This window comes from Parambassis ranga, chromosome 13, assembly GCF_900634625.1.
Source record: "Parambassis ranga chromosome 13, fParRan2.1, whole genome shotgun sequence".
NCBI lineage: Eukaryota > Metazoa > Chordata > Actinopteri > Ambassidae > Parambassis > Parambassis ranga.
Window position 1 is genome coordinate 24,195,658 of NC_041033.1, and position 67,713 is coordinate 24,263,370.

Genomic DNA, 67,713 nt, shown 5'->3' on the forward strand with positions numbered 1-67,713 from the left:
CTGACCTGTGTGGTTCATCCATGAAGGCTGAGTCACTGACTGACAGCAGTCAGCTGGTTTAAGGAGTTATAGAACATGGTGACATGATGAACGCCCATTTAAAAGAGAGAGGAGACAGAGAGGAAGAGAGGAAGAGAGGTGAGGAAGATGAGAGAAGAGATACTGTAGCTGCATTAGAAATGTGTTGAAGAAAACAGAATATATATCTCAATCACAACTATTAAATAAATAATGGTGTATATGATTTTAATCATTTTTAATTCCCATTGGCAGATAGATAAGTGAGGAGCTACAGCCAGACAAAGCAAACAGGGAACTGAAGAGAACTGTATGAACTAGTACTGAGCACTATCAGTACTTCATCAGTATTTAAAACACTTTTTATTTAACTGTGTTCATTATACAAGGTCCAAATTCATTTTAGGATGATATGTATGTACAAAATGTACTGATCGTACAAAAAGATATGGATTAAGTGTGATGAGGTGCACCTAAGAAAACAAGGCGCACCAGTGCACAAAGTCAGTCTAGAGCCCTGTTAATGTTTCCATTTCCTCCAGATGTGTCCTTTTGTAGCCTGTCAGTGTTGACAGACCCATCACCTATACAACAGCGAGCCACTGGGGGGCGATATTTAGATTGGATGACTTTCATTCACTGGATCGCAGTAAAACACAGCAGATAACAGCAGAGGCTCATGGTCCACAGGCTACACACCAGTGTCCAAGTGTCTCCTGAACACCAGCTGTAAAGGTCAAGGCAACCAAAGGAAACTAACCCACACTCCAACTGCAGCCTGGACAGCACTCTGTCACCTGCAGGTCTACACGAGTGGATGGAACCGGCTGCTGGGCTGAACTCAGAGCAGGTGAACAAGAACACAGCCCGCCATCAGCTCCTTCACTCATTCCTTAACTAAATCTGATAATCATAGTGTTAACAGGTAGCGGGGGGGCGGTCATTAGCAAATCAATACCAAGTGTAGGCATGGGGGCAGAGGGTTCACAGTATAGACATTTAATCCAGATCTGAAATGTAAAATGTTGGCAGCTGCAGGTTTTGATCCGTCACAGTTCTGAATGTATTCGTTCACGCCTCCTACCGCCCTCCTGGCGCAGCGCGTGGTTCTCCAGCGGCCTCCAGGCGAAGCAGCCTCTGTGGTAGCGCCGCAGATCTCGGTGCAGGAGACTCACCCTGAAAGAACACAGCAGTTAGCACAGAGGAGCCGGGTCTTCCTCATCACTCTCTGAGGACTGTTAGCTCCTCATCCTCACTACCAACACATACTCTTCATCTCTCCCTGCTCAACAAGCAGCAATCACAAAGCAAACTCTAAACACTATAAATATATAGATAATGATAACATTTGGATTATTACAGTCCTTCAATCTGTGTGTGAAACTGAACAGAGATCATAATACAACCAGAACCATCAGGTCCAGTCTGTGACCTCAGAATTCACCGGAAACACACGGCAAAGGCCACGGATGTTCTTTCATTAGTTACAGTTTGTGCACCGACCAGCCGGGCTGAGCCTGCTGAGCCGGGCCGGGCTGCTGAAACGGGCCAAGCCCGCTGAGCCGGGCCGGGCCGCTGTATCACATCTGACGATTTCTCTACATAATGGCTGTGTCCCAATTCAGGGTCTGCATCCTTCGGAGTGCGCATTTTAAGGCCGCTTACGTCACAAAGCTGCGCGAAGGCTGTCCCAATTCGCCAAAAGTCGAAGGGTCCTTCAAATGCGTCCTCCAAATGCGTCCTCCTTTTGCCTGAATTTGGAGGACGCATCGCTACCATCCTTCGTGGCCTTAAATATCCCACAATGCTTTGCGGGCCTACTTTTTGTCCAATAGTACAATGACGGACCAAGCGAGCGGCAGCGGCACCGGCAGGAGTGCCGAATTCACATTTAAATGTAAGTAAAGAGCATTAGTTCGAGAGTTTTAAAATGCTAGTAGTGATAGCGGCATTAAAAAAATGAGTTTTATATTTACAAACATGACGTCCTGTTGATACGAGGCGCTGTAAACTAAACGCTTTGATTGAATGTTGTTTCTGGACTGTGTACTGTAGTATAGTATAAAGTATAGTTCACGTGAGGAGCAATATTATCGTTATTATATCAAACGGTCATTCTGCCTGTTGTCATTTTGTTGTAGGAGGAGCAGAGGGAAACAGAAGAAACCTGACAACTGATAACGGAGGAGATGAGACTGGAGAGGGAGGGAGAGAGAGAGAGGGAGGGAGAGAGAGAGAGAGAGGAGAGAGAGAGGGAGAGGGAGGGAGAGAGAGAGAGAGAGAGAGGGAGAGAGAGAGAGAGAGGGGGAGAGAGATAGAGAGAGAGAGGGAGAGGGAGGGAGAGAGAGAGAGAGAGAGAGAGGGGGAGAGCAGAGAAAGAACGGACAGACCTCAGCTCATTGAGAGGATGGTGGACAGCAGTGATTTTATGTTCTGTGTTATTTAAATGTTACTTATTAAATTAAAGGATGATATTAAATCGTTCTTGTCTCTGTGTTCTTAAACTCTTCTAACCTTGTTACATTATGTGTTTCATTACCTATTTATAATTGAAGTAAACTTTTGAACAACTTCTCAGTGACCACAGTAAATCATTTATTGTGTGTGTGTTGTGTTATGTACAATATTTACAAAGGCACAGTTTGAACATTTCTAACTATTTACCAGTGGGCATTATGAAAATGTACAGTTTATTATTTATAAAGATCAGCAGAAAATACTATTCACAAAGAACATATATATAAATGTTTGGCTGAGCAGGAGTCCTTGGTGCTGCTGGACTGGATGATGCCACGGTGAAGACCTTGGAGTCCTCTGGCTGTGAGTGGGACATCATCTGGGGGAGGGGGGTGCCTGTCTCCTCTGTCCACCACATCGTCCATCAGGGTTTGCAGAGGTAACGATCGGCGGCTGCCATGTTACTAAAGATGTTTTAAAAAAGGGCAAAAATAAAAATAATAACTTCAACAGAGCTGCTTCCAAAACAGCTTAAAATATGAAAAGCTATAAAATATGTATCCTCACCCTCCAAAGGTGATGATGGTCAGTACACCTCCTCCAGGACAGACAGCTGGTCCTGCAGGGAGCCCCACTCTCCTCCACCCAGCAGTAATTCTCTGGTGCAGTGACAGACCTGATGCTTAATGACACATTAAAGCAGTGGTTTCAGGGTTATTTGCAGGGTTCTTACACATTTAGCTATTTATTTAAAGTATTAAAATTACAAACAGACCCTGTATCAAGTCTTACAATTGAATCAAATATAAATTACATTTAATCATATTTGTCTATCTACTGGTTATATATCTAGCGTTTGCTCAGTAACTGGTATATTAATTATGATCAATAATATGGTTAAACAGCAGCTTACCGTCACCTCCCCACTGCGCTCTCCCAGCCTGAAGAAAATGAGCCGTCACCGGTTTTGCTGCCGCTGGAGCCGCCTCTCCTCTTCCTCCAACAACAAATAAATATATTAAAATATTCCAAATGTCTAAATCCACACTGTTGTCCCGTTTGTTGTCTAGTCCGTGTTGTGTCGCTGTCGCTGCTTTTGTTTTTCCCGGGGCAAAATTTATGACGTCGCGCCACAATCAGGAAGTGCTTTGAAGGCCAGACCGTCCCATTTACCAACGGTGGAGGATCCTCCGGAGGATCCTCAGGAGGACGCGGCCTCCTGAGACCGCGTAGGCTGCGTCCTCCGAAGGATGCAGACCCTGAATTGGGACACAGCCAATGAGACAGCCATTTTCAAAATGGCGGCCTGCTGTTGCTATTGACCCTACAGTGCGATGGTTTTTAGATACAGTGGTGATTATATGTCTGCTGTCAGACACTCATGTAGCAACTATGATACAAATATGACAAATGGCGATATAGAGTTAAGAAGACAACGCCAACTCACCAGGGTGTCCATGGTAACAACGACTGACTCTCCCCCGCGCAGCTCCTCACAAACATGCAGCTCCGACGTCAGGAAGGCCTCCGACCCACCTGCTCCACCTCTGCTCCACCTCTGACCCTCCACCTGCTCCACCTGCTCCACCTCTGACCCTCCACCTGCTCCACCTGCTCCACCTCTGACCCTCCACCTGCTCCACCTGCTCCACCTCTGACCCACCGGCTCCACCTGCTCCACCTGCCGCCTGTGGCCGCTCCAGGCTGTCCACCCACTGCTGGGCCGCCTGTCGGCTCGCCGCTGTTGCGTTCAGGGGACGCTCGGACGTCTGTCAACTCTTTAAATCACGTTACACCAATAAGCTGGGACACACACACACTGCTCTGAAGGATCTCAAGGAGCAGCTGGAGGGAGAGGGAGACCAGGTGAGGAGTGCAGGTGCTGATGGCTCTTTGCCGGGTCTGTCTGGACCCAGAGAATCAGACTGAGGGTCCTCCTGTAGGTGGACAGGTGAGCGACACAGGACGGAGGACGGTCTGAGGGGTGATGTTATCGACTGACGTGTCATGGCAGCTTGACGATGGAGTCGTTATCACAGTACACTTTGTTAACGCTGCTGTTGTACTGCAGAGGGCAGCAGATGCCGCCTGACCTGCTGACCCTGCTGTGTGTCAGTGCCGAGGTGCTGTAGCACCCCCTGGTGGTGAAGCTGTAAAACGGCATGACAGTAAATATGCATATCTTTGTTGTTTTTGTTCCACAACTTCATTTGTTTGGGCTGTGGGAGGAGGGAGGGATCATTTGAAAGATTAGGATTAAACTGATCAGGAGGGCCGGTGGTGGTGTGGGGTGGAGCTGGACTCCCTGGCAGCAGGGTCAGAAGGATGCTGTCTGAGAACAGCCTCCATCCTCTCCAGCAGGTGCTGCTGAGGAGCAGGAGGACCTGCAGCAGACCGACCCTCCAACATGCAGCACGGATTAGTTTGTTCAGGTTGTGAGTTGAAACAACTGCTTCTTAAAGTTCAACAGGAACTGAGCTGTTTAAAAAGTGCTTGATTTAAACAATGATCTTTAAATGAAAAGAAAACAAAATGTATGTTTTTGGTGCAGGCCAAGCAAAACAAGAAATGAAGTTGTTTTTAAGTGGAAATAGAGAGGGTTTATGAGAACTTAGGAGTTACAGCAGACACACACTTTGTTGGAAACACATATAGAATATATTAAAAGTCATGTAAAGCTATGGGCATAATCTATAGAGTTAAAAGTGAATTAAGCAGGAAACGTCTGGTTATCTTGGACTCACCACTTGTTACCATACAGGTCAGATTGTGCAGACATTTGGGGAAACATTGGTAAAACAATGATTGATCCAACAGTGAAGCTTCACAAAGAGTCATGAACAAAGCCTCATACTGTCAACTTACTCAGGAGCTCTTTGTGGAATCTGATGCTTTAAGATTGATGGACACTGTATATTTAGAAACACTGGAAATACCATTTCATGCCATGAACAAGAATCTTCTGTTTAGCCTACAGAAGTTATTTAAAACCAGAGCTGGACATTATATTTAAGAGGCTTATTTATTTTGACAGACTTACAGTAAGAACTGATGTCAGGACTAAAACTGATCATTTTAAAACAAGCAGTTCTTTGTTGACGTTCAGATATCAGTTAATTGATAACTACATGACATGTAAAGGGAAACCCAAAGGTAAATTATGTATCTCCTGAGGAGACTCAGGTCCTTTAACGTCTGCCAGACCATGCTGCAGATGTTTTACCACTCGGTGGTCTCCAGCCTCATCTTCTACGCTGTAGTGTGCTGGGGCAGCAGGATGAAGACGGCCGACACCAACAGACTCAACAAGCTCATTAGGAAGGCTGGCTCGGTGCTGGGAGTGGAGCTGGAGTCTGTGGTGGAGGTGACGGAGAGGAGGATACTGAGGAAACTCCTCAGTATTCGTAACAACACGTCTCACCCCCTGCAGGACACACTGCTGTCCTACAGGAGCACATTCAGCGGTAGACTGAGACTACGAGGAGCAGCACAGAACGCCACAGGAGGTCCTTCCTGCCAGTGGCCATCAGACTGTATAACTCCTCCCCTTTCTGTAGGAGAGGAGCTGGATGATCATGTCAGGCATCACTGTCATTCCTATATTATGTTTACTTAGCACCTTACATCTCCATATTGTATCCATGTATCATATATTGTGCTCATACTGCGTACTGTACTCTGATTTGGATTATAGTGACACTTATACTCTTATACTCTGTACTTAACTGCATTTAATGTAACTTGATACCTCTGGCACAAGAATTTCCTTCGGGATTAATAAAGTTTTATCTTATCTTATCTTATCTTATCTTATCTTATCTTATCTTATCTTATCTTATCTTATCTTATCTTATCTTATCTTATCTTATGTAAGTGATTCATTTAGTAACATCTGTGTGTGGCTGACTGTTTGGGCTGATGAGGGAAAATAAGCTGGAAGCTTCAGCCTATTCCTTTTTGGTTTTGAGGTGAACTGTGTAATCGTATTTTGTAATTGTACTGTATGAAAAAACCCAAAATAAAATGATTCATTGTTGACTTGACTCTGATTTAACTTGAATGTTTATATTTGATGCTTTTTTACCTTATTTTCTATTTCTAGCCTGTGTCTGAGCATACATGGAGCAAACCTTCATCTGTCCCACAATGGGGAAACAACAGCAAGATCAGGTTCAAGAAAACGAGTCATTGAAATGATCTCACCCTCAGGTGATAAATGTAATAAAAAGAACCTAAACACTGCTGACTCATCAGAACACGAGGATTCTGGATCAGTGCGCAGACACTGTTTTTTAAGATGCACAGGGCTGTTCAGAGGAAAGGATGATCAGAATAATGTCGTCTGTAAGATCTACAAACTCCACAGTGAGGCGCTGCTGTAGGTCCACCTCTGACAGGTGGGGGCAGGAGTCTGCACCCACCTGTCACTCAAAGCAATACGACATAATTCTTCAGTCTTTCAGAGGCATGGATCATGAAACAGTGTGGGGATCAGGCTGCTTTATTTCTGCTGTGACGGTCTGTGAGCACTCACTCGTCTGAGCCGCCTCTCAGTCCAGCAGGCTGCTGGATCTGGTCCTGTCACTGGGTCCGGCCCCCCCACTGCCAGCTGCCGTGGTAACCAGACAACCAGTGAGATGACCTCCACCTGTCAGTGTTACAACATTTAAACAGTGCAGTTTATTTATAGTACTCAGATTACTTCAAGTACTCTTCTCTGTTTATTTCGAGGGTGCTGACATAGTTTCACATTATGAGCCGGTCAGCCTGCAGCTCCGTCATGTTTTCATCGGTCAGACATCATGAAGGATTCACTGAGCTGCAGGCAGGACTGTGTGACCCAGCACCTGTCTGTAAATGTGTCTGATCTTGGACATCTGCAGTCCGTACATGATGGGGTTCAGCAGCGGCTGTATGAGGAGGAAGTACAGGGACAGCAGGATCCTCAGCAGGCTGGGCACGCGGCTCGTATCAAACCTGCTCTGAAGGATCTCAAAGCAGCAGCCGAAGGAGAAGTTGAGCAGGGAGACCAGGTGAGGCGTGCAGGTGCTGACGGCCTTCTGCCGGGTCTGTCTGGACCCAGAGAAACACACGGCGAGGATCTTCATGTAGGACAAGAGGATGGGCAGCAGAGGCACCAGCACGGTCAGCGTCACACCAACCAGCCCGAAGATGTTGTTGACTTCAGAGTCAGAACACGACAACTTAGCCACAAGGTAGTTATGACAGTACAGACTGTTGACGGTGTTCCCACACAGACTCAGACGCAGGTTCAAAGACAGAGTGATTAAAAACTTCAGAAAGGAGTACAACCAGACAGCAGTGATGAAGACAGCAGCATGCTGGCACGTCATACGTCTGTTATACTGCAGGGGGCAGCAGATGGCCAGGTACCTGTCGTAGGACATGACGGCCAGGTTACAGAACTCCACATGTCCGTACGTGTAGAGGCAGTAGATCTGCAGGAAGCATGCGGGAGCAGAGACGGTGTGGATGTCAGAGAGGATCTGCAGCAGCAGGGAGGGAAACAGGCCTGTGCTGCCGTACAGCTCATTGACAAACAGGCTGCACAGGAACATGTACATGGGCTCATGCAAGCTCCTGTTCACACAGATCACCAGGATCAGGGACGAGTTCACAACAACGATCACAGTGTACAGCAGAGCCGTCACAGTGAAGCACAGATACCTCAGGCTGCCTACATTCAGATAGCTGCTGAGAATGAAGTACGACAAGGTGACATTCCCTGTCATCCTGAGGGGACAGAGGACAACAGACAAACAAGACGTTCACAGCTCAGTACTTAACACATCATCTTCATACGTGAAACACAGCGAGAGACAAGCTGCTCACACATCATCCATCAGCAGGTCGAGCAGCAGGCTGAGCACAGGCTGAACACAGGCTGAGAACAGGCTGAGAACAGGCTGAACACAGGCTGAGAACAGGCTGAGAACAGGCTGAGAACAGGCTGAGAACAGGCTGAACACAGGCTGAGAACAGGCTGAGAACAGGCTGAACACAGGCTGAACAACAGGCTGAGAACAGGCTGAGAACAGGCTGAGAACAGGCTGAACAACAGGCTGAGAACAGGCTGAGAACAGGCTGAGAACAGGCTGAGAACAGGCTGAACAACAGGCTGAGAACAGGCTGAACAACAGGCTGAGAACAGGCTGAGAACAGGCTGAGAACACAGGCTGAGAACAGGCTGAACACAGGCTGAACAACAGGCTGAGAACAGGCTGAGAACAGGCTGAACACAGGCTGAGAACATAGGCTGAGAACAGGCTGAACACAGGCTGAACAACAGGCTGAGAACAGGCTGAGAACAGGCTGAACAACAGGCTGAGAACAGGCTGAGAACAGGCTGAGAACACAGGCTGAGAACAGGCTGAACACAGGCTGAACAACAGGCTGAGAACAGGCTGAACACAGGCTGAGAACATAGGCTGAGAACAGGCTGAACACAGGCTGAACAACAGGCTGAGAACAGGCTGAGAACAGGCTGAACAGGCTGAACAACAGGCTGAGAACAGGCTGAACAACAGGCTGAGAACAGGCTGAACACAGGCTGAACAACAGGCTGAACAACAGGCTGAGAACAGGCTGAGAACAGGCTGAGAACAGGCTGAACACAGGCTGAACAACAGGCTGAGAACAGGCTGAGAACAGGCTGAACACAGGCTGAACAACAGGCTGAGAACAGGCTGAGAACAGGCTGAGAACAGGCTGAAAAGGCTGAGAACAGGCTGAGAACAGGCTGAGAACAGGCTGAACACAGGCTGAACAACAGGCTGAGAACAGGCTGAGAACAGGCTGAACACAGGCTGAACAACAGGCTGAGAACAGGCTGAGAACAGGCTGAACAGGCTGAACAACAGGCTGAGAACAGGCTGAGAACACAGGCTGGGAACAGGCTGAACACAGGCTGGGAACAGGCTGAGAACAGGCTGAACACAGGCTGAACAACAGGCTGAGAACAGGCTGAGAACAGGCTGAGCAGCAGTCTGAGCACTGTCTGAGCGATGGCTGCACAATCTGCTGCTTTATACAGACCATCAGAATTCCCTCCAGACCTCCATCATAGTCCATGTCAGTCCCAGTAAACAGGTTGCCTGGTACTGCATCATAGACCACCTGACATCCACCTGTGTGGACCTCTTTGACCCTCAGACCAGGTCTGGTGGTTTGAAGGACTAAGAGAAAGCAGACTGACAGTGCAGAGAAAGTCCTGCTGGGTCACTTCAGCTTCATGACCGATGTCATCAACATCATTATCAATGTTTACATGTTCCACTGTGTGTCTCAACAACCTTGATACACAACAGAACAAACACCAATATGGACCCAGCGGACTGTGTTTCCGCCTGGAAGGCCATTGAGGATCATTGGAGATTACTCCAAGCTGAGGGGGATGCGGTGGACTCCATGGCCCCTCCTCCTCAGGACGATCAGGAGCTGGATTCCCTTCCCTGATCCTGGGCTGGCTGGTGGGCTGATGTCTTCGCCTTCTCTGGCGCCCTCTTTCGATATTGGCTGGGTTCCCTACATGTGTTCCAGCTCCTGAACTAGCTGGTGGTCAGGAGACTGAATTGATGTGGGTTGGTCCGACATCATCAAGCCTGGGGTTTCCTGGAGGCAGCCTTCACGTGACTCCATCTGCTCTAGTGACCTCCAACACAGACTCTGGTTTACAGACTGCTTTTTTTGGAGATTTTGTGTTCTGATCAGTGGGACCTTGACTGTGACTTTGAGAGGCGGTGGGATTCTGTTCCCATGTTTCCCCTGTAGGGTCCAAAACCCTGTCTCTGATGGTCTTCTGCCCGGACCCTGGAGTGTCCACAACCCTGTCTCTGGGCCTTTTGTCTGGACACTTAATGGTCCAAACCCCTGACTGTTTCTGGCTCTGTTGCCCCTGTTGGCCTGGGCCTTCCTGAACACTTGCCTCTTAGACGCCTGGTGATCTTGGCTCCCCCTTTCTTTTGGTTTGTACTTTGTGTTTTGGATTTTGGGGTTTTTGCATTAAATTTCACCATCAGTTCACCTCAGTCCTTCTACGTATCTGCGTTTGGGTCTTAACAACCTTAATACACAGCAACACCAGCAGAATGACTCCCAGCAGTCAGTATCTCCAGCCAAAGTGGGCGTTCCATATGAAGCCTCACTTCGAGGCTTGTACAACAACAAACAAGGCCTCGGTTTGTGCAGATTATGTCATTAGTTTGTTTAATGCCACAAACACGGCTCAAAGCGCCTGCTACAGTGGGAGGGGTGGCGTTTGTAGTGAGCTGTAATGAGTCAGTGAAATAAAAGGAGCAGGAGGATAGTTGGAGAAATGGAGGTGAAGGAAAAGCAGCAGCTAAAACCTCAGTTTTAATACTTCTAGGGTTTGGTCTGTTCAGGTCAGGTTCAGGTCAGGTCAGGTGGAGGTTCAGGTCTGGTTCAGGTCAGATCAGGTGGTGGTTAAGGTCAGGTCAGGTTCAGGTCAGGTTGGAGGTCCAGGTCAGGCTGGAGGTCCAGGTCTGGTTCAGGTCAGATCAGGTGGAGGTCCAGAGCAGGTTCAGGTCCAGGTCACACATGTCACTGCAGATGGAAGACATTTAACCCCAGTGAACCCGGGGGCACCGGGTCTTCAGTCTCCACTGTCTTTAGGGTCATTCAGTGTGGACAGCTAAGAGTTCCATGGTGCAGAAACCTGTTTCCTTACTGTGAACATGACAATAACCTGAACCGGTCTTCATGAAGGGCTTTGAGAAACTGTTTAGGGGTCCCAGCCTGCAGCTGATCCAGAAGCAGCAGCTAGAGTTCTGACAGGAAGCAGGGCTCATATCCCTGCTGTTCTCGCTTCTCTTCACTGGCTCCAGTAGAATTCAGAACACCCTTCAAAATGCTCCTCACATACAGAGCCGGGCTGTGTGCTGCTGTGTGTGTGTGCTGCTGTGTGTGCTGTGTGTGTGCTGGTGTGTGTGCTGGTGTGTGTGCTGTGTGTGTTGGTGTGTGTGTTCTGTGTGTGTGTGCTGGTGTGTGTTCTGTGTGTGTGTGTGCTGGTGTGTGTGTGCTGGTGTGTGTTCTGTGTGTGTGTGCTGGTGTGTGTGTGCTGGTGTGTGTTCTGTGTGTGCTGGTGTGTGTGCTGGTGTGTGTTCTGTGTGTGTGTGCTGGTGTGTGTTCTGTGTGTGTGCTGGTGTGTGTGCTGGTGTGTGTTCTGTGTGTGCTGGTGTGTGTTCTGTGTGTGTTCTGTGTGTGTGTTGGTGTGTGTTCTGTGTGTGCTGCTGTGTGTGTTCTGTGTGTGCTGCTGTGTGTGTTCTGTGTGTGCTGTGTGTGCTGTGTGTGCTGCTGTGTGTGTTCTGTGTGTGCTGTGTGTGTGCTGTGTGTGTTGGTGTGTGTTCTGTGTGTGTGTGTTGGTGTGTGTTCTGTGTGTGCTGTGTGTGCTGTGTGTGCTGCTGTGTGTGTTCTGTGTGTGCTGTGTGTGTGCTGTGTGTGTTGGTGTGTGTTCTGTGTGTGTGCTGGTGTGTGTGCTGGTGTGTGTTCTGTGTGTGCTGGTGTGTGTGTTGGTGTGTGTTCTGTGTGTGTGCTGGTGTGTGTGCTGGTGTGTGTTCTGTGTGTGCTGGTGTGTGTGCTGGTGTGTGTTCTGTGTGTGCTGGTGTGTGTGCTGGTGTGTGTTCTGTGTGTGTGCTGGTGTGTGTGCTGGTGTGTGTGTTGGTGTGTGTGCTGTAAAGAGTTGATCATGTGACTCTCCAGGTTTGCAGACATGTGACACACAGCATGAACAGGTTCAGCGTGCTGAGCTCTGCTGCCTCTGCTGACGTCAGACAGAATGAAACCTGTGACACTGTGAAGACTTTAACGTGACGCTTCCCTCTGTGGGGCTGATAAAGGATTGTTTTACCTTACGATGGAATACAGACACAGTGATATTTACAGCATCAGCATCCATGTTCTGTTTATTCATATTTCATCATGGAGGACATGTTTACATGAGTTTGTCAGGTGTTGAATGTTCTGCTGACATTAGAACACATGCGGCTCTACATGTCACACGCTTCATTTGGACATTGTGCTTTGTGAGTGACATGAACACGTCCTCACCATCGCACAGCAAAGCACAGGGGACAGCAGCCCAGAGGCCGAGAGCATCCTAACCTGCCACACAAACGTTAACGACCTCCTCCCAGTTCTAATGTTACATTTGACCAAAAACAAGATGTTTACATAAGTCCCGTATTTTGGTAATCTTCAGTCCGTACACTACGGGGTTAAAGAGTGGCGGGCAGGTCAGGAAGTAGAGTGACAGGATGACTCGCAGCAGGCTGGGCACTCTGCTCATGTCAAACCTGCTCTGAACCACTTCAAACAAGCAGCCGAAGGAGAAGTTGAGCAGGGAGGCCAGGTGAGGCGTGCAGGTGCTGACGGCCTTCTGCCGGGTCTGTCTGGACCCAGAGAAGCAGACCTGCAGGATCCTCACGTAGGTGAACAGGATCATAACAATCAGACCGATCACGAAAACACAGGAGACAACAAGTCCATAGAGGTTGTTGATGGTGGTGTCGGAGCAGGCCAGCTTCACGATGGAGTAGTTATCACAGTAGACTTTGTGGATGATGGTCCCACAGAGCTGCAGGGAGGCGCCCAGGCAGATCAGAAACACAATAGACAGGAAGGAATACACCCACGTCAAAGCAACGAGCAGCGCCGCTCTGCTAGTGCTCATACGCCTGTTATACTGCAGGGGGCAGCAGATGGCCAGGTACCGGTCGTACGACATGACGCCCAGGTTAATGAGCTGAACGCTCACATACGTGTGAACACAGAAGACCTGCAGGAAGCATGCAGGAGCAGAGACGGTGTGGATGTCAGAGAGGATCTGCAGCAGCAGGGAGGGAAACAGGCCTGTGCTGCCGTACAGCTCATTGACAAACAGGCTGCACAGGAACATGTACATGGGCTCATGCAAGCTCCTGTTCACACAGATCACCAGGATCAGCAGCAGGTTGGCAGCCAGGATCACAGCGTACAGCAGAGCCGTCACAGTGAAGCACAGATACCTCAGGCTGCCGACGTGTAGATAAGCCCCAAGAATGAAGTGAGACAGCGTGGAATTCAGCATCATCGTCTGAGGTGACAGAACACAATGCAAACACACACACAGTCTGTCTGACACACAACACAGAGTTTCATGAAGTCATCCTGAGGACAATCTGCACCTACAGAGGACGGCTCAGGGTCTGAGAGCAGCACTGATGCTGCTTCATCCTGTTCAACCAGAGACCAGAGGAGGGACTTACCCCGGCCCTCCAGGAGGCACGGACAGAGCTGCTGCAGCCAGCTGCTGCTCATACAGAGAGGGAGGGCGGCGCCTTCATCGTCACCGTCATCAGCCCCTCACAGACAGCCAATCAGATTCCTCCATTGTCTTGGATTACAGCAGAAAATAAATCAAGTTATTGATCCTCACAGGTGTAGTTCAGCAGGATCCTCGCACTAATGGTTTAAAGCCTCAATATGACCTCCAGAAGCTAAAAGCTAATGCTAAGCTATCAATAAAGAACAAACATGCAGCAAACATTAAACTGCAGAGAACAAACAGGACAGGTTGTTGATGTTGAATTAAGATTAAGATTAAGAAAACCTTTCTTAGTCCCACGATGGGGACATTGCAGATACAGAAAGCAAAAGATAAGAGAAGCAATAGACATGATAAGATAAACTACCGATAAAAATATTCATACATACAATATATATATAAACAGTTCACATATGAACAGTTCACAGCTGAGTGGTGGTAGAAGTGCTTTATAAACTGTACACTGTGGTGTGAGTACTGCTCCTATCAGAAGTGTTTATTATACAGTCTGACAGCAGCAGGAAGGAAAGACCTTCTGTACCTCTCCTCCACACACCGAGGGTGGAGCAGTCTGAAGCTGCTCTGCAGGGCTGACAGGGGGTCCTGCAGGGGGTGGGACTCATTGCACTGAGTCCAGAGAGCAGCCCAGGACAGAGCTGGACCTCCTGATGACTCTGTCCAGCTTCTTCCTGTCCCTCTCAGTGATGCTGCTGTTCCAGCAGACTACACCGTACATGATGACTGATGCCACCACAGAGTCATAGAAGGTCTTCAGGAGTGCCCCTTTCACTCCAACAGACCGCAGTCTCCTCAGCAGGTAGAGCCTGCTCTGGCCCTTCCTGTACAGTGAGTCCAGTCCAGTTTGTTGTTGAGGTGAACACCCAGGTATTTGAGAGTCCACCTGCTCAATGTCCATTCCCTGGATGTTCACCGGTGAGGGGGGGGCTGAGTGTCGTCTGCGAAAGTCCACCACCATCTCCTTGGTTTTCCCTGCATTGATCAGGAGGTGGTTTCGCTGACACCAGTCACAAAGTTCTGCGTCAGTCCTCTGTACTCCGCGTCGTCATCATCACTGATGAGACCAACAATCGCAGTGTCGTCAGAGAACTTCTGCAGCACACAGCCGTCAGTGTTGTGTCTGAAGTCCGACGTGTAGAGGGTGAAGAGAAAGGGGGCCAGGACAGTCCCCTGAGGGGCACCCGTGCTACAGGTGAGCAGGTCAGACACACAGTTCTGGGCTCTCACAAACTGTGGTCGGTTTGTGAGGTAGTCCCTGATCCACTCTGACAGCAGGTGGTCCACCCCTGTCTGCTCCAGTTTGTCCTTCAGGATCGCCGGCTGGATGGTGTTGAAAGCACTGGAACAATCAAAGAAGGTGATTCTCACAGTGCTGCCGGGCTTCTCCAGGTGAGAAAGAGCTCGGTGTAGCAGGAAGGTGACAGCACCTCAGGTCCAACATTAGGCCTGTAGGCGAACTGCAGTGGATCCATGGAGGGGCCCACTGTGGAGCGGAAGTGTCTCAGGACCAGTCTCTCCAGTGTCTTCATGAGGTGGGATGTCAGAGCCACTGGTCTGTAGCTGCTGAGGTCTTTGGGGTGCTGTGTTTTAGGCACTGGTACCACACAGGAGGTCTTCCAGAGCTGTGGTACCACCCCCAGCTTGAGGCTCAGATTGAAGACATGCTCCATAACTCCACACAGCTGGTCTGCGCAGGACTTAAGGAGCCTGGAGCTAATGGCATCAGGTCCAGCTGCCTTCCTTGTCTTTGTCTTCCTGAGTTCTGTTCTCACCTGGGCTGCTGTGAAGGACAGGGGTGGGGGTGGGGGTGAGTGTCTCTGTATGGCTGTGGGAGAGGAACAAAGGCCGGGAGTCAGAGAGTGGAGGTGCGACTGCAAGGGGGGAGGAGTGGGTGCTACATCAAACCTATTGAAGTGCAGGTTTAGGTCGTTGACCCACTTCTGATCCCCCTCAGCCTGTGAGTGGGGTGTGTTGTAGCCAGAGATGGTTTTCAGGCTTCTCCAACCCCCGCTGACGTTCTGCTGCTGCAGCTGCTCCTCCATCTTCTTCCTGTAGCTGGCCTTTCCCTCTCTGATCTTCCTCCTCAGCTCCCTCTGTGCAGCCCTCAGCTCATCCATGCTCCCTGACCTGAAAGCTCTCTTCTTCTCCTTCAGGAGAGCTTTGATTTCAGGGTTAATCCACGGCTTGTTGTTGGAGAAACACCATACCTTCTTGGAAGGAACAGTGCTCTCAACGCAGACGTCTATATAGTCTGTTATTGTGTTGATGTCCTCCCCATGTGGGCCCTAAGGCTCGGTCCACACAGTGGAGTTGAAGCAGTCCCTGAGAGCAGCCTCACTCTCCTCGGTCCATCTCGTCACTCTGCAGGAGACCGCCGGTTGCCTGTGCACAGCAGGAGTGGACATTGTGGAAGATTACAAGTACCTGGGAGTGGTTTTGGACAATGAACTTGACTGGACTAAGAACACTGAAGCCCTCTACAAGAAGAAGCCGCCTCTATGTTCTGAGGAGGCTCCGGTCCTTTAACATCGGACCATGCTGAGGATGTTCTATCAGTCTGCGGCTGCCATTTTGCTTGCTGTTGTGTGCTGGGGTGGTGTTGTGGGGTGGAGCTGGACTCCCTGGCAGCAGGGTCAGACAGAAGGATGCTGTCTGAGCTGCAGGGATCCTGGAGAACAGCCTCCATCCTCTCCACCAGGTGCTGCTGAGGAGCAGGAGGACCTTCAGCAGACCGACCCTCCAACATGCAGCTCTGAGCCACAGGAGGTCCTTCCTCCCTGTGACCATCACACTGAACTCCTCCTCCCTCTGAGATCAGAACACACTGTAATTATTTCCATATTGGATTTATTGTAGACAAGATTTCACTGCACACAGTGTTAGTATCAGTCTTCACCTGGATTTAACTTGAATGTTTATTAATGTTTTATATTTCCAACCTGTTTTTGTAAATATACATGGAGCAGCTGGGATGAAAGCACTTTCCTCCTGGGATCAATAAAGTGATTCTGGTTCTGATTCTGATTCTGATGTTGCTGCGGCCTAAACTCCAGTCACGGTCACGTGAGCTCCACAAAGGTTCCTACAAAATGTTTAGACAGAGATTCAGATCTGTTTACTGCCCAGAAGACAAATGTCCCGTGTGTCCTCTGTCCACCCTGAGGTGCGTCTGATGGGAGGTCGTCGCTGTGCTGCTGATTGGTCTCTCTGGTTAGAGGCTCCGGCTGTGATCTGCTGCAGAGGGAATTAGATGAAACTGTGGCCAAAGTGAAGACACCTCGGGGACAGACATGTTTACGTGACCTTTGACCTGAGGGACTTCATTAATGCTGATCTAACCTCCTGAGCAGGATTACATCAGCCACAGGACGTGTCTGATAAACATCATGATTGTCCCTACAGGGGTTTAGAAAGTTATTCTTAATCTTAATGATTATGAAGAAGATACCGAACAGCTCTTTACAGACGTCCAGCACACTGCCCCCTGCTGGCAGACTGTAAAACACACCACATGAAGAGGCCACAGCTCAGCCAGAGTGTGTTTGGACCACAAGACGGGGACAAGAAGCCTGTTAGGAGGGTGGAGGGCTGGGTGGAGTCTGTCTTTCAGGTTTAGGTGGTTGCCATGCAGAACTTTCGTACCTACAGCCGCCATGTTAGAGGCAGGACAGACGTCAGCGCTGCCGGCAGTGAGGAGCCAGGCGAGCCCGGCCTGACATAGGTCTCAGTGGAGTGTCTCAGTGTCCTGATGGAGACGTCCTGATGGAGACGTCCTGATGGAGACGTCCTGATGGAGACGTCCTGATGGTGACCTCCCTCATCTGTCCTCTGTGGACACCTCCTGTGTGGACACCTCCCTCATCTGTCCTGTGTGGACACCTCCCTCATCTGTCCTGTGTGGACACCTCCCTCATCTGTCTTGTGTGGACACCTCCTGTGTGGACACCTCCCTCATCTGTCCTGTGTGGACACCTCCCTCATCTGTCCTGTGTGGACACCGCCCTCATCTGTCTTGTGTGGACACCTCCTGTGTGGACACCGCCCTCATCTGTCTTGTGTGGACACCGCCCTCATCTGTCTTGTGTGGACACCGCCCTCATCTGTCTTGTGTGGACACCTCCTGTGTGGACACCGCCCTCATCTGTCTTGTGTGGACACCGCCCTCATCTGTCCTCTGTGGACACCTTCTGTGGGGACACCTCCCTCATCTGTCTTGTGTGGACACCGCCCTCATCTGTCTTGTGTGGACACCTCCTGTGTGGACACCGCCCTCATCTGTCTTGTGTGGACACCGTCCTCATCTGTCCTCTGTGGACACCTCCTGTGTGGACACCTCCCTCATCTGTCTTGTGTGGACACCGCCCTCATCTGTCTTGTGTGGACACCTCCTGTGTGGACACCGCCCTCATCTGTCTTGTGTGGACACCGCCCTCATCTGTCTTGTGTGGACACCGCCCTCATCTGTCCTCTGTGGACACCTCCTGTGTGGACACCGCCCTCATCTGTCCTGTGTGGACACCTCCTGTGTGGACACCGCCCTCATCTGTCTTGTGTGGACACCGCCCTCATCTGTCCTCTGTGGACACCTCCTGTGTGGACACCGCCCTCATCTGTCCTGTGTGGACACCTCCTGTGTGGACACCGCCCTCATCTGTCTTGTGTGGACACCTACCTTCTCGGCCTTATGGAGCAGCTGTTGGCGGCCGCCGTCGTCTTCCTGTCAGTCTAATCCTGTCTGCAGCAAAGCATCATGGGAGTCCTCTGACTCCTCCTGCATCATTCAGCTTGTCAACATGTAAAAACTGTAAACACACAAAAACAAAACAAGTGACATATTTCATGTCTGAACAGAAACAGGAAGAAACACACACGCCACATCTGTGCTAAGGACCAACACAGCTGGAGTGTGTGATTTCTGTGTGTGTTCAGCAGGAAGTGGACGGTGTGTCTGGTCACAGCTGCCTCCTCCGTCAGTCATCACAGTGACCTTTGACCTGCATGAAACTCTGAGGAGGAGGCTGCAGGCAGAAACCTGCTGTCTTCAAAGCCAGCGGCTCCACCTGCTGGTCACAGAGTGGTACTGCATGGTTCCTTCGCTGTGGGACTCCTCAGCTTCACTTTCTGGCTCACCTGAAAACCTGAATCCAGATTCATGATGACAGCTGACGACCAGACATTCAGAGTGACACCATCATGCTGCTGCCGTGTGGCTGTATTAAATCAGAAGCGTGGTGCTGTTCTAACAGGACCAATGTTCAGGGTTCAGGGTTATTATTAAGTTGTATATTTTTGTATTGAATGGTTTGTGGTGACGGGTGGTGCAGTGCAGTGGAGTTTGCACGTTCTCCCTGTGCCTGCATGGGTTCTCTCTGGGTACTCTGGCTTCCTCCCACAATCTAAAGACGTGCTAGGTTAATTGGTGACTCTAAATTACCCAAAGCTAGCTGCTCCCCATGCCCCTGCACTGCGGGACACAGAGGGTTCATGGAGGAGGGATGTTTGTGACGACTTGTTTTTAAATGTACCTTTATGAACTGACTCCATTTTACTTTTGTAAAATCATAAAATCAAACCAGAAGAAGACTTTATGTGAACAGGGCCCTGCAGAGCGAGACACTGCTAATCAACACCCAGCTGATCGCCGATCACCCAGACACCATCACGTATATATTGTTTATTCAGGAAATGATACATGCTTATTGATCAGCAGTCTCTGTGTGTCCTGGTTTCACATCTTGTCCATCTTCAGAGGCTTTTCTGATCCAGCTGTCAGTTTTCAGGAGACCAGCTCCCCACCTGAGCCTGTCCACGTCTACAGGACGTCCCCCCACGGCAGCCAAAGTCCTTTCAGTGTTCACATGTAGACAAACTACACGGCTACACGCTAACTTTGGCCTACAGTGTTTAGGCCTACATGCCCTCCGACTCGTCCTCATTGACCCGGTCCCAGTCCTGGTCCCCATCCTGGACCCAGTTCTGGTCCCGGTCCCAGTCTACCTCTCAGAGCGGATCTTGTACCGGAGGACAAAATAAGCAATAAGCCTCAGAGAGAAGAAGAAGATGGCGAGGATGATGAAGTCCAGGTAGAGTTTGGCATCCAGCATGTCCAGCTCCTTCAAGATGGCCTCAGACTTCTGGAAGTGACACATCTTGTCTTCATCACAGTGAAGGTCCTCCCGATCCAGACCGTAGATGGACAGGATGACACCCTCAAAACCGTACCTGCAACACAGCAGCAGGATGTAAGCGCACATCTGTGTCAGCTCAGCAACGCCTGAAAACAGCGCCCCCACCTGACGTAGGATATGTAGGACATCCACTGCAGGTACCAGGGGATGGTGTCAAAACTGACGAAGAACCCAGAGAACAGCAGCACCGGGATCGCCGTTACCGGACCCACAAACGTGGCCACCTATAGAAAAACAGACACTTCTGAGTGACATCAGCAGGTAAACACACCTGAGAGACGCAGGCGAGGACACGGAGAACCCACCTGCAGCGAGGTGGAGGCAGCTCCAATCAGCAGACCCAGACTCTGAGCCACCAGAGACGTCAGGACGCCCAGAGACAGGAACAGGAAGAACCGCCCGGCATCTGGAGGCTGAGCCGTCATCCAGTACACGATGCTGCAGTATACCACCGGGAACACTACCTGTCCAACCAGGGGACACGGGACAGGGGATAAGAGGACAGCTTAGAGGACCGAGGACAGCTCTGAGGACAGAGGACAGGGATAAGAGGACAGCTCTGAGGACAGTTGATAAGAGGACAGCTCTGAGGACAGGTGATAAGAGGACAGCTCAGAGGACAGAGGACAGGTGATAAGAGGACAGCTCAGAGGACAGAGGACAGGGATAAGAGGACAGCTCTGAGGACAGTTGATAAGAGGACAGCTCTGAGGACAGGTGATAAGAGGACAGCTCAGAGGACAGAGGACAGGTGATAAGAGGACAGCTCAGAGGACAGAGGACAGGTGATAAGAGGACAGCTCCAAGGACAGAGGACAGGTGATAAGAGGACGGCTCAGAGGACAGCTCAGAGGACAGAAGACAGGTGATAAGAGGACAGCTCAGAAGACAGAGGACAGGTGATAAGAGGACGGCTCAGAGGACAGCTCCGAGGACAGAGGACAGGTGATAAGAGGAGAGCTCAGAGGTCAGAGGACAGGTGATAAGAGGACACCTCAGAGGTCAGAGGACAGGTGATAAGAGGACAGCTCAGAGGACAGAGGACAGGTGATAAGAGGACGGCTCAGAGGACAGCTCCGAGGACAGAGGACAGGTGATAAGAGGAGAGCTCAGAGGTCAGAGGACAGGTGATAAGAGGACAGCTCAGAGGACAGAGGACAGGCGATAAGAGGACAGCTCTGAGGACAGGTGATAAGAGGACAGCTCTGAGGACAGAGGACAGGTCATAAGAGGAGAGCTCAGAGGACAGAGGACGGGGATAAGAGGACGGCTCAGAGGTCAGAGGACAGGTGATAAGAAGACAGCTCAGAGCACAGGTCAAAGGACAGAGACCAGGACACATGCATGTAGAGGATTGTTGTGTCTTTGTGAGAAACTCAGACAGGAGGTGAAGGTGAAAGAAAGACGAGTCACCTGGAACGGGACGTCAGCCATGGTCTTAGCCAGGTAGTACGCCTTCAGACTGTACCAATAGTTCAGGTGTTCCCGGAGGAAGACTCCCATCTCCAGAGGGACTGAAACACAGACACACACACGGACATACACAGACACACACACGGACATACACAGACACACACACGGACATACACAGACACACACACAGACATACACACACACACACACGGACATACACACACACACGGACACACACACAGACATACACAGACACACACACAGACATACACAGACACACACACAGACATACACACACACACACACGGACATACACAGACACACACACAGACATACACACACACAGACATACATACTGTGACTCACAGTCGGCTGACAGACAACCAGCAGACCTGGACCCTGTCTGGTCTCTGTGTGTCTGTGGACTCACATGTCAGCACCGTGGGCATCAGAGCGGCAAACATGAGGAACAGCATGGAGAAGAAGAGGAAGCCCGAGTTACTCAGAACCTTCTTGGCCTCGTTCCCGATGCCCAGGTACAACAGGCCGATCAGAATGCCGATCCCAATGTGAGACGAGATTCTCAGGTGGGTCAGCACCTGTGCGACCAATAAGATCTTCAGTGAGTTGTGATGTCACTGAATGTGAAGACCTACATGTTGTGGGTTCTTCTGAATGTAAACATGGTTCAAATGTTCACTGAGCGGACGGGTTCTCACCGAGTCTCTGAGGATGCTGAGGAAGGTTCTCCTGAACAGGATGGAGAACTGAGTCATACAGCTGGCCGAGAAACTGTGACACCCTTCAGACGACAAGCTCTCCTGGAAACACAGCAACCAATCAGCTGGATGAGGGGGGGGTGAGGGAGGGATGGGTGGGTGGATGGGTGAGGGATGAATGGAGGGAGGGATGGAGGAAAGGATGGGTGGTGGATAAGGGATAGGTGGAGGGATGGTGTTCTTTTACCTCCTCCGTGCGCTGCCATAGGAATGGGTGGAGGTTTATGTCTCCATTCAGCTCCGTCTGGTAATCCTTCTCCCACTTCCTGTCCTGAACGGCCCTCACCAGTCGGACCATCTGGTCTCCATACTCTCCGGACGCCACCTCCATCACTGCAGGAGGACAGTTAGTCAGACAGACGGAGCAGGCTGTTGTGGGTCTGTTGTGTGTATTGTGAGCAGGCAGCTCCGTCAGACTTACCAAAGTCGGCCGGGTTGTGGTAGGTGGGGCAGTTAAGTCCAAGGTCTCTCAGGTAGGGAACTAGACTAGAAACCTGTCCTCTGTAGATGCACTGACCCTGACTCAGCACATACAGCTGCGACACACACACATACATGGTTGTTGGTTTTTGTGAGTCTGTTATGAGTCTGTTTCGGTGTGTGTTATTTGTCTGTTGTGTGTCTGTTGTGTGTCTGTTGTGTGCGTATTATGTTTCTGTTGTGTGTCTGTTATGAGTGTTATGTGTCTGTTATGAGTGTTCTGTGTCTGTTGTGTGTCTGTTCTGTGTCTGTAATGAGTCTTCTGTCTGTTGTGTGTCTGTTGTGAGTCTGTTGTGAGTCTGTTATGTGTCTGTTGTGTGTCTGTTATGAGTGTTCTGTGTCTGTTGTGTGTCTGTTGTGAGTCTGTGGTGTGTCTGTTGTGAGTCTGTTATGAGTGTTCTGTGTCTGTTGTGAGTCTGTTATGAGTGTTCTGAGTCTGTTGTGTGTCTGTAATGAGTCTTCTGTCTGTTGTGTGTCTCTTATGAGTCTGTTGTGTGTCTCTTCTGTGTCTGTTGTGAGTCTGTTGTGTGTCTGTAGTGTGTCTGTAATGAGTCTTCTGTCTGTTGTGTCTCTTATGAGTCTGTTGTGTGTCTGTTATGAGTGTTCTGTGTCTGTTGTGTGTCTCTTATGAGTCTGTTGTGTGTCTGTTATGAGTGTTCTGTGTCTGTTGTGAGTCTGTTGTGTGTCTGTAATGAGTCTTCTGTCTGTTGTGTGTCTCTTATGAGTCTGTTGTGTGTCTCTTCTGTGTCTGTTGTGAGTCTGTTGTGTGTCTGTAATGAGTCTTCTGTCTGTTGTGAGTCTGTTATGAGTGTTCTGTGTCTGTTGTGTGTCTCTTATGAGTCTGTTGTGTGTCTGTTGTGAGTCTGTTATGAGTGTTCTGTGTCTGTTGTGTGTCTGTAGTGTGTCTGTAATGAGTCTTCTGTCTGTTGTGTGTCTCTCATGAGTCTGTTGTGTGTCTCTCATGAGTCTGTTGTGTGTCTGTTATGAGTGTTCTGTGTCTGTTGTGAGTCTGTTGTGTGTCTCTCATGAGTCTGTTGTGTGTCTGTGGTGGACCACCTTGTCAAAGAGCTCGAACAGTTTGGCACTGGGCTGGTGGATGGTGCAGATGACTGTTCGTCCTCCCTGAGCCAGAGCTTTGAGCAGAGAGACCACCTGGAAGCATGACGAGCTGTCCAGACCACTGAGACACACAACAGACACACACAGACACACTCAGGTGAGAGGGGCTGTCTACGCTTCGACCAAAGGATGGAGCTTCACTGAGGACCTTCTGACCTCGTGGGTTCATCGAAGAACATGACTGGAGGATTATTGACGAGCTCCAGAGCGATGGCCAGTCTCTTCCGTTGCCCCCCCGACAGGTGGGATGTCCTGGTTTTAGCACATTCCAGCAGACCCAGAGCCATCAGGATCTCCCGCACCTGGACACAGCAGAACCAGAGGCGGTGCTCAGACTCTGAACTCTGAGGCGGGAAGCAGGCGAAGCTCCAAACTCACCATCTCTCTGCGCGCCTCCACCTTCTCCTGCAGCTTCAGGTTGGCTGAAACCTGCAGAGACAACCAGGGTCAGGACGTCCACACACCTACACAGTCTAAGCACAGAGTGGGCGGAGCTTCATACCATCATGGCCTCCTGCACGGTGAGGTGAGGCAGCAGCATGTCGTCCTGCATGATGTAACAGGAAACCTTCCTGAAGGAGCGCAGGGCTCTGGGCTGACCGTTGATCAGGATCTCACCCTTCATTCCTGTCTCCCTGTTGACCCACAGACACAGAGACAGAGACACACACAGAGACACACACAGAGACAGAGAGACACACACAGACAGAGACAGAGACACAGACACACAGAGACACAGACAGAGACACAGAGACACACACACACAGACAGACACAGAGACACAGAGACACACACAGACAGAGACAGAGACACAGACACACACAGAGACAGAGACACAGACACACACAGAGACACACACACACACACAGAGACACAGAGACACACACACAGACAGACACAGAGACACACACACACAGACACAGAGACACACACAGACAGAGACACAGACACACACACACAGACACAGAGACACACACAGACAGAGACACAGACACACACACACAGAGACACACAGACACAGAGAGACACACACACACAGAGACACAGAGACACACACACAGACAGACACAGAGACACACACACACAGAGACACAGAGACACACACAGACAGAGACACAGACACACACAGAGACACAGACACACACACACAGAGACACACAGACACAGAGAGACACACACACACAGACACACACACAGACACACACACACACACAGACACACACACAGACACACACACAGACAGACACAGACACACACACACAGACACACACACAGACACACACACAGACACACACACAGACACACACACACACACAGACACACACACAGACAGACACAGACACACACACACAGACACACACACAGACACACACACAGACACACACAGACACACACACACACAGACAGACACACACAGACACACACACAGACACACACACACAGACACACACAGACAGCACTTTATTTAAAAAGTGTTCTGGAACACAGAATCAGGTTTTCAATGATCACATTGATTCACACCGATAACGGACCTGTACCCGGCCAGGATATTCATCAGGGTGGATTTTCCGGCTCCTGAGGGCCCCATGATGGCCACCAGGTCGCCGCTGGTGAATTTCCCAGAGATCCCTTTGAGCAGAGTTTTGTAACCTGAGAACGAACAGAAACAATCAGTGAGCAGGTTCCCAGCCGGGCTCAGAGCGGCTCCTTGTCCTCCGGCCCGCGGCTCCAGTTTCAGGGCAGGTTTTTCTCACACAGCAAAAAAGACTTCAGGCTGATCTCTGCTGCTCCGCCGGCCTCGGAGCTCCATCACTGTGACACTGGATGATGAAACAGCTGTCTGTCTGTGTGTGTGTGTCTGTGTGTGTGTGTGTCTGTCTGTGTGTGTGTGTGTGTCTGTGTGTGTGTGTGTCTGTGTGTGTGTGTGTGTGTGTGTCTCTGTCTGTGTGTGTGTCTGTGTGTGTGTCTCTGTCTGTGTGTGTCTGTGTGTGTGTGTGTCTGTGTGTGTGTCTGTGTGTGTGTGTGTCTGTGTGTCTCTGTGTGTGTGTGTCTGTGTCTCTGTCTGTGTGTGTGTGTGTGTGTCTGTGTGTGTGTCTGTGTGTGTGTGTGTCTGTGTGTGTGTCTGTGTGTGTGTCTGTGTGTGTGTGTGTCTGTGTGTGTGTCTGTGTGTGTCTGTGTGTCTGTGTGTGTCTGTGTCTCTGTCTGTGTGTGTCTGTCTGTGTGTGTGTGTGTGTGTCTGTGTGTGTGTGTCTGTGTGTGTGTCTGTGTGTGTGTGTCTGTGTGTGTGTGTCTGTGTCTGTGTGTCTGTGTGTGTGTGTCTGTGTGTGTGTGTGTCTGTGTGTGTGTCTGTGTGTGTGTGTGTGTCTGTGTGTCTCTGTGTGTGTGTCTGTGTCTCTGTCTGTGTGTGTGTGTGTGTGTGTCTGTCTGTGTGTGTGTCTGTGTGTGTGTCTGTGTGTGTGTGTCTGTGTGTGTGTCTGTGTGTGTCTGTCTGTTGTGTGTGTGTGTGTGTGTGTCTGTGTGTGTCTCTGTCTGTGTGTGTGTCTGTGTGTGTGTGTGTGTGTGTGTCTGTGTGTGTGTCTGTGTCTGTGTGTGTGTGTCTGTGTGTGTGTCTGTGTGTGTGTGTCTGTGTGTGTGTGTGTCTGTCTGTGTGTGTGTGTGTGTCTGTGTGTGTGTCTGTGTGTGTGTGTGTGTGTCTCTGTCTGTGTGTGTGTCTGTGTGTGTGTGTCTGTGTGTGTGTCTGTGTGTGTCTGTGTCTCTGTCTGTGTGTGTGTGTGTCTGTGTGTCTCTGTGTGTGTGTCTGTGTCTCTGTCTGTGTGTGTGTGTCTGTGTGTGTGTCTTTCTGTGTGTGTGTGTCTGTGTGTGTGTGTCTGTGTGTGTGTCTGTGTGTGTGTCTGTCTGTGTGTGTCTTTCTGTGTGTGTCTCTGTGTGTCTCTGTGTGTGTGTCCTCTCGGGTCACACACATCTGTCCCATCAGTGACAGCACTGTGACAGTGTGAACATCGTACACCTGAAGATGACGTGTGTGTGTCTGTGTCTCTGTCTGTGTGTGTGTGTCTGTGTCTCTGTCTGTGTGTGTGTTTCTGTGAAGCTGCTGACTCAAACACACTGTTGTGTCTTCATCTGTCCAGGTCAGATCAGTTAGCAGCTGTCCTTCATCACAATCCCTTCTGTTGTCATAGCAACAAGAATCTAACAAACCTCGTGGTTATGTTAGTTATGGAAATGGGGTTACCATGGGAACCAAAGAGGACGAGGAGGGAGAGCGTGGCCGGCAGTAACCGCTGCAGTGTTTATCTGCTCTTTAATGGGATTATCAGATTTAATCTGACAGAGACGGATTCAGCTCTGGCTGACCGACAGTAACCGTCCTGCTCTCGGCCTCTGGGACTGCCCCCCCAGCAGGTTGACAGCAGGCGTCCCTGCTTCCTGGCTCGTCCACGCTGCTTCCTGTCAACCATGATCACGTGTTTGGCACAATGTAAACAGACTTTATGAGTCTAAAGTTCTGCATCCCCGCAGAACCAAACCTTAAATCAAAGGGGACGGACAGCTGCAGTCTGTCCTCAGGCCACCGTGTCTCCGCTGTCTCCGCCCTCAGTGCTGACTGCCAGGCTCAGCTTGTTTTATAACCACTCAGAATAGAGGCGATGACCTGCAGTGACCTCATTATCACGAAGCACTCGAGGAACACCCGGGCCTCCGAGCTGCCTTCAGGCAGTCCTCACAGGTCCTCAGTGTCCATCTCACAGCTGCTGCGGGTCACATGACGTGAACCTCCTGGACCTCCACACCCAGAGCTGCTCTGCTGGACTGACTGACCCCAGGGCTCCTTTAGGTCCCACCGCTTCCAGTCATGACATGCCGTCCGTCTGGACACTGTGTTAACAACCCAGGCTCGGCTGGTGCTGAGGGCCCAGAATGAAGCACTGATCCAGGCGGGTCTGGTCAGTCTGACCTCTGACCTCCACAGAGAGCTGACGCCTGTGCTGCATGTCTGCAGGTGTTAATGAACAGGTGAACATCATGATGTAACACACACACACACACACCGAGCTGCAGGTGTGAGCTGGTCTCAGTGAAACTCAGCTGTTGTGTTGTGAACAAAGAATCAGAAATCAGATCTGTGACGGCTCTGACAGCCGCTCATTACAGACTCAACACAACAAGAGAGAAATCACAGACACAACAGACACACAACAGACACACACCGGCCTCAGGATGTGTTCACACAGCCGACGCTCATCACAGCAGGGACCAGAAGGGTCAGCTCACAGTGTGTGGGGGTCTGAGGTCTGATGGAGACCTCCACAGGTCTCTGAGCCCCTCATACAGCAGGTCCAGTCCAGCAGCAGGCGGGTCGCAGCCCTTTGTTCCTTTTCTCTCCGTTCCTCTTTGTTTGGTTGTGAAAAGCTGAAACTCGATCAGACGCCTTGAGTTTCAACCTTCTCACAGAGAGCCACCTCACAGCTGCACTCAGGTGTGTTTAATCTGACCTGTGATGTCACACTGACAGACTTCTGTCTCTGGGACGAACTGATGAGGACGACCGGGGCCGAGGTCGCTCAGTCCGTCAGGTCCAGAGGAGCTGAATCTATTTTTTACTGTTGTTGTTGTTTTCTGTGTCAGCTGTGAGTGACGGAGCTTCTTCTAATCTGACCTGCAGCTATTTACAGCAGGAGACCCTGACTGAGATTAACAGATTACACACTGATAATCCAGCATACACACTCGCTCTCTCACACACACTAACCCACATCTAAAATGAGACTCCATGATAAACTGAGACAAAGCTGATGGTGGACAAACTGTGGACATGATCCCAGATCTCACACTGTCCAAGGACAGACCACGGACAGACCACAGAGAGTCCACAGAGAGTCTAGAGAGTCCACAGAGAGTTCATGGACAGACCACAGAGAGTCCACAGAGTCCACAGAGAGTTCACGGACAGTCCACAGACAGTCCACAGAGAGTCCGCTGACAGTCCACGGACATTTCACGGACAGTCTGCTGACAGTCCGCAGACAGTCCACAGACAGGCCACATAGACTCCACAGACAGTCCACAGAGACCCACAAACACCACCCACCTCGTCTCACACATGTCAACCGCAGCAGCGGCGTGTACGTACCTTTCTTCCTCCACCACGGCCCCTCTCTGATGGAGTACGACACGTCTTTGAACTCGATGTTGACCGCTGGTCTCCGTGGTAACGAGGAGAACCTCTGTGCCTCCGTCAGGTTGTTGTCCACCTTCTTCAGGTGTCCCTGCAGCAGCGGCGTCTGCTGGCTGCCCACAGGCCGCCTGTTGACCACCTCATCCATACAAACACACACCGTCCGGGGGTCCAACATCAGGTCCGGGGGCCCGTTAGTGTTCTGAAGGTTAGAGGAGAGACAGACATTTTTCACCATCCTGCAGCCATCATTGCTCCAACCAGAGAAGATGGAGGAGCACATTAGTGTGAATAACACTTCCTGTCACATGTCTACAAACACCAGCCCCACGCACCCACAACCAACCACACCGGGACACGGAACACAGACATGTCACGAACTGCAGTTTATTAATGTCCCCTTGGGATTAATAAAGTATTTGTGATTCAGATTCCTCTAGTGTCCTCTAGAGGCCGACTCCAGCAGTATCTGCAGGTCCCCACGTTGACATGTCCAACTTTAAACGCTTATTTCTGCTGTACAGCTTTTGAATCTGACACAAGCATCATGGCAGATTCACCCATCGTTCAACAGCTGCGTCTCTGCATCCCATAATCCTTCACTGCACACACAGAGAACTACGCATACCACACCCTGACAGTACCAAATGTCAGCTATAACCTGCGACATCCTGGATGTCAGCCACGTTTTGTCCACTGCAGTCATGTGTGCTGCCCGGTCACTGTTGAGGACTAAAACCCTGCAGTACACCTTCATCATGTGGGGTTCACATTATTTCGTCCACCGCCTGCAGGTCAGTCAGCTGAGGAGGAGCAGCGGATGTTCAGATTAGCCGTCAGCTGTTGTGCGTTTAGGACGGCGTGTGAGCGTCCTGCCCATATGGGGCGGTAATCTGCTCCGTGCAGGGACGGCCGCAGGTCACTGTCGGACAGCAGAGAGCTTAGTCACTGGCTGGAAAACAGCCTGAGCCGAACACAGGCTGCTGCTGTGATTCAGCAGAGCCGCCGGCCAATCAGAGCGCTCCAACACTGACGCACGGGGTCATGGAAGTTTGCGTGCTCTAAGCAGAAGGTCACAGGTTCGATTCCTGGACGGACCAGGGGCCCTGTTCCTCTGCTGTCTGTCCCAACTGTCTTCACTGTCCACGTCCAACAATGACTCTGAACAGAACCACATACACACTGAGACATGTCTTCACACGTTTCTGGGACTGTCCATAAACTCTGAAGTCCACAGCTGCCGATTACCTGACAGACCGTCACCAACCACACAACAATGTGGAACTCACTGACAGGTGGACAGACAAAGTCTGGACCATTGACAGTAAAAACTATGGACAGAGCTTCCGTGACGTCACCCGTTTGTTTCTGAAGAGCCGTTCTGAGGCTCGGTGGGAGGCTCCAGGACGTTGATGACCGCCGCCATGTTGGCAGCGTCACGTCCGCCAAAACTCCAAATATGGACAAAAAGGGGGAGCACGAGCGGGGTTTAGGGGGGCGGGCGATCGTGGAAGCAGGAAACTCACGCTGTGATACGTCAACTGTCTGTCACTCAAGCGGCAACGCCCATAATTATGCGTAATTTTAAGTCAGAATACAATTGAAACAAGTGAGATGTAAAAAAATTCACCCTCCCTACAATTGACACTAGAAGAGAACCTATCATCTGAGACCACAGTGGTTTTTTGTACCAGGCTGTAAACATGTTCTTTTCTGCTGTGAAGTCGGCCATTTTAACATGGGAGTCTATGGGAAGTTACTCGCTTTAGGAGCCAACCCCCAGCGGTTGCAGCGTGAAGTTTTGACACTTCTGCATGGGCTTCAAGTCTGAGCCCCGAAGGCTGCCGCTTGCTCTGGACAGACAGTGGCTCAGGGACTCTGTGAAGCCAATCATCATCAGTCAACCCTCTGACAGCAAGGCCAGCAGGGGGCGCTGTGTACTTCAGCAAGCCCTGACATGTCCCCTGATTTTAGACTTACAGGTGTGTGTTAGCATGCTGTGCGGTACATGCTAACACAATGCTAACACCACGCTAACACCATGCTAACACCATGCTGTCACACAGAAATTATTTCATTTTTTATTTTCAAAACAAAAACTGTTTCCTCAACTTTCAAATCCAAACATAAAACATTAAGCGCCGATGTCTCTCTGACTGATGTCTCTGACTCTGATGTCTCTGACTCTGATGTCTCTGACTCTGGTGTCTCTGACTGATGTCTCTGACTCTGGTGTCTCTGACTCTGGTGTCTCTGACTCTGATGTCTCTGACTCTGGTGTCTCTGACTGATGTCTCTGACTCTGATGTCTCTGACTCTGATGTCTCTGACTCTGGTGTCTCTGACTGATGTCTCTGACTCTGATGTCTCTGACTCTGATGTCTCTGACTCTGGTGTCTCTGACTGATGTCTCTGACTCTGGTGTCTCTGACTGATGTCTCTGACTCTGATGTCTCTGACTGATGTCTCTGACTCTGATGTCTCTGACTGGTGTCTCTGACTCTGGTGTCTCTGACTCTGGTGTCCCTGACTCTGATGTGTCCATGAAGTCTTTTTATTCTGTCTTTCTTATCCAGGTAGGTTTAAAACATTAAATCTGTTCTGCTGGATTCTATAAATGTCCCTGCAGATAATCTTTTGTCCTGATGGATGGACACAGTTTCGGAGTTTGTGTCTCTAATTCGTCTCCACTGTGTGTCTGTTTTGGATACGTCTGTCTCCTCTGTCCACTATGTCCCCACTATCTGCTTACTACACCTCTAATATCTTTCCCCTGTGTTTCCACGTGTCCAGTGTCTCCATTGTGTCTCCACTGTCCACTACATGCATGTATAACAGTACAGTCTGTCCACTTTGTGTCCTGATAGTGGAGTCTAAACTCATCTCCATGACGACGTGTGCTCAGTACTCACCATGATGATGGAGTTGGTGACGGTGGGGTTGTGGACGGACCAGGCTGCCATCAGACAGGCCATGGCCGAGACACAGGACACAGACTCACTCTCAGGCCTCCCTCACACAGGTCTGATCACATCTCACCAACAGCCAGCAGCCTGAGAGGAGGCCCCGCCCCCGCTCACTGACCACGCCTCGTCCTGAGCAGGAGGGGGATAAACACATGTTGAGCTTGGGTCAGCGCGCCTTGTGGAGACAGACCGGTTTAACCCATCGGACAATCCCATGACAGCATGGATCAATATATTGATTAGTGTGTGCTCTGAGTGTGTGATGACAGCAGGTTTGTCCAGTTGCTGTTCAGCCTTCATGGAGAACTGTCCAGTCCTCCCTGACTGCAGGTTGTCTGCTGTCAGTCATCAGCTGTGGTGCTGGCTCCATCTGCTGGCTGAACTGTGGTACTGCTCAGACCCTTTCAGGCCCTTTCTGTCCTGGAGGCTGTGAGGTGGGCCCTCCGTGGATCGGCCCTGAGCTCTGAGGATTCTGGTCCTGGTACATGTGCACTTGTGCCTGATGAACCCACTCACTGACAGGAACCATGAGACCCTGAGGGCGGGGCAGGGCTCCGGTTCCACTCCGCTGTGTCTGTCATCATCACATGTTCCATAAAGACGCCTCTGTAACCTTTGTTTGGTAACATTTTTATTATTTTTCACAAACTTGATGTTACAGAGCACACGGCTCCGAGAAAAATGATAAAAAACAAACATTCAAAATAAAAGTCTGCTCCACATTCAGTCCACTTCCTGTAAGGCATCAACATGTCCGTCTGTGAGGAGAGCGAAGAGGAAATCTGCAGCCCGTTAGCATCGTTAGCATTCCTCACTCACTGGCTGATGCTAACGATGCTAATCAGACTTTCTGTAACAATGCTAACGGGGGATTCTTTTCGAAGGGGCGCTGAAAATGGAAAAGCTGCGTGAGCTCAGGCGATGGCTCCGCCCTGCAGCGTGACAAACCGAGTGCACACGAATCTGAAAAATGCTTCCAGGTGAAGTGACGCAGACGTCACCACGCCACACGTCACATTCTCAGACAGACAGAAACATACGATCAGAGATACCGAGGACAGCGAGACACAAACACAAGAAACACGAGGACGACCCCAGAGAGGGAACACGCCTCAGCTGGAGGACGCTGTGAGGACAAACTGCTGGAAAAACAGGCATCCACCATGTTATCAGCAGCCGAGGAACACTCAGTGTCCACGGGGACAGAGGACGTCTTTACAGAGTCAGCTGCCTGAGGTGAATGAGTTAATGCCGTCACAGGCGCGGCTGCTGAAAAAGGTCTGAGGACACTGGCCAACACCAGCTGAACATTCTCAATCAGACATCAGCTGGTCACTGGTCACAGCTGGCTCGACCAATCAGAAGCTGAGAAACTAAAGCTGCCTTCACACAGCTCGCTCTGCAGACCTCTTTATTCCACTCGTGCTCGCTCAACCTGCCGTGCGCGGAGCGGGCCGTGTGAACGCAGCTTGAGTTTGTGTAAATGCAAATATCCAGCAGGAGGCAGCAGGTTAAATGGAACAAAGACAACAGATAGAAAATCCAGGCCAGTGCCCAGGGTCCTGGACCTTAAAAAAAGAGATGGTGAGGCTGTGCAGAGGAGAATTTAATGACATGAACCAAACTGGGAGCAGTGAACTCTGGGAAACGGAGTCGCAGCGCCGGGCAGACGGACGGCTGAAGGATTATTTGGTCTTCTTGTCTGTGGCCAGCGCGTCGTGCAGTTTAGAAACATACTTCTCAAACTGGTCCATCGCCAGAGTGCCGCTGTCATCGAAGAACGCCGACACGGACTTGGTGAAGTCGGCCTCCCTGAAGCTCCTCGACTTCCCGTCAGTGAAGGAAACTCTGAGCGTGTACTGGTCGTCAAACCTGGAGGACAGGGCGGAGTCAGGGGAGCAGCAGAACATTAGAGAGCCGTCCAACACACACCGACACACACCGACACACACACCGACACACTGACACACACTGACATACACTAACACACACTGAAAGAGCGATGCTTAAATCAGCCCGCGGGGGGCGGAGCGTCGAACACAGCAAGTTCTCATCGGCCTGCAGACTGATCCTGCAGACTGATCCTGCAGACTGATCCTGTTCTGTCAGTGCGTGAAAGACGTGAATGAAACACATCCGACCAGCTGATCTGTTTCCAACATAGATGAACAATGATCCAAACTACTTCTATTTCATCAATAACTCCGTCAGTGACATGAGACCCGTCTGCTCTCAGAGGGGGAGCAGGTGACTTTCCCTGTCTGAAGTTAGCACTGACCGTTTGAGGGAGGAGGACAGGTGCCAGATGTGGTCTGGATCCATCCCGGCTGGGTCCTTCTGCAGGGCCACCAGGAAGATGTTCTTCTCTTTGTAGGACGTGTACAGAGTCAGGATGCCCATCATGATGAAGTACGTGAGGAAGAGCAGTCAAGGAGCAGCAGCATCCACCCTGATCATCACTATTCTCACCCTGATCATCACTATTCTCACACCCTGATCATCAATATTCTCACACCCTGATCATCAATATTCTCGCACTGATCATCAATATTCTCACACCCTGATCATCACTATTCTTACACCCTGATCATCACTATTCTCACACACTGATCATCACTATTCTCACCCTGATCATCACTATTCTTACACCCTGATCATCACTATTCTCACACTGATCATCAATATTCTCACACCCTGATCATCACTATTCTCACACACTGATCATCACTATTCTCACACTGATCATCACTATTCTCACACACTGATCATCACTATTCTCACACTGATCATCAATATTCTCACACCCTGATCATCACTATTCTCACACACTGATCATCACTATTCTCACACTGATCATCACTATTCTCACACTGATCATCACTATTCTCACACACTGATCATCACTATTCTCACACTGATCATCACTATTCTCACACTGATCTCCCCCCACAGACCGCCCGCTGAGCTCTGTGAAGGATATGAGATGACGCAGCAGGCCAGGACCGGTCTGGACTCAGGGAAGGGGTACAGGTAGTCCCAAACCAGGGCCACCATGGCAAAGAGACAGGAAATGGTACAGATCAACAGGCGGCCGTCCACCAGCTGGAAGTTCTCCATGTAACAGTACTTCTCCAGCAGCACCTGAAGGGGGCGGAGGAGCGGCAGAGGAAGAGGGTTAAATGAATGGATCAGCTGAATGAATCATCCTGCTGAATGAATGACAGCAGTGACACCACCTTCTTAGCAGCATCATCCAGAGAGTTCTTCACTGCAGCGCCGTCCCATTTATCAATTTTCACCGGCTTCTCATCAATCCTCCACTGAAACCACACACACACAGACACACACACAGACACACACACAAAGACACACACACACACAGACACACACACAGACACAGAGAGAGAGAGAGGTCTGTTTATATCGTCAACCGGAAGCGTTCGTTAGGACTAAAGCCATGTTGGATTCATGTCCACGTCAACAGTAAAAACTGAGACATGAGGGTGTCTCAGTTTTTACCGGAGAACTGAGACTCGGAGTCTCCTGCAGTCAGACTCCGGGTCTCCTGCAGCCAGACTCCGGGTCTCCTGCAGCCAGACTCCGGGTCTCCGGGTCTCCTGCAGTCAGACTCCGGGTCTCCTGCAGTCAGACTCCGGGTCTCCTGCAGTCAGACTCCGGGTCTCCTGCAGCCAGACTCCGGGTCTCCGGGTCTCCTGCAGCCAGACTCCGGGTCTCCTGCAGTCAGACTCCGGGTCTCCTGCAGCCAGACTCCGGGTCTCCTCCGAACCCTCCGTCCCAGCTCTGGCTGTCTGGGTTGAGTCTGGTGCAGCCAGCTGGAAGCCGGAAACAGACCAACGCGCCGCAGCGTGAGCTCACAGAGCTTCACGGTCAGAGCCAACACGAAGCAGCACAGCTAATCATCCGGGTCCTTTTAATTCAAAATCTATCTCAGTTAGCCTCTTAGCATTAGCTTAGCAGCTAGCCACGCCTCTGGGGCAAAACCGCAGACTCACGGAGTCTGACGGAGCCGCGGAGCTCCGTCAGACTGAAACATGACGCCGAGCTTCATCCTCGGAGAAGCCGCACGGAGACATTGAGCTCGGGGTCTCACTTTGTCCAGCAGTCCGCTCTTCCCGTTCCGCGCAGCAGCAGCAGCCATCGTCTCTTCCGCTACAAATACGGCACCTGTGACCTGGACGCTTCTCATTGGCTCACAGCTCCTGAAGCTATGTCGTCACAACTGCGCCTGCGTGGCACGGAGGAAAACGAAATGAAAACGTCACAATAAAACAGTTTTAATAGTCTATATCTATAGAGTATAGAGTAATAGAGTATTACGCAGATAATGAGAAAGCAGCTCCCACGTGTTTCTGCATGAATCAATAAGTACAATATATATATATATGGATCACAGGAGGAGAGAAGACAGGACACATGAAGGATGTTTCACTCTTTAGTTTCTCTTCCAGCAGCCTCTCATACAAAACTACTGCATTATTAACTGTAACATGGCCGCTCATTTGGCACCCAGCATGAACACCGTCAGCCTGAAGGAGGAGCGCTTCAGCAGAACGTGTGCATCAGTGTCAGACACAGAAAAATAAAAGTCCTTCACGACAGGAAGCCAGCTGCAGAGCTCTGCCTTCAACATGAACATCATCCACATGATGATGACCAAACAGGAAGGACACCGACAGGAATGTAAAGAAAGCCACATCAGAGGGGACGCAGCAGGACTCAGGGTTCAGACCTCTGTGCTCTTATTTTGTAGTATTGGAGCTGACAGGAAACTGGCGCACACTGATGGTGAGTCTGGTTCTTAAAGGTTTGTTTCTGTTTACACTCTGAACCCTGAGCAGGTTCCACTTCTCATGGTGTCACTGCAGCATAAAGTGCTGATCCTACACACACACACACACACACACACACACACACACACACACACACACACACACACACACACACACACACACACACACACACACACACACTCTGAGTGCAGACACACGCACACACTGAGTGCAGACACACACCATCCTGTCTGCAGTCAGTGTGTGTGTCTGCATCAGAGTGTGTGTGTGTGCAGTCAGAGTGTGTGTCTTTAGTCAGTGTGTGTGTCTGCAGTCAGAGTGTGTGTGTCTGCAGTCAGTGTGTGTGTGTGCAGTCAGTGTGTGTGTGTCTGCAGTCAGTGTGTGTGTGTCTGCAGTCAGTGTGTGTCTGCAGTCAGAGTGTGTGTGTCTGCAGTCAGAGTGTGTGTGTCTGCAGTCAGAGTGTGTGTGTGTGCAGTCAGAGTGTGTGTGCAGTCAGTGTGTGTCTGCAGTCAGTGTGTGTGTGTCTGCAGTCAGAGTGTGTGTGTGTGCAGTCAGTGTGTGTGTGTCTGCAGTCAGAGTGTGTGTGTGTGCAGTCAGTGTGTGTGTGTGTGCAGTCAGTGTGTGTGTGTCTGCAGTCAGAGTGTGTGTCTGCAGTCAGAGTGTGTGTGTCTGCAGTCAGTGTGTGTGTCTGCAGTCAGTGTGTGTGTGTCTGCAGTCAGTGTGTGTGTGTCTGCAGTCAGTGTGTGTCTGCAGTCAGTGTGTGTGTGTCTGCAGTCAGTGTGTGTGTGTCTGCAGTCAGAGTGTGTGTCTGCAGTCAGTGTGTGTGTGTCTGCAGTCAGAGTGTGTGTCTGCAGTCAGAGTGTGTGTGTCTGCAGTCAGAGTGTGTGTGCAGTCAGTGTGTGTGTGTCTGCAGTCAGAGTGTGTGTGCAGTCAGTGTGTGTGTGTCTGCAGTCAGAGTGTGTGTCTGCAGTCAGTGTGTGTGTGTCTGCAGTCAGAGTGTGTGTCTGCAGTCAGAGTGTGTGTGTGTGTGCAGTCAGTGTGTGTGTGTCTGCAGTCAGAGTGTGTGTGTGCAGTCAGTGTGTGTGTGTGTGTGCAGTCAGTGTGTGTGTGTCTGCAGTCAGAGTGTGTGTGTGTGCAGTCAGTGTGTGTGTGTGTGTGTGTGCAGTCAGTGTGTGTGTGTGTGTGCAGTCAGTGTGTGTGTGTGTCTGCAGTCAGAGTGTGTGTGCAGTCAGTGTGTGTGTGTCTGCAGTCAGAGTGTGTGTCTGCAGTCAGTGTGTGTGTCTGCAGTCAGAGTGTGTGTGTCTGCAGTCAGTGTGTGTGTGTCTGCAGTCAGTGTGTGTGTGTCTGCAGTCAGAGTGTGTCTGCAGTCAGAGTGTGTCTGCAGTCAGAGTGTGTGTGCAGTCAGTGTGTGTCTGCAGTCAGTGTGTGTGTGTCTGCAGTCAGAGTGTGTGTGTCTGCAGTCAGAGTGTGTGTGTCTGCAGTCAGAGTGTGTGTGCAGTCAGTGTGTGTGTGTGTCTGCAGTCAGAGTGTGTGTGCAGTCAGTGTGTGTGTGTCTGCAGTCAGTGTGTGTGTGTCTGCAGTCAGAGTGTGTGTGCAGTCAGTGTGTGTGTGTCTGCAGTCAGAGTGTGTGTCTGCAGTCAGTGTGTGTGTGTCTGCAGTCAGAGTGTGTGTGTGTGCAGTCAGTGTGTGTGTGTGCAGTCAGTGTGTGTGTGTGTCTGCAGTCAGTGTGTGTGTCTGCAGTCAGTGTGTGTGTGTGTGTCTGCAGTCAGAGTGTGTGTCTGCAGTCAGTGTGTGTGTGTGTGCAGTCAGTGTGTGTGTGTCTGCAGTCAGAGTGTGTGTGTCTGCAGTCAGAGTGTGTGTGTCTGCAGTCAGAGTGTGTGTGTCTGCAGTCAGAGTGTGTGTGCAGTCACTCAGGTGTTCAGACAGAGATCAGCTGCAGGTCAGACTCTGAGTGTTGGTCATGTGACTCCATCATGGCGTCCTGCTGAGGAGGACTGGACTTTGTGTTTCACTGAGTCTGGTTGAAGTGGACTCTTTATGTTTGGAGGGTTTTACATTTAGAACAGGTCAAAGGTCATATCTGGTTGTATGACACATGGCGGCTGCAGAGTCTGGTCCTGTACTGAAAGGGTTCAGAGCTCCAGTTCAGCATTGAAGTGAGGTTGGACAGTGAGACGTGTGCGTCCCCCATGATGTGAAAGCAGCTTTATACACAAAAACACTGACTGTGCTTCTTTTTCTCTTTGGACCTACAGATCCACCAAACGGTCCAATCACAGGACTCCTCCTCCTCTCCAAACACTACAGCACCCATGAGCCTCGGGGCTCAGCACACAGCGGCACATTCAGACTGGAAGACTGTCGCTACAGAGAGAGCGTGTGTCCCATCGTCCAGGGATTCAGACAAAGGCCTTATCAATACTTTGTGATCAGAGCGATCAGAATCAGAGCGGGCCCAGGTCCATGTTAGTCGGCAGCTGCTCGGCTCACATGTTGTCTGAAGGTCAGTCAACCCTCCTGATGGAGCGCCGTGTGATGAAGGCGGGTCCGGCTCGGCCTGCTGCTGGCTTGTCTGGTTTTTGTGTGGCAGAGGAAGACAGATTCAAACCTGGGTCCAGCAGCTGCTTTCTGCTGCCGTCCTTCCTGGACTTGGGCGACCCCCTTGGTCACTTTGTAAACTTGTTGGTTGCCAGCCAAAATGCATCACTTCACACCAGGTGACATCTTTCTGCATGGACCCACACAGGCTGGACGTTGCCATGGTGATGCTTACATGGCTGCATTGAACAGGAAGGACCCTGCAGCCACCGACCCCACAATGCACTGCTCTCAGGTCATGTGAGTGTGCGGCCTCAGCAGAGGGTTCAGATCAGAGCTGCTGTTTGTGGGTCTGTGTGATCATTGTGTTCACAGCAGAACAAAGACTGAACTGAAGAGGCCTGAAGAGGCCTGAGGAGGCCTGAGGAGGCCTGAAGAGGCCTGAGGAGGCCTGAAGAGGCCTGAGGAGGAGGCCTGAGGAGGCCCGAGGAGGCCTGAGGAGGAGGCCTGAGGAGGCCTGAGGAGGCCCGAGGAGGCCTGAGGAGGCCCGAGGAGGCCTGAGGAGGCCCGAGGAGGCCCGAGGAGGCCTGAGGAGGCCCGACACCCAGCATCAGCAGACTGTAAGCGGTTTGTCTGTCAGCAGATGATGAAGATGGTTCAGAGTGGATTCGTTGATCTGTGTCCAGATGTCAGAGCCTGCAGCAGACCAGGTCTGCTCCATCTGATTGGCTGCGGTGCAGAACCTGCAGACGGCCTGTGGGCCGGGCCGCGCCGCCCTCTGTCTGACCGAATAAATAAAGTCCGTGTTTTTGGTGTTCTGCTGGTGTTTGGAAGAAACAGCCTCAGCTGTGTAACAACATTCACACGTGTTCATTCCCACTTTGCATATATGAACTTCCTGTCTCTGTGCAGAGTCAGCAGCTGACCCATCACTAGTGCTTTTTGTTGATCCGCCTGGACCTCCTCAGGCCACACCTCCTGCGGTTCTGAGAGGACATCCAGGACCGCAGGAAGTAGGTGTCGGGGCTCCGCCTGCAGTTGGCGGTCTGGTTCTCCAGGTCAAACTGTCTCTGGAGTTTCAGGGCGAGCGCTCGGTCCTGCCGCTCCTGCTGGATCTGATGGATGTGGCGCTCATCAAAAGACTCATGGCTGACGGGCCGGCTCCTCTTCAGGTCCGAGTCCCGGCCCGAGTCCAGGTGTTTGGTCTTCTGTTTCCTCTTCTTGCCCCTCCTTGAGGTAGACTGGTTTTGGAGGCTGCTGTCGGGTTCCTTCCTGGGACTCTGCGAGTCCTTTGGCACTAATTTACAGGACTGGAAGCCAGAAGTCTTTGTGTATGGGGAGAACGATTGTTTCCGGCTGAACAGCGCCCCCCCGCTGCAGGACTCGGGAGTCCCTGCTGTGGGCTCGAAGTCTGAGCTTCCTCTGAAAGTGGCCTCGCTGCTGTAACGGATTGCGGGGACACGGATCTTTACTGACTGTTTCTGAAAGCTGTCCGTGTCCCCGGGGGGAGCGTCAAACAGCAGCCTCCTCTTGTTGACGGACACTCCTCCGTCTCCTGGTGGGGACGTCTTAGCTCCGACCTCACCGCCGCTGGACTTGTTGTGGAGCTCAGAGACCGGACTCGTCAGCGTGGCCTTGGAGTTAACTTTAAGGCTCTGACGGTCCAACTCGATCTGCCTCCACTTCTGCAGCACTGCCGGGCTGGCCTCGTAGCTGGTGGCCTTCTGCAGGCCGCGCGTCAGATTCCGGGGCGTGGATTTGACGATGGTGGGCTCCAGCAGGCGGCCGTCCGGCAGGCGTTTGGGCGGCGTGCACGGCGAGCAGACAATGGGCTTGAAGTGGTTGAGTTCCTCAGAAATGCTGTCGTTGCTCTCTGGGCTGATGGAGCGCTCACGTCTGGGTGGAGGGAGGCCCAGCGGGGTCAGTGATGACGATGTCAGAGCAGCTCGCCAGGCGAGCCTCCGGTCTGGAGCGGTGACGGGCACCGAGGCAGAACGGCTGTTCTCAGAGGACAGGAGGATTCCTGCTGCGAAGCTGTGACCGATGGCGACCTGACAGACAAAAAACGGGTGTAAAAACAACAAGTCTCCTCAGAAACACACAACCCAACACACAGAACACACGCACCCGGTCCAACATGGCCGCCGGCTGAGTGACAACCTTCAGCTTCCCTCCTCTGTTCTCCACCGGGTCCGTGCAGCTACGACTCCTCTGAGAAGCACTGAGGAAGAAACAGGAGGAGACCAGGGTCACACACACAGACAGACACACACACACACACACACACAGACAGACACAGACACACACAGACACACACACACAGACACAGACACACACAGACACACAGACACACACACAGACACACACAGACACACACAGACACACACACACAGACACACACAGACAGACACACACAGACACACACACACAGACAGACACACACACACACACACAGACACACACACACAGACACACACAGACAGACACACACACACAGACACAGACAGACACACACAGACACACACACAGACACACACAGACACACACACACACACAGACAGACACAGACACACACAGACACACACACACACAGACACACACAGACACAGACACACACAGACACACAGACACACACACAGACACACACAGACACACACAGACAGACACACACAGACACACACACACAGACACACACAGACAGACACACACAGACACACACACACAGACAGACACACACACACACACACAGACACACACAGACAGACACACACACACAGACACAGACAGACACACACAGACACACACAGGACAGACACACACACACAGACACACACACAGACACACACAGACACACACACACAGACACACACAGACAGACACACACACACAGACACACACAGACACACACACACACACACAGACACACACACACACACAGACACACACACACACACAGACAGACACACACAGACACACACAGACACACACAGACAGACACACACACACACAGACACACACACACACACAGACAGACACACACAGACACACACAGACACACACACACAGACACACACACACACACACACACAGACAGACACACACACACAGACAGACACACACACACACAGACACACACAGACACACACACACAGACACATACAGACACACACACACAGACACACACAGACAGACACACACACAGACACACACAGACACACACAGACAGACACACACAGACACACACACACAGACACACACACACAGTGTGAGGAGCTCTCTCTCACCCCGTGAGTGATGAAGAGGTCTTGGTCTTCCTGACGAAGGCGGACATGTGTCTGATCCTCCTGCCGACCGGCTCCTCGTTCTCGGAGTCCGACAGAACTCCCTGGGAACAAACAGACGTGTGTGAAGTTGTGAACGACTGAAGTCGCACACTGGACGAGACGAGGCTGAGACTCACAGGCTCCTCGTCTTTGCAGGGCAGAGCGCTCCTCTTCCTCATGTCCTCTCTGTCCTCACACAGCTGCAGCACAACAGAATCAGCGGTCTCTGGATGATTTGGAGCGACATACTTTACAACATCTCCAGCAGCTCTGAGACCCACCTTGTGTTTCCCGGCCGGTCCTGATGAGACGTCCGCAGACTTGGTGACGATGGCCGGAGAGACGAAGAACTCTGAGGAGACAAGTGCAGCTGGTCAGTGTGCAGACAGAGGAACATCACAGCACACAGAAAGGAACCATGAAGCTCACACCACCTGCAGCGCATCCACCGGCTGAGACATGACCATAATCTGAAACCACTGAGACATGACCATAATCTGAAACCACTGAGACATGACCATAATCTGAAACCACTGAGATTACAGAAGCAGCTTTGCCAGAAACACTTTTTAAAGCCGTGGCTCACTGTCATGGTCGCCGTGGAAGAATTCATCGAGTTACTGTTCAGCTGAGGTGATCAATGAGGAGACACTTGCTACCTGAGACCAGGTCCATGATGTGATCCTCAGGACCCAGACTTAGAAAACACACTGAAAGAAACTTGTTCAGGAGAAGAACCATTCCAATTTGGAGGGACTACATCAGTGGGCGGGTCAGATTCAGGTGGTGCTGGTCCGTCAGCCAGTGGCACGCAGTGATGATGACTCTTTGTTTCTTACAATGACCCAAAGGCTTCAACCCTGCCCTGACCACCAGCTAGACTAGCTGGTGGTCAGCCAGTCAAGCCAGTGACACTGTCAGTCAACAGCCAACACATTTATTATTCAGACCCCCCACTGCCCAGCCTCTAGAACAGACTGAACATCTGGCAGACACCATGGACCTGTCCCCCAGGAGGTCTGAAGGTGCTCTCGTGTTGCTTCATGTGTGTTCAGGCTGATCAATGATTAGGGTTATTATTAGCCGATCATCGATATCAGTGAGGACGGAGCTGTGAACACAGCGGCGCAGGCAGCAGCAGCAGCTCCGCCCACAGCGGCACAAGTCTGGACAGGTCCCCCAGCAGCGGCCCGTAGACCGCACCGCTGTCTGCGGCTGTTCTGATCAATAGAGCTGATCAGCCCCGGGTCCGGCTCCTCCGTAAAGAACCTGCCGGGAACTCCTCCGGCCTCCCGCAGTTCCAACGGAACTTCCATAAAGTTTGAGACCCGCTTCAGATCCGTGTCTTCACGGCGCGGAGCTCCAGCCGCGGACTGTGCGCGGCAGCGCCCCCGGTAAACACACTCACCTCTCCGGCTGTCGCCGTCCCTCCGGCCCGGCCTGCTGCCGCTCCTCTCCGTGTCGCTCCTCCTGCGGAGCCGCTCCTCGCTGCCGGAATGTCTCCGGGCCAGGCAGAGCGGACAGGCCGGGTGTCCGCAGGCCGGGCTGCCGCCGGGCCGGGCTTCCCCGCACGCCGCGCACTTTGCCTCGTCATCACGCGGGCTGGACCCGGACCGGATCCCAGTTCTGCGTCTGGAGCGGGAGGCAGCGGCGGTACTGGCCGGTCTACCACCGCGTTCGGCGGCGGACCCCGCGGTCGCCATCTTGCCTGGTCTCCTCTCTCTCCGGTCCGCTCTCACAACAAACCCCGCCCTGCCGCCGCGGCGCGAGCGCACAGTGGACGCGCGTGCAGCCCGCCAACCACGGGCCGCAGCGGCGCGAGCCTGGTTCAAAATTCAAAAGAAGAAAACGGTTAAAGACGCAGGGACAGGGACAGGGACAGGGACAGGGACAGGGACAGGGACAGGGACAGGGACAGGGACAGATAAACACCGAGGATCTGAACTGAAGACAGGAAGACCCTTAAACAGAATATTAAGAAGAAGAAGAACGTTTACCGGCTGAACACTGCTGGAGGCTTTTATTTTGAAGGATGAGGGCAGCAGGGTGCGCCACAAACCGGAAGTTGACTTCAATTTAACTGTAGAAGAAGAGCCAGATCACAACAATGGCGGCGCCCTGTGAGGAGCAGTTGGAGGATCTCTGACGGCTGCTTGGTGACGTTTAAGGTAAAACCTGAAATCGCAGCGGCGGTGACGTCACTCAGACTGAGAAATGAACTGTAGTTTGTGCTGAACGTGACAGTGACGTCAGAGCGCTGCTGAATGACTGACAGCAGCCTCAGTGAGCCACATGCAGAACAGAACAGAACTGCAGCCTGTGTTATAGCCATGTCTCCTGTGAGTGGCTGCGGGTTGCAGTGCATTGTGGGTATTCTGACAAATGTTACCGATTGCTGTGATGCTGAAGAGAACTTAAAATGAGGAGGGCTGGATCTCTGGGTTCATAGAGGATTAGTTATGAGGTCTAAACTGTTGACTGACACTCTGACAGCCTCCTGTTGGTGGGTCAGGACTTGTCTCTGACAGCCTCCTGTTGGTGGGTCAGGACTTGTCTCTGACAGCCTCCTGTTGGTGGGTCAGGAATTGTCTCTGACAGCCTCCTGTTGGTGGGTCAGGACTTGTCTCTGCCCCCCTGACCTGCTCTCACCTGCTGTGTTTGTGGGTCAGGACTTGTCTCTCACCTGCTGTGTTGCGTCTTCTGGTCTCGTTGCAGTGCTGGATGCAGGGCAGCCGGCCGGTGGTGGAGGTGGTCCGGCTGGGCCTGGTCTCCTATCAGGAGGCTCTGCGACTGCAGCAGTTTTACGTGAACCGGCACCGGTCCGGTCCGGCTCACGTGCTGTTGCTGTGTCAGCACCCACCGGTTTACACCACTGGGATCCGTCATAAGCCCTACCCTGGTCCCTTGTTAGACCAACTCCGCCTGCTGGGGGCTGAAGTCCACCGCACCAACCGAGGAGGCCTCATCACCTTCCACGGGCCGGGACAGCTGGTCTGCTACCCCGTCCTGAATCTGGGCAGCTTCAAGAAGGTCAGGACTCACACGGACCTGAGCTCAGCTGAATGTACCTGGACGTGTTTAACGAGTGTCCTGTTCTCTCAGAGCGTCCGCTGGTACGTCGGCCAGCTGGAGAAGACCATCATTCTGCTGTGCAGCAGGTTCCACCTCCAAGCATCCACGTCTCCCCACACAGGCGTCTGGGTCGGAGACAACAAGATCTGTGCCATCGGTATGACACTGTGCCTAAACAGGGCCCCGAAGACTCCATCAGTAAGAGTCCAAAGCATGTTACAGTGACACCTGGTGGTGATTCAGTGCACTGCTCAGTGTTGCTGAGTGTGTCACAGGTGAGAAACCTGCAAGGTGTTCTAATATTCTCACCAGCATCTGACCAACATCCATCATCCAAGGCCACAGAGCTAACCGCCCAGCAGCTGTGTAGTAACCAGCTGGTTAACCACCCCGCCTCCATCAGTCCGGCCTCTAAACATCGACAGACACATTAGTGTTGTAGCATAATGCTAAAAACACTGTTAGCAAGCCTCATGTTCAGAAGGCTAGCTGCATGAACAGCCCTGTGTGGTGAGCGTCAGTGGTGATGTGGTTGTTGTGTTTCCAGGGATTCACTGCGGCCGCTACGTCACGTCTCATGGTCTGGCTCTGAACTGTAACACTGACCTGTCGTGGTTCAGCCACATCGTGCCGTGCGGCGTCGAAGGTAAGGGTGTGACCTCACTGAGCACGGAGCTGCAGCGAGACGTCGGCGTGGAGGAAGCCATCCCTCACCTGCTGGACGCCTTCAGGGAGCAGTTCGTCTGTCAGCTGACCGACGGGGAGACACCTGGAGGCCAGCGGGGCGGCACAGAGACGCCTGGACAGGACCCATAAACAGGTCTACCTGTGTGTTTATAGGAGACATACCTGCTGACATCTGGAGGACCATGTCACCCTTCAGGATGGGACCGTCAGTGGGACTGAAAACAACTGAGGGGTTAAATCATTTCATCAGCAGACAGGCTGTCACTAAATAAAGTTTTAAACACATTCAACATTAACACGCTCTGACCCCACGTGTAGCCAGTGTGACGTCAGATCAGCTGTTCTAAATGGAAATAAAAGCGTTAAAAACCTGTCGGTGTGTTTTTAGTGTGTGTATTTTTAGTTAGTGTGAGTACTTCCTGCTTTTATTTTGGTAGCTGACCGGAAGTGGCGCTGCTGAGCCGCACTTGTTGTGTATGAACTTTAGTGTCGCGGTGTTTGCAGGAATGTTCTCGGTACGCTGGCGCTAGCTCGCCTCTACCGGCCTCCAGTGGTTGGACCGAGGAAGTGTAGCAACACTTGCACCGAACATCAGAGCCAGCCGGGCCGCAGCTGATCCCCGGGAGCCGCTGACGGCGGCCAGCTAACCGGCTAACTGTTAGCTCCATGCTGCACTGCAGCCGCGGTTAGCCCGTCTGTCCGCATGGAGGGCGACACCGGAGTTAACGGGGACCTGAACGCCAACATGCGGTGCCAGAGCACCGGCGACCCACAGCTGGACAAGGCGGTACACCAGTGGTTATCCTGGGACCGGGTGAGTGTCTGCCGGACCCGGTCCGCTCCTCCACAGGTTGCAGGTAGCTGCGTTCAGGGAGAAAATAACGCGTTGAAGGTGCGGCTGTGTTTGAACAGCAGACACGGGTTGAAGGTGCAGGGTCGTGACAGCCGTGCTGGACGCAGGTTTCTGTTAAACAGTCTGTCAGGGGGTTCATGGCGCTGCTGACGTCACAGCAGCTCTGAGGGGACGTTTCTGGAAGACCAGAATTTACCAGAACACCCCCAAACTCTGCCCCCCCGCTTCTAACATGAGTCAGTGTTCGGTCAGGACCAGGTTTTAACTGGTGGTTCTGAACCAGCACCGGGCGGGCTGCAGCTGGAGCCCGGCGGCTGGTCCCCCTGGTCCCGCTGGGATCAGCTCTGCAGGTGACCAGGTGATTAAACGGCAGCGTGACTCAGAAGAGGCCGAGATGGAAAACCACAACCCAGACCGAGGTGTAGTTCACGGTCCGGCCTGATGGTGGCAGTGGCGCAGAGACCAGCTGCAGCTTCTCCTGTCTGATGGACAGAGAGCATGTTATGGAACTGCTGCTCCTCTGCCTCCATGATGAACCTGTCCTCCTCCATGATGCATTGTGGGATACATCAGGGCCCTGTGTGGGGTCTGTTCGCTGTCACGTGTCAGCTCTGCCTCATGAGGGCCGACCAAAACTGATGACACGTCAGAGCTCTGAGTGTTCCACGGCCAATCGGCTGCAGCTAACCGGCCTTCGGTCCAGGGCTCTGAACCCAGGCTGCTGCTCCTCACTGGCTCACAGGGCTGCAGCACCTGGGGGTCAGCCGCACTGCAGAACAGCATTTAACATGGGGGTTCTGAGGAGGATACCTCACAAACTGTCCAGCTCCACAAGGTGGCGCTGAAGCTGTTAAAGTGAGTCAGTCAGGTCAGAGCACTGCACGAGTGTGTGTTCAGATGACACACACACAGTTGTGTGTTTTTATAGCTCATGGCTGCCTGTGAGTGGTGCTGACCTCCACCTTAAATGTCAGCAGGCTGGATTCACCCTCTTTACTTCTATCTTATCTGCTGAGCATGAAGCAGGTCCATAGAAATCAGACACGGCTTCCAATACTGTGCTGCACACCTGGACCACCTGCAGTCCTTCAGAGATCTGTGCTGCACACCTGGACCACCTGCAGTCCTCCAGAGATCTGTGCTGCACACCTGGACCACCTGCAGTCCTTCAGAGATCTGAGCTGCACACCTGGACCACCTGCAGTCCTCCAGAGATCTGTGCTGCACACCTGGACCACCTGCAGTCCTTCAGAGATCTGTGCTGCACACCTGGACCACCTGCAGTCCTTCAGAGATCTGTGCTGCACACCTGGACCACCTGCAGTCCTCCAGAGATCTGTGCTGCACACCTGGACCACCTGCAGTCCTTCAGAGATCTGAGCTGCACACCTGGACCACCTGCAGTCCTTCAGAGATCTGTGCTGCACACCTGGACCACCTGCAGTCCTTCAGAGATCTGAGCTGCACACCTGGACCACCTGCAGTCCTTCAGAGATCTGTGCTGCACACCTGGACCACCTGCAGTCCTTCAGAGATCTGAGCTGCACACCTGGACCACCTGCAGTCCTTCAGAGATCTGAGCTGCACACCTGGACCACCTGCAGTCCTTCAGAGATCTGTGCTGCACACCTGGACCACCTGCAGTCCTTCAGAGCATACGATGAGAAGAAGCCTGCAAAATAATGGAACATATCAAACATATTGAAACAAATATCACAGAGGGGACGTCATCACTCTCCTCAGTTATTGATCTGTGTGAACAGTGTAGCTCAGGGTCCGGACGTCATGTAATGATGGACGTCATGTAATGATGGATGTCGTGTAATGATGGACGTCATGTAATGATGGACGTCATGTAATGATGTAATGGTGGACGTCGTGTAATGATGGACGTCGTGTAATGATGGACGTCGTGTAATGATGGACGTCATTTAATGATGTAATGGTGGACGTCGTGTAATGATGTAATGATGGACGTCATGTAATGATGGACGTCATTTAATGTTGGACTTCCTGTCTCTGTAGAACCGCTGTACGCGAGCCCAGGTGGAACGCATGGTGGCGGCGGGTCACCTGGACGATCTGAGGTCCAGACTTAGCAACAGGCTGAGCTTTGGCACGGCTGGACTCAGAGCGCCGATGGGAGCCGGATTCAACCGGATCAACGACCTGACCGTCATCCAGTCCACACAGGTGACAGAGCCCGGCCGTCAGAGTCAGAGCCGCCGCCTGTGCAGGCGATTCTAACCCGAGCTGCCTCTGTCTGTCCACAGGGTTTATTCTCCTACCTGGACCGGTTCTGTGCCGACCTCAGCAGCAGGGGGGTCGTCATCGGCTTCGACACCAGAGGACAGGAGGAGAGTGACTGCAGCAGTCAGCGGTAAGTCACACCCAGCACCTCCAATCACAAACACCACAGGACGGGTCCATGAAGACGTTCTGCTGCTGCTCCGACAGCGTCATCAGGTCTGAGATGTCTTCAAGTTCCAGAGTTCCAGAGTTCAACCTTTATGGACCTGTCATCAGGATTATTAAGAACTCTCACACTCATCCACCTGCTCGATCAATCAATAACGGTGATTTCAAATGAAATTGATGAGAGAGTTCACAGGAAGCTGCGGCCAACCAATCAAAGCCCAGCTGTAATAATGAACCTTTACTCGCCATCAGCAGCAGGGCCTGACTGACTGTGACTGTGTGTGTGTCTCAGGCTGGCGAAGCTGGCGGCGGCTGTGATGCTCAGCAGAGACGTTCCTGTCCATCTTTTCTCCACCTTCGTCCCCACGCCGTATGTGGTGAGGGAACGCATCACTTCCTGCTTTACTGTTTCTGTAAACGATGATGTCAGCCGTGTCAGCGGCCGCAGTAAATACGTCCTGTTGTCATGGTAACAGCCTCCCAGGCTGTAGCAGGTGTGTCACATGGACACTGAGCATGCTCTGTTGTTCCCCAGCCTTACGCTGTGAAGAAGCTGGGCGCAGCAGCCGGAGTGATGATCACCGCTTCACACAACCCCAAAGAGGACAACGGCTACAAGGTCAGTCTGCCACCTGGTGGCTGTGATACATGACCCACAGGTCCGACAGGACTGAACCTGAGGGTGGAGGATGGCCCCCCTCTGAAGCACCAGACCGCCTCAGTGAAAGGCACTTTAAAGGGGACAGGCAGACTCACCGTCTGTGTCTCCCTCTGCAGGTGTACTGGTGTAACGGCGCCCAGATCACCTCGCCCCATGATAAGGCTGTTCTGCGTAGCATTGAGGAGCAGCTGGAGCCCTGGAGCGCCTCCTGCTGGGATGAAGAGCTGGTGGATCGCAGCCCGCTCGGGACCGACCCGCTGACTCAAATCAACAGCTGCTACATGGACGAGCTGAGGCAGACCCTCTGCTTCCACAGGTACTCCACCTGCTGCAGGCAGAGGGGACCTGGACCTGGACCAGGTTTTAGGTCCTGACATGTTCTCTTTAGATGGATCAGTGTGGTGGAGGTTTTGATACATGTCCTGATGTGTCTCAGGGGTCTGAACAGCAGCTGTCCACTGAAGTTTGTCCATTCATCCTTTCATGGTGTTGGACATGACTTTGTCCAGGAGGCCTTCCGGATGTTTGGCTTCGCCCCGCCCATCCCTGTCCCAGAGCAGAAAGACCCAGACCCAAACTTCTCCTCTGTCCACTGCCCCAACCCTGAAGAGGGAGAGTCTGTCCTGGTAGGACCGTCCCTGTGGACATTTTAAATGCATAGTTCCCTTTGTCTAATCAGTGGTTTCTGTCCTCTGCTGTCCAGGAGCTCTCTCTTCTGCTGGCAGAGCGGGAAAACGCCCGCATCGTCCTGGCGACGGATCCTGATGCCGACCGACTGGCTGTGGCAGAGAAGTCTGATGGGTATGAGCACCTCAGGTGTCCTTCAGCTGTACACAGGTCACATGTGGAGCTTGCCGGTGACGTGGTCTCCCTGTGTCGCAGGTGTGTCTCGGGGTGGAAGGTGTTCACAGGTAACGAGCTGGCAGCTCTGCTCGGCTGGTGGATGTTCTTCAACTGGAAGGAGAGTCATCCCGATCCCGCAGACACTCAGAGTGTTTACATGTTGGCCACCACCGTGTCCTCCAAGGTCCTGCAGGCCTTTGCCCGCATCGAGGGCTTCCACTTCGAGGTGCCGCTCCACACATACCTCTATCGACACATGCTCCCATCCATCAGTACTCCTTCTCTTTAACAAGACATCCTTCTGTCTCAGGAAACTCTTCCAGGCTTTAAGTGGATCGGGAACAGGATCCACGACCTTTCCAAAACAGGACACAGAGTCATCTTTGCCTTTGAGGAGTCCATCGGTAACGGTCACATTTAAAGGGCCAGTGTGCAGGACTTACTGCCACCTGGTGGCGACAGTGCAGACTTGTTAACCTGCAGAAGCTGCGGTCCTTAGAGATCTGTAGTCATGTGATCCATGGTTCACACACAGGCCCTGCTGTGCTTTCTGTCCTCTCTGTCCATGTCCTCAGGCTTCCTGTGCGGGTCCATGGTCCCAGAGAAGGACGGCGTCAGCTCAGCGGTGGTCGTGGCTGAAATGGCTGCTTACCTTCACACCAAGAACCTGAGTCTGAACCAGCAGCTGCACAACATCTACCAGACGTAAGCAGGACGAGACGAGGACAGCTGCTGTCGGTGCTTTGAAAAGAGGACTGATCATTGATCAACCCAACACTAAGGGAGAAATCATTGAACATAAACAGTCATCCAGCAGAGGGCAGCAAACACTTTGTGTCTGAGCTCAGGGTTCTGCAGACATTCAGATGTGCAGCTTTGCTCTTATTTTGACAGTCTGCTGTGCTTCCTGTCTGCAGGTATGGTTACCACATGTCCAAAACCTCCTACGTCATCTGCAACGACCCCCCCACCATCCAGAAGATCTTCAGACGCATCAGAAACTTTGATGGCGAAGGTTCGTACCCGAAGACGTGCGGCGGCGTCCGGATCGTCCATGTCAGAGACGTTACCACGGGATACGACAGCAGCCAGCCCGACCTCAGATCTGTAAGTGCATGAATGATGTGAAATGCTCAGGCGTGTTCAGGTTCAACGGGTGAAATCTGAACATGTGACTTTTTGGGCGTGCAGGTCCTTCCGGTGTCGAAGAGCAGTCAGATGATCACCTTCACGCTGCAGAACTGCGTCGTGGCCACGCTGAGGACGAGCGGCACCGAACCAAAGATCAAATACTACACTGAGTTCTGTGCTGCGCCGGGGAAAAGGTCAGCTGACGGGCTCTGCAGCGGGCGCCGTGTGACCGTATTCTAAAACGTGGTGTTGTGTGGGCGTGGCTTAATGACATCATCAGTCTGTCTCCCTGCAGTGAGGTGTCCGGACTGGAGGAGGAGCTCAGGAAGATCACAGCCGCTCTGCTGGACGAGTTTCTGGAGCCCGAGAAGAACAACCTGATTCGCCGCTTCACCTAGCCCCGCCCCCCGTAGACTGAGGATAATATATCCACTGCGTGCAGCAGCAGAGCATGATGGGTAAACTGTCCGACCAAAGAGCGACTGGCCTGTTTGTGATTGGTTCATTAACGACTCATCAGCTGCTTCCATCAGTATATTGATCTGGATGATGTTCTTTCTGATGGACTCAGTGTTTTGAAGGTCTGAATATTTAGTGTTATTTTTTGCTGTGATTATTTTCCTCAGACTGATCAGTTTCAGCCGCCGCAGCTATAAATCTGGGTGAAACGTCCCTTTAACCAAACTCACGGCGCTCGGCAGAGTTATTTATTTTTCTATGAGTGAGGGCGGGCCGCCGGTTCGTTTCAGTTTGGTTTTGTGAATTGAAGGCAGAGTGAGAGCTCTCTGTGTTTTTACTGTCGCAGCTTGAGTCGGTTCAAATGAAAAACAATAAAATGAGTCAAACTTTAAACAGTGACGTCATTTGTTCCAGCTTCAGACACAGCTTCACACAAACTGTAATGTGTTTACACTTGTTGACAGACGTAAACAGCTCCTGTACACCTGTGGACACGGTGTACAGGAAGGGCCAGAGTCACTCTACTCTCTGAGGCAGCTGAGGTCCTTCAACATCTGCAGGACCATGCTGAGGACGTCCTCTGAGTCTGTGGAGCCGCCATGTGTGCTGGTGTCTGCTGGGGCAGCAGTCTGAGGGTGAGGGACAGAAACAGACTCAACAGAACCACCAGGAAGGCGGCCATGTTGGGAGGACCTGGACTCTCTGACAGAGGTGTGTCAGAGGAGGACGTGTCCAAAATAAAGACTATACTGGACTGTCCCTCACCCGCTCCACACTGTGCTGACCAGCTACAGGAGCTCGTTCAGCAACAGACTCCGACTCCCACGATGCACCACTGAGAGACACAGGAAGTCATTCCTGCCTGTCAATCAAACTACTGAACTCTGAGCTGTGACAGTCACTCAGACACTGTACGTTCACACTGGGACATTCATGTCCTGAATGTGTTTAAACATTATTATTCTTAGACGGATCCTTCAGGTTCATGCTGTAGCTCTGCAGCACCTCCGTCACACCTCCGTCACACCGCTGCCGCGCCGACAGTAGGTGGCATCAAACACCGGTGAGGTGGTGAAGATTAGCAGGACGAGGTGGGGCAGACATGTCTGCCCTGCGGTCAGAGTGGGAGCGGATGGAGGATCAGGTGCCGTAGGACACCAGGACGAGCACGGCCCGTGACACGTGCAAGAGCGTGAAGGCGTAGGTGTAGATGACGGTGGTGTCGGAGCACGAGAGCTTCACCACCTCCCAGATGGAGCAAAAGAACATGCTAACGTGGCGCCTGCAGCCTGGCCGTGAGGACGGCCCCTACCACCGCCTCCAGCAGCGAGAAGCTCCATGTGAGCAGCTGGCCCGCCGTCCCAGGCGTCATCAGGCCCGGCGCTGCAGCGGACGCGCCGTGATTGTCAACAACACATCCTCAGAAAGAAAAACAACATCAGACCAGGTCCCTCAGGTCAAAGGTCACACCGACACATGAGACAGTTTCTACTCCCTATGAAACAAATTACAGTCAGAGGCCAGCAGAGACCAATCAGAGCCGGCCTCAGAGGGCCGAGGGGGGACAGTGTCCCCTCAGGACGCCTCAGGACAGACACACAGCATCCTGTTTATCAACAGTAAACTCAGAGCAAACATCTCAAACTATTTTTATCAGTCTAAAGCAGGGGTCACTACCTGGCGGACCGCGGTCGGGTCCGGACCCAGAAGCCGTCCCATACAGACCCGAACTTACAGTCCAAACAGCCGGTTATTCTTTAGAACCTGACGGGGCGCTTCTATTTCAGCCGCCGCATTTAGTTATATGTTGTGGAGTATGTCCAGCACATAAACAATAAAACTGACAAATACCGGGATATAGAATGTTGGTCATAGCGCCCTCCCCTATTCAACATGAGCAGCTGTGCTGCAGATTGTTTTGTCATTAAACCTCTTATCATGCCAGTCGACCTTTAACCCTGTGACGTCCAGCCTGAAAGGGCCTCCTGTAAGAGTCTGATGCTGCATCCTGCAGATCAACAAGCTTCCATAAACGGACAGAAAGGCGTCTGCTGACGATTCAGTTCTGTGTCACTGACAGGAAAGGGTTAACCAGGGGCTGATTCTGGAGAAGAACTGATCCACATCACACATCAGTTCAGAGGATCTTTCAGAGTCTTAAAGTCTCTCACTGTCAGCTGTCCCTCCGCCTGTCCTCAGCCTGCATGATGAGGTTAGTCATCACTTATTTAAGCCTTTATTGATCTCATAGGTCTGACTACACACTCAGACTGTTTGATGGGAGTCGGTGGGGGGTCAGTGTCAACATCCAGGTTTAGTGTTGTGATCCTGCACACAGCACGTCTCAGAGTCCACTGTGAACACACACTCACAGAGCTTCATGAAAGAGAGCCACACCGAACACACTCTGTGACACACACGGCTGCTGGTTAGGTCTCTGAGGTCAAAGGTCATCGGCGTCTGTCACACATGTCCCTGAGGTGTCCTCGCTGCAGCCACAGCATCCTCTAACTCCCTCTGAAACAAATTACAGTCAGAGACGTGAACCACGGCGAGCGGCGCTGAGCTCCGGTCCCACCGGGCCACAGACGTCCGAGGACAATAATGACCTCCCCAGACGCTGTGATGAAACCACCTGCAAGTCCTCGGAGACTTCAGGAGTCAGGCCTGACATCGTTGCATCACTCCACAGCTGCAAACCCTCAAACAAGTCGCACAAACTCTGTGTGGCCGAACTTTACTGAACTACAACAAGCAGCTGGACACGGAGGGAGGACAGAGGGCTGTGGAGACAGAACACGGAGCCGAGCGTCCACAGCTGAACACAGAACACAGCAGCAGCCTTTAAAGCATACGTCTTCATACGAACACATGCACGATCATGTCTGCAGGCACATACGCTGTGTGAGGAAGCTGCAGCAGCAAAAGTGTTAATGTGACGCACAACTAGACTCAGCTGTTCACCTCCACCTCAGAGACAGAGGACACTCCTTTGAGGACAACAATGTCCACATTTTAGACAGAGAGGACAGATGGTCTAAAGAGGAGTCAGGAAGCATCTATGTGAAGCTGGAAGAGCCTTCTAACAGAGGTGGAGGCCTCAGACACCATCTTTCTACCACAGACAGCAGCTTCCATCCATCCCAGGAAGCTTCACTCCAAGTCACATGATCACAGCAAGAACAAAGGGCTGTCCACCAGTCCCCCTCCGGCAGTCTCATAGCCGTTAGCCAGTCGTTAGACACACCTGGCCCAGGCAGCCAGATCATCACAGGTAAGTATGGAAACATTTAGTTCTATTGTTTGTAAGTTTGACCCAGACCCACCCACATAGGTCTGTGACCACATATAAACCATGTTTCCCACCAAACAGGTAGAACTGATGAAGCTGCTTGGATGAGCAGCGAAACGTCTTCTAGAAAACTCTACAAGTCCAGACGCCTCGCTTCAACCTTCTCTACGAACTAGAAGAAGACTGCAGCAGTCTGCTTGGAGGGTCACAGTCTAACAAGCACATGAGGGACTGACGTCCACAAACCTGCATCTGAACAAAGCACAGCACCTGGGGGACAGTGTCCTGTGGACAGATGGTGTGGTCTCCATGCTCACAGCATGTCTGCACCTCACACACACTGTCCAGCACGGCGGTGGAGGAGCGATGGCTGCTGCAGGACCTGGACACCCTGCGGTCCCTGGGTGGACTCTGAACTCCTCTGATATTATTCTAGGGACAAATGTGAGGACGTCTGTCTGACACTCACACCAGGACAATGATCCAAAGCAAGTCTGCATCAGGGCCACTGAAGCATCAAGAATCAAGGACTAGTCAGACTCCAGACCTCCACCCAGCTGACCAGCGGTGGAGGACCGTCAGAGCTCTGTGCATAAGAAAACGTCCAAAACCCAGAATGAACCAAAGCAAAGCTGAAGAAGAGCGACCAAACTTCATACAGGAAACCACGACTTCGACTTCTTGCTGCTGAAGGTGGAGCTACGAGCTTCAGGGTCATGGAGACTCAGAAAGGCCACATGTTCATTTAGCTGGTTAAATAATGTCACAGTGAAACGTTGTCGAAGGCCAGAGACGCCGTAAGATCAGATGGTCCATTATTTCTATTGTCATACATAAATATTAGGGACAGTTCAGGAAAAAAATCCAGATTTGGTGATCTGTTCCAGCCCTAATAAATATATATATGCATATACAACATATACCAAGGTGAAGGGCGGGGGCGTGTTTGGCATAACCCGGGTCATTGACCTGGATCATTAACCCTGTGGGACTGATGACAGGTCCAGGACTCAGCGTGGACTCTGGGAGGGTTTAAAGAGCTCCGGCTGCTTCAGTGCAGGTGCAGGTGAGACACTGAGCTCAGACCTCAGCTGCACACATGAGCTGGATGCCGACTCAGACCTGAGGAGCAGCAGGTGGTCCTCAGTCCGAAGCTTCGGTTCTGTTCGTGTGATGCAGATAAACATGTTTAATGTGTCTTCAGCTCCATCTTATTTTGTCCTGGCTGATTATTTGGATGTTGGGGGTTTGAAGTATTTATACTTTCTGATAACTGTGGCTCTGTACGCTGTGATCCTGGCTGCCAACGTGCTGCTGATCCTGGTGATCTGTGTGAACAGGAGCTTGCATGAGCCCATGTACATGTTCCTGTGCAGCCTGTTTGTCAATGAGCTGTACGGCAGCACAGGCCTGTTTCCCTCCCTGCTGCTGCAGATCCTCTCTGACATCCACACCGTCTCTGCTCCCGCATGCTTCCTGCAGATCTACTGCCTCTACACCTACGTTAATGTGGAGTTCTGTAACCTGGCCGTCATGTCCTACGACAGGTACCTGGCCATCTGCTGCCCCCTGCAGTACAGCACCCTGATGACGTGTGACAGGGTGCTCGTCTTCATCGTTCTGTTGTGGCTGTTCTCCTTTGTGAAGTTTCTCATCACCTTGTCGTTAAACGTCCACCTGACTCTGTGTGGAAACACCATCAGCAGCATCTACTGCCGCAACTATTTGATAGTGAAGCTGGCGTGCTCCGACACCAAGGTGAACGACGTTTATGGACTCTTTGCCACCGCCGTGTCCATCTCCGTCCCTCTGCTGCCCATCCTCTTCTCCTACACTAAGATACTGCAGGTCTGTTTCTCTGGGTCCAGACAGACCCGGCAGAAGGCCGTCAGCACCTGCACGCCTCACCTGGTCTCCCTGCTCAACTTCTCCTTCGGCTGCTTGTATGAGATCCTTCAGAGCAGGTTTGATACGAGCCGCGTGCCCAGCCTGCTGAGGATCCTGCTGTCCCTGTACTTTGTGATATTACAGCCGCTGCTGAACCCCATCATGTACGGACTGCAGATGTCCAAAATACGGCACACATGTAAAGAGCTCTTCACTAATAAAATGTTCAGGAATCCTGCGTAAAGACCAACTGTGAGTCTTCTCTTGCTTCCTGGGGTTAAACCATGTTTCACTGCCACATGTGACTGTTCCAGGAGTTCAGAGTGTGAAGTCTCTGTGTGTCTTTGTTCTCTACCTTCCACAGTGCTGCTGCCACCCTGACACCTCCCGGCCTACACTCACATCACAGGGCTGCTTACAGAGAGCAGCCTCCTGCTTCAGGCTCTGTGTCCGACACATTCATCCAGAGGACCAGCTGGTTGTTACAGAGAACATCATCAGCTGCAGCCAATCAGAGCAGAGAGGCAGAATGAGCCTTCATCTGATGCGGATCATTTAATGACTTTAACACCTCTCAGGGTCTGGAGTGATGAAGAGTGTGTGTGTTCATTCAGAGTTCAGAGAAATCCTTCGACAGACTGAAGGAGGCTGTGATCCAAGCTGTGATCACATGATGTGACCCTCACATGAACATATTCTCAGTCTGACAGTGACAGCTGGGTTTGGTGCTGGAACATCCAGAACATGTTCCTCTGCAGACACACTGGCACCACGGGGCACCACCTCTGAACAGAACCTGCAGCAGGCCGCCTTCAGTCTGCAGACCAGGGTCCTGTGGTGAGGCTGCAGACCCCCTTCAGTCTGCAGACCAGGTTCCTGTGGTGAGGCTGCAGACCCCCTTCAGTCTGCAGACCAGGTTCCTGTGGTGAGGCTGCAGGCCCCCTTCAGTCTGCAGACCAGGTTCCTGTGGTGAGGCTGCAGCCCCCCTTCAGTCTGCAGACAGGGTCCTGTGGTGAGGCTGCAGCCCCCCTTCAGTCTGCAGACAGGGTCCTGTGGTGAGGCTGCAGGCCCCCTTCAGTCTGCAGACAGGGTCCTGAGGTGAGGCTGCAGCCCCCCTTCAGTCTGCAGACAGGGTCCTGAGGTGAGGCTGCAGCCCCCCTTCAGTCTGCTGCAGCCCCCCTTCAGTCTGCTGCAGCCCCCCTTCAGTCTGCAGACAGGGTCCTGTGGTGAGGCTGCAGACCCCCTTCAGTCTGCTGCAGCCCCCCTTCAGTCTGCACACAGGGTCCTGTGGTGAGGCTGCAGACCCCCTTCAGTCTGCAGACCAGGTTCCTGTGGTGAGGCTGCAGACCCCCTTCAGTCTGCTGCAGCCCCCCTTCAGTCTGCAGACAGGGTCCTGTGGTGAGGCTGCAGACCCCCTTCAGTCTGCAGACAGGGTCCTGTGGTGAGGCTGCAGCCCCCCTTCAGTCTGCAGACAGGGTCCTGTGGTGAGGCTGCAGGCCCCCTTCAGTCTGCAGACAGGGTCCTGAGGTGAGGCTGCAGCCCCCCTTCAGTCTGCTGCAGCCCCCCTTCAGTCTGCTGCAGCCCCCCTTCAGTCTGCAGACAGGGTCCTGTGGTGAGGCTGCAGGCCGCCTCCATGGTCCTGATGACCCATCATCATTAATCCTTAGAGATTAACGATGAATTGATAAGCGGCGATTTTCCCTCAGTTTCACTAAGATTATATTGTTTACTGAATAAAAACTGCACGTCAGATTCCTTCATGATTTATTGGGGATACAGCACAGACAATGACATTTATGTAGAATAACAATCAGTTGAATAGAATCTGGCTCGGCTGGAACATAAAATAAAATAAAATAAATATTATCTTGTATCAACCTAGTGGGCTGTTTACAAGTGAAAACATTAGCAGGACGTATAATCTGCTTTAATCTGAGACAGTAAATTACTGGGCCTCCTTTAGAACGGTCACCTCTCCTGTCTGATGTGTGGTCTGCTCACACAGACACATGTCAGGGGTCAGACTGAGGACACGGGCTCTGTTCAACATCCTGATTAAACAGTACTTCCTGGATATTCACAGCGAGCACAAATCAAAACGCAGATTATCACGCGGCAACCTCCGACTGTGAGTGTGTGTGTTGGAACTCCTCTGTGCACAGAGCAGAGAGCAGCGGAGGCAGAAGCCACACGCCGAGCGGAGGCTGCCACTCAAATAAAATAATGAAATACTGCCGGGGCGATTAATTAACAACTACTGTAATTTAATCGATTGAATTCTTAACGACAATTAATCTAAGTCGATTAACTGTTTACATCCCTACTGTCTGAGCAGAGAGCCTCCATAAAAGCATCCACAGGGCGGAGTGTGTTCTCCTGACCCGTCACTGGATCCAGCACCGAGGTGAACAAGCTGCCCCCCTTTCTCTGTCAGATCACATACTAATGGTGGAGATCCAGAAGGGCCGGGCTCAGATCCTCTGATAACTGACCTGCTCACACAAACACTGATGTGACTGAACTCCAAACACACATCGTTCTTTTTACGTCGTATGAACGTCCCAGAGTGAACACAAAAAGAACCGAGACCTTTTTCTGTGTTTCCACTTTTTGGTCCACTTAAAGAGGACAGAGTTCGGTTCTTCTGACAGGGACCAGGTGGAAACCCCCCAAGGCCCCGTTCACACTGAAGAAAGTCAGTCCAGCTCGAGTGGGATTGAATCCAGATCGCCTTTAAGCTGGATGCATTCAGACCTATTTTCAAATCTGGCTATCACACATGTGTCCGCGCTCGATCCAGCTGGCGCCTCGTAATATACAGAGCCCGTTCGGGCCGGGGTAGGACAGCATGCGCGTGCCTGTGTTCCCCCTCCGTCCTGCATTGTTCAGACTCAGAACATGGATATATCCAGATACCCGGTGTGAACGGGGCAGAACAGACTTTTACAGTAGTACGGATTCTGGACATCTTCAGTCCAGACACTACAGGGTTAAAGACTGGCGTTCATAGAAAATCTGCCCTGTATGATCTCAAGGGAGAAGTAAAGATGGAGGCCAGCTGAGGCGTGCAGGACTCAGCTGACTTCTTCATCCCTGTCAGACCAGGATCGGATGATGATGTCACACTCACATGGTCCGGTTTGTATTATGGAGGATGTGATGGTGCCGGGCTGTTCTGTTCTCTGGACCAGGATGACAGGCAGCATAACTGAAGGAAAACGTGGGACATCAAGACAAGAAGAAGTTGGAGGTTCATGTGAGGAACCAACATCTGACTGAAGCTGTAATGAGCTGTGACGACTGATCAGCTGCTCGCACTGACCTACAGAGGAGTCGGACCTCTCACATATCAGTCCTTCTCCTGCTGTCTCATTTGTGTGACTGGGTCCTTCTGTTTACTCTGAAGTGTCTCAGGTGTCGATCATGGCTTCAGAAGCTCCCACATGTCTGGAGACCAGATACTGACAAGCTAACAACACACACACAGGCATCCCCTGTAGTACAGGATACAGAGGACCCTCCATGATGACCATCATGAGGACTTATTACCGACAGCAGTCATAAATCAGCCATTGTTATTGTTTTTCTGAAGCTTTCGGCAAACTGCAGAAACAGACTTTTACATATGTGGCGTATACTCGACATGTTCAGGCCGTACATTACAGGGTTAAAGAGCGGCTGACACGTTAGAAAGTAGAGGGGCAGGACAACCCGCAGCAGTTTGGGCACAGCGCTCATATCAAACCTGCTCTGCAACACCTCGAAACAAACCCCACAGGAGAAGTTGAGCAGAGCCGCCAGGTGGGGCGAGCAGGTGCTGGCGGCTTTCTGTCGGGTCTGCCTGGAGCCAGTGAGGCAGACCTTCAGGATCTTCATGTAGGTGAAGAGGATCACAAGGACGGGGACATACACTGTGAGGGAGGCAGCCACCAGCTCATAAACGTTGTTGATGCTGGTGTCGGAGCAGGCCAGTTTGACCACAGCGTAGTTATCACAGTACACTCTGTTAATGATGTTCCCACACAGCTGCAGGGAGGCGCTCAGACATGTTGTGACCCCCACAGCCACAAAGGGAGGCAGCCAGATCACAGCCATCAGAAACACCACCTTAGTGGACCTCATGCTGCTCTTGTACTGCAGAGGGCAGCAGATGGCCACATACCTGTCGTAGGACATGACGGCCAGGTTGGTGAACTCCACGCTTCCATAAGAGTACACACAGAAGACCTGCAGGAAGCAGAGCGGAGCAGAGACGGTGTGGATGTCAGAGAGGATCTGCAGCAGCAGGGAGGGAAACAGGCCTGTGCTGCCGTACAGCTCATTGACAAACAGGCTGCACAGGAACATGTACATGGGCTCATGCAAGCTCCTGTTCACACAGATCACCAGGATCAGCAGCACGTTGGCAGCCAGGATCACAGCGTACAGAGCCAGGACCACCAGGAACAGCAGGTATCTGAGCACTCCTGTGTCCAAGTAGGCAGACAGAACAAAATATGAGACCTGAGTGGAGTTCACCATGATCCTGGTGGAGCCTCTGAGAACAGGAAGGACAGGGTGGAGCTTTACCACGTCAGTGATCAGTCCACACAGTCAGTACACCGGTGAAGAACCACCTGTGACAAGCACCTGGACCCTTCCACTGTTCCAGTCAGTGAGGAGGAGACCTGAGCGCCTTCCACCGACTGACCTGTGACTGCACCGCTGCTTCTTTTAACCCTTTCTGTTTACACCCACAGCAGCTGACACACCTCAGTCCCACACAGACTCACACAAACACAACCTTTCACTACCATCAACCACCACCTGGGATTTGTGTCCTCCATGACCGAAAGGACCTTTGTATGAGTTATTCTACCCGTGTGTCTCTTCAGATGAACTGTTTACATCGGCCAACACAAACGTTACAAACGAGTGGACACCAGGGCTACGCTGGGGCTGAACCTGGGGCTGAACCTGGGGCTGAACCTGGGTGTGTGAGGGCGGGCAGGGTCAGGGTCTGCCTCTGTCCTCTAGGCCTCTTTCCTGTCACGGCAGCAGCTCTGTTTTAGGAGCGTTAAAATGTGACCAAACTGGAAAAGGCTCCTTCAGTCAGGACCTTGTAGGCAGGCAGCCCCAAGAGCAAAGACGGGAAGTCCCGGTCTACAGCGCCATGGCCGAGGACGAGGACGAGCCTGTGCAGACACTTGATGAACACAGGTATTATGTCAGGGTCTGTGCTTTGGACACGTGTGTTGACCTTATAGAGCCACTCTTTATGTTGATGAGCCTCGGTCAGCAGCAACAACTGCCAGTGGGCCCAGCACAGGGCAGAACCTGCACTGCTGGAACACACATCTCAACAGGTGTGCAGAGCATCCCGCCACAGCACCAGCCCAGCTAACCTTGACCTCAGCTAGCTGAACCCGCCGCGCCTAGCATAGCAGCTACATGTTCCCCTCCATCAACAGTCACACACGGCTCAGAGGCAACGTCCAGCAGTTCATGAGTTAACTCCCGACTGCTCTGTTTCAGTCTGCATCCAGAGTTTCAGCAGCTAGCGGCGCACCGCAGCGGCTAACATGCTAACAGAGCGGCTAACATGCAGACATGCTAACAGAGCGGCTAACATGCTAACAGAGCGGCTAACATGCAGACATGCTAACAGAGCGGCTAACATGCAGACATGCTAACAGAGCGGCTAACATGCTAACAGAGCGGCTAACATGCTAACAGAGCGGCTAACGTGCTAACAGAGCAGCTAACATGCTAACAGAGCGGCTAACATGCTAACAGAGCGGCTAACGTGCTAACAGAGCAGCTAACATGCTAACAGAGCAGCTAACATGCTAACAGAGCAGCTAACATGCTAACAGCTACAGTTAGAATGAGACTCACCGGGTCCTGTCAAAGTGGTTCTACCCGCGGCTCGGAGCTCTTCTGTCGATTACATCCAGCTGTTTGCTGCTCACACACACACACACACACACACACACACACACACACACACACACACACACATGCAACAGGAGGCTCACTGCGCGCACACCTTACGGGCCGCGACAGGGTACAGGTAGGATGAGCACTCCTAACTTAGAAGTCACATTCACTTTAACAGAGTGCCTCTTACTGCCACCATGTGGCCAAATAGTGACACGCCCCAAGAAACTGAGAGAAACTCAGAATTCAGAACCAGAATCAGCAGTTTAAATGGGTCAAATATGGGAAGTTTGACACAAGATAATCACGGGATCACAGGGAGTGATCCCAGTGAGCTGGGCAGATCTCACTCTGACCAAAAGAGTAAATATGGTGCAGAGACTGCAGCTCGTCCACAGAACCAGGCTACAAACAGCAGCCTGAACCAGGACTGGTCTGCACATGTGGTCTGACAACTGGTCTTCCTCCAGGCCGGAGGACATGACCGTCCTCTGCAGGCCTCTGGGCGCCCAGGTGAACCAAGGCCGTGGTCCTCTGCAGGCCTCTGCTCATACGGTCCTCTCCTGTCTCCACACAACAAGCCCAAAAGATGCTTTTCCAGTCAGAGCACTCGGTGTGAGGCCTGTCTCCACCAGCAGACTCCCAGCAGCACCCTGAAACATCACACCTTCATCTCCAGCTCTGTTTGCTTTGAAAAACATCACATGACCCAGCGTTAGTGCAGGATTGGCCAAAAGCCTCATCAGGTTCTGGATGACAGTCTGAGCCCACTAAAGCCGTCCTGTCCTGAAGGCCTGTGGTCCCTCCCTGGCTGGGTGCAGGCTCACTCATCAGGCTGTTCAGTGTTCAACATGTCGTTGGATATCAGCTGATGGTTCAGTGCTGTTCAGCAGGGGTTAATACTGTCAGCCTGGAGAGGACTGGACTCAGTGATGGACTCTGAGAGTCTCCTCTGTGTGGATATTCTCTATAATCAACACTTATTGTACATTAGCATCACAGCATGTGTCATGCTAGTAAAAAACAATCACACTGGGCCCGTCCATGTGCTGCCACTGATCCAGGGTCAGGTCTCAGGAGCAGCAGCGATCAGGAAGCCCAGACCCCTCCCCCTCCCTGGGCGCCTCCTCCAGCTCTGACAGGGCGACACTAAGACACTCCCAGCTCAGCTGGGACATATAATCCCTCCACCATGCCCTGCCGGCTGGACAGGCTCAGAACACCTCACCATCCTAACGAGGTGCCAGAAGCACCTGAACTGGCTGGAGGAGGCCCCTCACCGAGCCTCTCCCAGGCGACGGGCGCCCTGCAGAGAAGACCTGGGCTCTGTAGGTCCCTGCCAGACCAGTCAGGGTCGGGGGCCTCATTACTGCATTACCGCTCTGGGGACGACACCGGCTAAATGTTGGAAGAGTGCAGCTGAGTGCAGTGGGTGGTGTTATCAGATCCAACACCACCCACTTGTAGCAGGTGTTTGCTGCAGGAGCAGCTCAGTCGCTCCGCTGCTCAGTCTGAGCTGCTTGTTGTTGATGATGATGATTTATTGGAAACATACACTGTCTGTCGATGCTTTAACGTCTGCTGAGCGCTGACACCATATCACACCTGTTCTCGGTTTTTAGTTGAAGGGGACCATGAATGCCACTCATGTCTCGTTCTTCACTCTGTCTGCCTACTTGGACACTGGACAGTTCAGATACCTGCTGTTCCTGGTGGTCCTGGCTCTGTACGCTGTGATCCTGGCTGCCAACCTGCTGCTGATCGTGGTGATCTGTGTGAACAGGAGCTTGCATGAGCCCATGTACATGTTCCTGTGCAGCCTGTTTGTCAATGAGCTGTACGGCAGCACAGCCTTGTTTCCCTTCCTGCTGCTGCAGATCCTCTCTGACATCCACACCGTCTCTGCTCCTGCATGCTTCCTGCAGATCTACTGCGTGTACACTTATGGAAGCGTGGAGTTCTGTAACCTGGCCGTCATGTCCTACGACAGGTACCTGGCCATCTGCTGCCCTCTGCAGTACAGCAGCAGCATGAGCTGGAGGAAGGTGGCCGTGCTGGTCGCTCTGTCCTGGTTGTACCCTCTGGTGGTCATCGTTGCTATGGTTACCCTGAGCGCTCGTCTGCCGCTCTGTGGGAACGTCATTGATAAAGTCTTCTGTGGAAACTACTCCATCGTGAAGCTGGCCTGCTCTGACACCCGGGTCAATAACATCTATGGACTGCTTGTGACCGCTCTCACAGTGGGCGTCCCGGTCATTTCCATCCTCTTCACCTACGTGAGGATACTGCAGGTCTGCTTCTCTGGGTCCAGACAGACCCGGCAGAAGGCCGTCAGCACCTGCACGCCTCACCTGGCCTCCCTGCTCAACTTCTCCTTCGGAAGCTGCTTTCAGATATTACAGGGCAGGTTTGATATGAGCAGTCTGCCCGACGGGTTAAGTATCTTCCTGTCGTTGTACTTTCTCATCTGCCCACCGCTCTTTAACCCCGTGATGTACGGACTGAGGATGTCTAAGATCTCTGCCATATGCAGAGCTCTGTTCTGTGTGAAGTGACTCAGTGTTTCCTTAACGTTGTTTTTTTCTGGGGGGGTTCATTAAAAGTGTGAAGTGATGTTTCAGCAGCAGATCTATGAAAGGCTTTAACCCTTCTGACGTAGAGCAGCAATGAGACGCTGTATGACTCCATACATGTGACTGTGTGTGTGCTGCTTCGCTCTGTGTGTTCCTGGACAGGGTTAACCCCCGGCTGACAGCCGTCAGTGTGTCCACACCTGTAACCTGTCCTAATGAGTGCAATGATCAAAGATAATAAAGCTTCTCCATCACAGTCTGACGTGTCTCTGTTGCTCTCTGAGGTCCACAGACCCCTGCCAGCAGGACATGCCAGCACTGACCACAGACCAGATACTGACACATGTCCATCATGTCAGCAGCTGATCCCTGTGTTCCCTCCTCGTGTCACACCGACGTTCTCTGTCCTCAGAGACATCTGAGCGACCGTCTGCTTCATGTCAGACGTGATGAGGTCATCGTGCAGCTCCTGAGGTGACACACAGCTCAGACAGAGCTGGGTCAGGCAGAGACTGATCCCTGAGGATCAGGTTCAGGTAGAAATCGAATGTTTGTGAACACTGAAACATTAACCCCGTCCTGTGTCGCCGTGCCTCTGGCAGCCTGCAGGTGCTCCTCCTGACATGAGGTGAGCTGCTCAGTGCTGGGCCGGCCTTGCAGCCTAACAGCTGATCCTGTCTGTCCCTCACTGGAGTCCACGTGTGGACGTCAGATGGTGTCTGTGGACGCTCTGACTCTTCCATTATACAGCAGCATGGTGGCACAGAGGTTCACATGATCCCAGCTTACACAGCAGTCTCAGCCCTGGACAGTCAGTCCCCACAGGGTCCAGAGGACAGTCAGTCCAGAGGACAGTCAGTCCCCACAGGGTCCAGAGGACAGTCAGTCCAGAGGACAGTCAGTCCCCACAGGGTCCAGAGGACAGTCAGTCCAGAGGACAGTCAGTCACACACACTTCAGATGAGAACAGACTGGGCTCCATGACAACAGAACAAACCAACATGAAACATGCTGACGTTTAGATGAAGCCAGCAGCATGTCCCTCATGAGGTCACAGGAGGCCTGTGGTCCTCCAGCACTGATGTAGCTGGGGAGTGAGCAGCTCTGGGCGTCCACTTGGAGAGTTTAAAACTGCCAACAACATCTACGGCCTGAGCGTCAGCGCGCTGTCCGTGTTCGCTCCTCTCAGTCTGATCCTCTTCACCTACGTGAGGATCCTCAGAGTCTGCTTCTCTGGGTCCAGACAGACCCGGCAGAAGGCCGTCAGCACCTGCACGCCTCACCTGGCCTC

The 67,713-nt window shown here is 52.0% G+C and overlaps 10 protein-coding genes across 13 annotated transcripts; 4 read left to right on the forward strand and 6 right to left on the reverse strand.

The window, feature by feature from the left end:
• Positions 1 to 7,286: 7,286 nt before the first annotated feature.
• On the reverse strand, positions 7,287 to 8,228 carry LOC114445200 (olfactory receptor 2A14-like). The gene has a single exon (XM_028420159.1). The coding sequence runs from the start codon at positions 8,226 to 8,228 to the stop codon at positions 7,287 to 7,289; it is 942 nt and encodes a 313-aa protein (XP_028275960.1).
• Positions 8,229 to 12,655: 4,427 nt separating this feature from the next.
• On the reverse strand, positions 12,656 to 13,582 carry LOC114445289 (olfactory receptor 11A1-like). Its single transcript, XM_028420259.1, has one exon. It carries the CDS (start codon positions 13,580 to 13,582, stop codon positions 12,656 to 12,658), a length of 927 nt encoding a protein of 308 aa, XP_028276060.1.
• Positions 13,583 to 19,585: 6,003 nt separating this feature from the next.
• Positions 19,586 to 32,036, reverse strand: abcg1 (ATP-binding cassette, sub-family G (WHITE), member 1). 3 transcript variants are annotated; one of them, XM_028420248.1, is made up of 15 exons: positions 31,902 to 32,036; positions 28,945 to 29,191; positions 25,346 to 25,463; positions 24,316 to 24,448; positions 24,192 to 24,242; positions 23,970 to 24,115; positions 23,751 to 23,874; positions 22,636 to 22,750; positions 22,402 to 22,547; positions 22,155 to 22,253; positions 21,866 to 22,034; positions 21,436 to 21,536; positions 20,328 to 20,486; positions 20,128 to 20,246; positions 19,586 to 20,056 (listed from the first exon to the last, which is right to left on the reverse strand). In XM_028420248.1, exons 1-15 carry the CDS (start codon positions 31,962 to 31,964, stop codon positions 19,828 to 19,830), a joined length of 2,019 nt encoding a protein of 672 aa, XP_028276049.1. In that variant the 5' UTR covers positions 31,965 to 32,036; the 3' UTR covers positions 19,586 to 19,827. The 3 variants fall into 3 exon arrangements, with proteins under 3 accessions (XP_028276049.1, XP_028276048.1, XP_028276047.1); XM_028420247.1 differs by having other exon boundaries at positions 22,155 to 22,256; XM_028420246.1 differs by having other exon boundaries at positions 22,155 to 22,300; positions 22,353 to 22,547.
• Positions 32,037 to 33,543: 1,507 nt separating this feature from the next.
• On the reverse strand, positions 33,544 to 36,180 carry spcs2 (signal peptidase complex subunit 2). Its single transcript, XM_028420263.1, has 5 exons — positions 36,067 to 36,180; positions 35,192 to 35,275; positions 34,936 to 35,096; positions 34,234 to 34,368; positions 33,544 to 33,827 (listed from the first exon to the last, which is right to left on the reverse strand). Exons 1-5 carry the CDS (start codon positions 36,160 to 36,162, stop codon positions 33,641 to 33,643), a joined length of 663 nt encoding a protein of 220 aa, XP_028276064.1. The 5' UTR covers positions 36,163 to 36,180; the 3' UTR covers positions 33,544 to 33,640.
• A 2,730-nt stretch (positions 36,181 to 38,910) lies between these two features.
• rnf169 (ring finger protein 169) lies at positions 38,911 to 44,401 on the reverse strand. 2 transcript variants are annotated; one of them, XM_028420253.1, is made up of 6 exons: positions 44,036 to 44,400; positions 42,909 to 42,979; positions 42,765 to 42,827; positions 42,589 to 42,689; positions 41,432 to 41,525; positions 38,911 to 41,355 (listed from the first exon to the last, which is right to left on the reverse strand). In XM_028420253.1, exons 1-6 carry the CDS (start codon positions 44,328 to 44,330, stop codon positions 40,237 to 40,239), a joined length of 1,743 nt encoding a protein of 580 aa, XP_028276054.1. In that variant the 5' UTR covers positions 44,331 to 44,400; the 3' UTR covers positions 38,911 to 40,236. The 2 variants fall into 2 exon arrangements, with proteins under 2 accessions (XP_028276054.1, XP_028276053.1); XM_028420252.1 differs by having other exon boundaries at positions 42,589 to 42,827; positions 44,036 to 44,401.
• A 124-nt stretch (positions 44,402 to 44,525) lies between these two features.
• lipt2 (lipoyl(octanoyl) transferase 2) lies at positions 44,526 to 46,682 on the forward strand. The gene is made up of 4 exons (XM_028420262.1): positions 44,526 to 44,795; positions 45,343 to 45,657; positions 45,730 to 45,856; positions 46,247 to 46,682. The coding sequence occupies exons 2-4, from the start codon at positions 45,349 to 45,351 to the stop codon at positions 46,513 to 46,515; spliced, it is 705 nt and encodes a 234-aa protein (XP_028276063.1). The 5' UTR covers positions 44,526 to 44,795; positions 45,343 to 45,348; the 3' UTR covers positions 46,516 to 46,682.
• A 149-nt stretch (positions 46,683 to 46,831) lies between these two features.
• On the forward strand, positions 46,832 to 53,144 carry pgm2l1 (phosphoglucomutase 2-like 1). The gene is made up of 14 exons (XM_028420249.1): positions 46,832 to 47,200; positions 49,265 to 49,432; positions 49,513 to 49,619; positions 49,950 to 50,034; positions 50,193 to 50,276; positions 50,435 to 50,634; positions 50,755 to 50,944; positions 51,022 to 51,119; positions 51,201 to 51,387; positions 51,472 to 51,565; positions 51,737 to 51,866; positions 52,079 to 52,268; positions 52,353 to 52,486; positions 52,588 to 53,144. The coding sequence occupies exons 1-14, from the start codon at positions 47,090 to 47,092 to the stop codon at positions 52,688 to 52,690; spliced, it is 1,881 nt and encodes a 626-aa protein (XP_028276050.1). The 5' UTR covers positions 46,832 to 47,089; the 3' UTR covers positions 52,691 to 53,144.
• Positions 53,145 to 57,228: 4,084 nt separating this feature from the next.
• LOC114445203 (olfactory receptor 11A1-like) lies at positions 57,229 to 58,173 on the forward strand. Its single transcript, XM_028420164.1, has one exon. It carries the CDS (start codon positions 57,229 to 57,231, stop codon positions 58,171 to 58,173), a length of 945 nt encoding a protein of 314 aa, XP_028275965.1.
• A 3,315-nt stretch (positions 58,174 to 61,488) lies between these two features.
• On the reverse strand, positions 61,489 to 62,475 carry LOC114445204 (olfactory receptor 13C4-like). Its single transcript, XM_028420166.1, has one exon. It carries the CDS (start codon positions 62,449 to 62,451, stop codon positions 61,489 to 61,491), a length of 963 nt encoding a protein of 320 aa, XP_028275967.1. The 5' UTR covers positions 62,452 to 62,475.
• Positions 62,476 to 65,483: 3,008 nt separating this feature from the next.
• On the forward strand, positions 65,484 to 66,404 carry LOC114445207 (olfactory receptor 10J4-like). Its single transcript, XM_028420169.1, has one exon. It carries the CDS (start codon positions 65,484 to 65,486, stop codon positions 66,402 to 66,404), a length of 921 nt encoding a protein of 306 aa, XP_028275970.1.
• The last annotated feature ends 1,309 nt before the right edge of the window (positions 66,405 to 67,713 follow it).

Bases quoted from the DNA above. Each gene is read 5' to 3' on its own strand.
- LOC114445204 (XM_028420166.1), bottom strand. From the start codon at position 62,451: ATGGTGAACTCCACTCAGGTCTCATATTTTGTTCTGTCTGCCTACTTG.
- LOC114445289 (XM_028420259.1), bottom strand. From the start codon at position 13,582: ATGATGCTGAATTCCACGCTGTCTCACTTCATTCTTGGGGCTTATCTA.
- abcg1 (XM_028420246.1), bottom strand. From the start codon at position 31,964: ATGGCCTGTCTGATGGCAGCCTGGTCCGTCCACAACCCCACCGTCACC. The intron at 25,464-28,944 runs GTACGTACACGC...GTTCGTTCTCAG, and splicing joins GCCGTGGTGGAGGAAGAAAG to GTTACAAAACTCTGCTCAAA. The intron at 22,548-22,635 runs GTAAGTCTGACG...GTCCTCCTGCAG, and splicing joins CCACAACCCGGCCGACTTTG to TGATGGAGGTGGCGTCCGGA.
- LOC114445200 (XM_028420159.1), bottom strand. From the start codon at position 8,228: ATGACAGGGAATGTCACCTTGTCGTACTTCATTCTCAGCAGCTATCTG.
- LOC114445207 (XM_028420169.1), top strand. From the start codon at position 65,484: ATGAATGCCACTCATGTCTCGTTCTTCACTCTGTCTGCCTACTTGGAC.
- LOC114445203 (XM_028420164.1), top strand. From the start codon at position 57,229: ATGTTTAATGTGTCTTCAGCTCCATCTTATTTTGTCCTGGCTGATTAT.
- pgm2l1 (XM_028420249.1), top strand. From the start codon at position 47,090: ATGGAGGGCGACACCGGAGTTAACGGGGACCTGAACGCCAACATGCGG. The intron at 50,277-50,434 runs GTCAGTCTGCCA...CTCCCTCTGCAG, and splicing joins AAGAGGACAACGGCTACAAG to GTGTACTGGTGTAACGGCGC. The intron at 52,269-52,352 runs GTAAGTGCATGA...TTGGGCGTGCAG, and splicing joins GCCAGCCCGACCTCAGATCT to GTCCTTCCGGTGTCGAAGAG.
- lipt2 (XM_028420262.1), top strand. From the start codon at position 45,349: ATGCAGGGCAGCCGGCCGGTGGTGGAGGTGGTCCGGCTGGGCCTGGTC. The intron at 45,658-45,729 runs GTCAGGACTCAC...CTGTTCTCTCAG, and splicing joins ATCTGGGCAGCTTCAAGAAG to AGCGTCCGCTGGTACGTCGG. The intron at 45,857-46,246 runs GTATGACACTGT...TTGTGTTTCCAG, and splicing joins CAACAAGATCTGTGCCATCG to GGATTCACTGCGGCCGCTAC.
- spcs2 (XM_028420263.1), bottom strand. From the start codon at position 36,162: ATGAGAAGCGTCCAGGTCACAGGTGCCGTATTTGTAGCGGAAGAGACG. The intron at 35,276-36,066 runs GTGAGACCCCGA...GTGTGGTTTCAG, and splicing joins AGAGCGGACTGCTGGACAAA to TGGAGGATTGATGAGAAGCC. The intron at 34,369-34,935 runs ATATCCTTCACA...GCTCTTCCTCAC, and splicing joins CTGGCCTGCTGCGTCATCTC to GTACTTCATCATGATGGGCA.
- rnf169 (XM_028420252.1), bottom strand. From the start codon at position 44,330: ATGGCGACCGCGGGGTCCGCCGCCGAACGCGGTGGTAGACCGGCCAGT. The intron at 42,980-44,035 runs GTGAGTGTGTTT...TTGTCTCCTCAG, and splicing joins GGACGGCGACAGCCGGAGAG to AGTTCTTCGTCTCTCCGGCC. The intron at 42,828-42,908 runs GTGGGTCTCAGA...GTTGTGCTGCAG, and splicing joins GACCGGCCGGGAAACACAAG to CTGTGTGAGGACAGAGAGGA.